Here is a 72,089-nt window from a genome sequence, read left to right as displayed (position 1 = left end):
CAATTAGCGATCAATAATAACATCTAGTAAACATCATTTATTTATTGACCAGAAATCTGTAGAACAATGCTATACCTGACTGGGCTCCTCCACTTCTTCCTGACTGGAAGGCCCAGGTTGGACATCGGAAGCCTCAGCTGGGGTGGAAGGAAGAGTGGAAGGAAGAGTGGAGAGGTATTCCCTGACTTCAGTGTGGTCTGACAGAAATCGCAGTCTCTCATAGTACCACAGCCTGGGGACATAAATGTCATCTGCTGCAGCTCCGGACCTCTGGGAATCCGTGACCTTCTTGCGCTCCCTAAGATAAGTGCTCCTCAGGCCACCAATTTTGGCTTTTAAATAAGGGATGGTTGCTGTGGGGACCACTGGCTTCCCCAACTCCAGCAGTTTCTCCAGCGCTGCCTGCCTCTTTTGTTTATTATTGTAATGGGGATGTCTCACCTGCCACAGAGAGGGCAGCTCCCTGTATTTGTCTATGAACAGGGGGAGGAAATTGTGGTCATTGAAGCCATCCATTTTCTCTGCAAGACACAACACAAGACAAACCCTAAGGTCAGGCCAAACTTTCCTAATCTTGTTACAATATAGGCTTCAATTTTGAAGCAGTATAGGCCCAAGTTTAGATCTTACCTTCGTTATCACAATCGGCGCTTTCAATGCTCCTTCCTCCGCTCACAGAGCGTACGTAATACGCCCACGTGTTACGCTTTATACACACTGCGCATGCGTGTAACTCCGCCCGCCCCTGATGTTCTTTCAAGTCTATTCCCCGCCCCTTTTTGTTCGGCGCAGTGGGGGAAGAGCACATGGCGGATACACAGCAGGTGCGTGCTAATTATAAATACCAAAAAATTACCGCGCTACTCTATACAATGAAAAACTCTGTTATATAACTTAAAAAGCTGCAGTCCTAATGTGAGGCGTGCACATACTAGACAAAAATAATTTAAAAAAGACTGCGCTAGAAACAATGACATGTGATGTAACTAAACAAACATGATTGAGTATATGAATAAATACAATTCATCGAGTGTGAAAAATAATAAAACACCAAAAATCTAATGAAAGTAAGTAAAAATAAAAGTGACTGAAAAATGAAAGTCCCAAATAAAGTTGAAAAAAGTGACTAAACAGTCAAAAAAACAGACAGTCCTTGGAGCCAAGGCAGATACAATCGGTGATCGTAGATAACACCCAGTGAGGAATCCTCCACCTATTAAGATGTGCGCTTACCAGAGGTAAGCTGTAAATCAGCTTATTAGTGAACATCCACTTAGGGGAAATCAGCTCCTCAGGTCTCCTCACAGGATTATAGCAACGAGGAGGAGGAAAGCCCAGAGCCTGAAACGTCACGATCCAGAAGGAGATTTAAGGCCTCAAATATGTCCTTTGGGGAGATGTTGGAGATGGTGGACATCCTGAAGAGGGCCGACTATGAGGGGAAGTATGGGCCTTACCCCAACCCCAATGTCGGAAAGGCCAAGATCATGGCGAAAGTGGTCAAAAGTCTGCACCGGCATTTCGGGGTACGACGATCGAAAGATCAGCTCAGGAAGCGGTGGTCAGACCTGAAATTAAGAGAACATGAGAAGTACAGAAAGATCCCAAGAGTGCTGTAAAAAAGTAAGTAGTTGTCCTGTGTTCCTATTCTTTATGTTTCTTACGTTCGTGCTGCTCCATGTGCTTTTCTTACAAGTCTACATTTTTACATGGCAAATTTCATGTTCATGGGTACTTTATTCGTTCATATCAAACATTTTTCTTTCGGCCTATAAAACACCATTGTTTAGGCCATATGCATTTGGCCACAATTTTTACGCCCTACTTGTCATAAACTATTTTGGTTGTGTAGATGGCTTTGTTACTAGAATGAAAAATGCAAAATAGATTCTGTGTAAGGAGAGGACACTCAGCAGCTGCTTTTACATCTGGACACTGGAGCACTAGTGTGGGACACAAGAACACAATTTTTATTAGGGGGGGCACACAGGTGCTCCAGTGTATACTATAGGGGGGGCTTCATCTGTGAAGCTTGTACCAAACAGGTAAAGTATTGAAGCTTGACAAAGGACACTGAAAATGCCACATTTTGGAACTCTGCCAAAATAGACAATTGTACCCCACTTCCAAGCAATGTTTTCTAATTATAGTTCTGCCATCAAATCACTGTGTGCTAAGTATAGCATTTTTTTTTTGACATAGGGGAGAAAAGACTCGGAGGACACCCCTCATCCGAGGAGAACACAGACCCCCCACCTCTGGAAGAAGGTGAAATCCCACCATCCCAAGAAGAGCAGGAGGAGGAAGAAGATGTGGTGGAAATAGTCACCACAACAGGTGAGTGTCTGCGACCACAGGCTCGGGTAAGAGATGGATGACGGCATTTTTTTTTATAGCTTTTTTTTGGGTTTCTCTCTTTTTAGGCAATCGTGATGTTGTGGATCCAGATCCTTTCACATCAGAAAGTGCCCAGATCCTGATAAGGGAGATCATGGGGTGTAATTTAGAATTGGAAAACCTCAATAAAAACATCAATGATGTTATTCAAAAAAATAAAAACATCATTGATGTTTTGGGGCGAGTTTAAAACCCCTCCCAATCCCTTTGTTTTGTTATTTGCTCCAATGTTCAAAATGTTTGAAAGATTTGTCGAAAAGCCTAATTTGGAGGATGCACACAGTGTGCCAACATGTGCTATCTGCCATCACGGGAGATCAATGGACACGTTTTGGGGGTGTAACCCCTTCCTCAATAATAAAGTAGCTGAGAGGAAGGGGTTGCTCCCCCAAAACACGTCCCTTGATCCCCCGTGATGGCAGCTAGCACATGTTGACATTGGGAAATTTATGTACATCTTCCAAATTTGGCTTTTCCTGGGGTGACTTCACCCCATCTGAACGCAATATCAAACACAGTTCCTAAATACTCATGTCTGATATTGCCTTCAAGTTCTAACAAATGTGAACTTTGTAAGTTCAAGATTTGTGGCTTTCTTGTTGGTTTTACACATGCCTGTTTTATCTTAAATGGACATTTATCTGTTTGATAATGCTACCCCAAACATTGTTATACCACAAACATGTTGTTTTGTTAGAAAAAACATTTCTAAATGCACATGTGATTGTGCAGGTATTAAAGAGATTGTTAAGCAAGAATGTGTGGATTATTGTGTCAACGCTAAAACACTTTGTTAGTGATGTCATTGCTGTTTTCTGTGAAAATGGGGGTTATTTCCTAAGGGCAAATCCTCTTTGCACTACAAGTGCAGTTTCAGTGCACTTGTAGTGCAAAGTGTCTTTGCCTTTAGTAAATAACACCCAACAGTGCTTTGTATAAGGTTACACAATCACGCCATTTTCTGGACTCAACACATTTCTGTCACGGTCAGCTAAAACAAACACAAGCAGTAAATGTCCACAAAGATTTTCTTTTTTTGCTTTTTTATTTGATAAAGGCTTCACAAATTTGCTGGCATATTGATGGCCCCCTACCCGCAAAGAACTCCAGGTATCGTAACCGGACATCACGGGCACTCAGGGAGGGCAAGCCAGGACGGCCACTTTCAAGCGCCGTCAGTGTTGTTTCATGGATCATTCCGGCCTCATGCCCAACTGAGCCAGCATAGTTGGCGGAATGTTTGCGTAAAAAGTTATGGAGAATACAGCACGCCAGGATTATATGATTAAGTTTATACTCCGCCATATGGATGGGTGTCAGAAATAGGCAGAACCGGCTGTGCCAGGATTCCAAATATGTTCTCCACCACTCTTCTGGCTCTGGCCAGCCGATAATTGAAAACCCTCTGTTCCGGGGTGAGGGTCCTCATAGGGAATGGCCGCATAAGATGGTCCCCCAGCGAAAACGCTTCATCAGCAACAAACACGAATGGGAGTCCTTCCACATTGTCCTCTGGAGCTGGCAAGTCCAAGCTGCCATTCTGGAGACGCCTGTAGAACTCCGTCTGGGTGATGACTCCACCATCGGACATCCGGCCATTCTTCCTCACGTCCACATACAAGAAGTCATAATTAGCTGACACCACCGCCAACATCACAATACTATTGAAACCCTTTATAGTTGAAATAGTAGGACCCCGAGTTGGGTGGTGGGACGATGTGGACGTGTTTCCCATCAATTGCCCCTCCGCAGTTAGGAAAGTCCCACCGCTCTGCAAAGTGGGAGGCCACAGTCTGCCATTCCTGTGGCGTGGAAGGAAACTGTTGAGGAAAACAAAAATAAATTAATATTTTTGCACATAAACATGGCAAGCAGATTAGACACAAACATTCTTGGCCAACCTCCAGATAGCATTTATTAAGGGGAATTTAACAACACCAAAGTATAAGGTACACCTATCATATCCCCCCCTCTCATGGGCCATTTCTAACATTATGGGGGGTGGGGAAATCTTGGACAGGTAACCCTCTCCACTTCATTGAGAGATGAATGCCTAAATACAGGGCATTACTTGGAACAGCCCCTCCTTAGTTACACTATTGGCAGCCCACTGGACAGGTAAGAAGTGTCATAATACAAAGATATAAATACACACTGTACACATTTGAGCACATTTAGACATTCTGCTATTACCTATCAAGATAATATTGGATATAAAAAGTTTAAACAGTACCATTTGAAAGTATACAGGCAGGCCCTTGCACTGCATACTTTAGGGAATTCATCCATAAATCTGAGCAGAAAAGAGATGGGTATAGTGTGTATGGGTTTGGCAAAGTCAGCAGATAGATGATTGAGGATAGATAAAGAATTGGGATCAGCTGACTTAGCAGTTGGGGGGAGGGAGGGTTAAAAAAAATGATTTAGGGACACCACAAAAAAAAGCCTCTGGCACTCTGCCTGAATTTAAAGCAAAAATCACATTTAAAAACATTTTAGGGGGTGTTTGGGGTACAGCACTACTATGGAGCTGACAAAATACATTGTTAAGTGACTACATGAGGTGAATATAGGGGCAGGAGAACATGCTGGGGAGGTTATTGAAGGCCAATCTGTATGAAGGACCTAAAAAATTAATTACATAAAAATCCAGCATGCATGAGGACAAAGGGGACATTCACAGCATATTACAATCATGGTAATTAGGGAATGAGGAAAGAAATACAATATATTATCAATCATTCAATACAATAAAATGTGATATTAAAGGATAAAAATCTTACCTTCATATACTCCTTCTGCAGGACCTGGATGATGGCACAACAGGTCTCTGGGATAATGATACCCAGAGCCTTGGGGGAGATGCCTGTCGAGAACTTCAAGTCCTGCCGACTTCTCCCTGTCGCCAATTACCGCAGGGTAGCGACTAACCTCTGCTCCGGAGTGATGGCTTGCCTCATGCAGGTATCCTGCCTGCTAATATAGGGGGTCAGTGAAGCCAGCAGACGGTGAAATACGTGGTCTGTCATCCTGAGAAAGTTCCTGAAATCATCAGGATTATTCTCACGCATCTCACGGAGCAAAGGCATATGAGAGAACTGGTCACGCTGGAGCAACCAATTCTTGGTCCATGAACTCCTCCCCACCCTGTTCATGGACTGGATTTGTGTCAAGGTCAGGACCCCAACACCAAGCCCCCGCACAGCACGAACTCTACGAGGAGTAAGTATAAGAAACATGGCTAGAAAACGGTCGGCTGCACAGAACGAAGTAACAGAACGCACTGAAGAACAGCAAGGCCTGTGAAGAGCGACCTGAAAAACAGTAACACACGAACAAGAACACAATGACTACTTAAAGTCACGCGGAACTTGCTTGCACGCACTGAAGAGCAGATACAAACCCACAATCACAAACTGAACGGCAGAAAACGATCTGAAAGCCACGTGTCTGAAAAAGCGCAAATTGTCTCTCACCAAACTTTTACTAACACGAGATTAGCAAAAGGAGCCCAAAGGGTGCCGCGCTTGGTTCTGAACTGGCCTTTTCTAGTCTCGTCGTACGTGGTGTACGTGACCGCGTGGTTGGCGATCGGAAATTCCGACAACTTTGTGCGACTGTGTGTATGCAAAACAAGTTTGAGCCAACATCCGTCGGAAAAAATCCTAGGATTTTTGGTCCGAACAAAGTCCGACCATGTGTACGGGGCATTACGAGGAATGACTACAATCATTAAACTTATTCTGCCTGGAAAAGAGACAAGATATGATAGCGATATACAATTAACTTAATGATGATTCTAGCATTCGGGAAAAAAAAATATTCCATTTCAGGGAGCTTAAGAAGACATGTGGCCACTCATTATAAATTGGTGGAGAACCAGTTTATTCTTTACTGTCAGAGCAGTAAGGCTGTAGAACTCCCCATGTTGTCAGAGGGGGGAGGGGTCACCCGTTTACGTAAATTTTGCTGTCATTTTGCTGTCAGACTGTTCTAAACACGGGAAACATGCGCCACTTTACAGGCATACTATAAACACTCCCCAGGTACGAAATTTAAAGGAATATTACACTTTTATTGTTTCACATTATTAAAATCACTGCTCCAGAAAAAACAGCCATTTTTAAAACTTTTTTTTTGCATTGATACATGTCCCCTGGGACAGGACCCAGGTCCCCAAACACTTTTTAAGACAATACCATGCATATAAGCCTTTAAAATTAGCACTTTTGATTTTTAATGTTCGTGTCCCATAGACTTTAACAGTGTTTGCGTGTTTGAACAAATTTTTTGCCTGTTCACATATTCTGGTGCGAACTGAATGGGGAGTGTTCGGCCCATCCCTACTCGGGACATCTGAGGACACCAGGGACCCCCCACCTCCTAAAGAAAAGGAAATCCACACACCACAACCAGAAGATGTTGAAGAAGGAGAGGTTTATGAAGTTGGCAAAATAATGACCACAACAGGTGAGTGTCTGAGACCACAGCTTCAGGTAATAGATGGATGCCTTTATAATACATGTTGTGTTTTTGAATTTTAGGTGATGTGGATGTTGTGGAAGAAGAAACTCATTTCACAAGTGCAAGTGCAGAGATCCTCATCGGGGAGATCATGGTGTGCAATCGGGACTTACAGAAGATCAAGGAAGACATCAATGATATTGAAAAAAGACTCAAAAACATCACTGATGTTTTAGGCAGAATTTAAAACACACCTAAATTCTTCAATTTGTTGTTATTTTGAATGTTTTTTAAACTTTTTGGAAGTATATTGACAGCCAAATTTTGAAGATGCACACAGAGTGTCAACATGTGCTATCTGCCATCACGGGATATCAATGTACGTGTTTTGTGGGCGCAACCCCTTCCTCGCAACTCAAGTAGCTGAGACGAAGGGGTTTCACCCCCGAAACACTCCATTGATCCCCCATGATGGGAGCTAGCACATGTTGACATTAGGCATGGGATCAGGGGGTTATTTACTAAAGGCAAATCCACTTTTCACTACAAGTACACTTTCAGTGCAGTTTCAAGTGCACTTTTGCAGTGCACTTGTAGTGCAAAGTGGATTTGCCTTTAGTAAACAACTCCCACAGTGCTTTAAAATTTGCCACAATCAGGCCATTTAGTGACTCACAAAAATTAATTCATGGTGGTGAAAATGATAAATATTTTTATCATTAATGCATTACATATATTAACAAGAAAAACAAGGTGTGTGTGTAGCAGACCTACAACATAATAGTTCACTGAAGAAGAGATTGTCACCTCATGTAGCAAATAAATTACGTTTGCACTGTTGAAGAAAATGGCCAAAAAGAGAAGCCCATTTGATAACCTAGGAGACAGCTAAAAGAAACACAAGCAGTAAATCAAAGGAAATCTTATTTCAGTTTAACTAAAAAAATTAGTTTTAAAATGTTTATGAAAGATTTTCTGGCATATCAATGGCCCCCTGTCATGTACCTTACACAGTTCCAGTCCAAGAACCCCTGGTGGTGGGTGCAGGGAGTGCGAGGGCAACGAAAGGGTGCAGGTGCCTGCAGGCAGGAGGCTGGAACTTGGAGATACAGGAACCTCTGCTGAGGAGATGTGGAAACTGATCACCAAACTTGTTCAGTGGGAGCCAGATCAGGATCAACTGCAGAATCAGGAACAGGCAGGAATCGACAACAGGCTGGGTACCAAGTCAGAAGGCAAAACCGTAGTCAGAAACAGGCAGAGGTTGGCAACAGACAGGCAGCGGGGTACAGAATCAGGAGGCAGAGCCGTAATCATAAGTTCAAGCCAAGGTAAGTATTGCAGGTAGAGGCAGGTTCAGCAGGCAGGGGAGATCCAAGAGAATGGTCAGAAGATAGCCGGGTTTTCAGGAACAAGGTCAATCAGGCAGAGTAACAACAGGAATACAGGAACAAGCTGAAGACAATCCAGCACTGATGCTAGGCAGACTCTCTGTTTATATAGGGTGCTGTGTGCCAGGATTCGCGCCAGCGTACGTGCGTGCGCGCATGCGCATTAACACCTTAGCACATTGGCGCATGCGCGTTAGCACATTAGCGCCTTAGCACTTGTGGGTGCGCATTAGCGCGCGCTCGCGTTCACATAGGGGCGCCATTGTGCATGCCCACCCTGGATCTCATTTGTCTCTGACTACGGTTCCGTGCATGCACATTGGCATTAGCAGAACGAGGATTGGCAGCTGCTGCATGAAGACGGGTGCTTGCTGTGTGAGTTCTCTGATATTGCCCCGTCCTTAGGGGCAGCCTCCGGATGCCCATTTGAGCCATCTTCTCTGGGTGGGAACGATGAAAGGCCCGTATCAGTCTCTGAGCATGGAGATTGGTCTCAGGTTCCCAGGAATTTTCCACTGGGCCAAAACCTTTCCACTTGATCAGATATTGGTTCTGCCCCTGTCGTTTCCTACAATCCAAGATGGCTTCAATCTCAAACTCTTCTTCTCCATCCACCATTATAGCTTCTGGGGGTCCCACTTCACGATCCGGAAAGGGATTTGCTACGTCAGGCTTCAGTAGCGAAGCATGAAACACAGGGTGGATCCTAAATGAGTCAGGAAGTTCGAGTTCAAATGCTACCGGATTAATCTTCCTCTTAACTGGGAAGGGTCCCAAGTATCTGGTTCCCAGTTTCCTGGAAGGGCATGCCAGTTTCAGGTTTGCTGTTGAAAGCCACACACGGTCACCAGTTTTCAGGTCCAGTTCCCCCCTTTTATCAAAGAATCTTTTACTGTTTTCCTGTGCCTTGGAGATGGTTTCTCTCAACACCTGATTGTTGGTAATAAGGAATTTTAGTCTATCCTGGACAGCTGGCAAAGAAGAGTCCAGCACTGGTGTTGCCAAAAAAGAGGGGTGGAACCCATAATTGGAGAATAAGGGTGACTGGTCTGTGGTAGAGTGGGTGGAATTATTGAATGTAAATTCTGCCAGGGGCAGTAGTGAGGCCCAATCTTCCTGGGTGAAGGAGGAAAAACAAAGTAGATATTGCTCCAACGTTTGGTTGGTACATTCAGTCTACCCGTTGATCTGGGGGTGGTAGGCTGAGGAGAAACTGAGTTTGATACCCAGGGCTTCACACAATGCTTTCCAAAACTTTGATGTGAACTGTATCCCACGATCAGAAACAATGTCAACAGGAATTCCGTGAAGCCTAACAATTTCTTTAATGAACACCCTGGCCTTTTCTGTGGCTGATGGAGTCCCCTTCATGGGGATAAAATGTGCCATCTTAGAAAGACGATCAACCACCACAAAGATGGATGAAAATCTTTCAGAAGGAGGAAGCTCAACAAAAAAAAATGTTGCGATCTTATCCCATGGTCTTTCAGGAATGGGCAGCGGTCTTAGTAACCCCCAAGCCTTGTTTTTACTGTTTTTATTCTTGAGGCAGGTTAAACAAAAACTAACGTAATCCCTGCAATCCTTTGCTAGATTGGGCCACCAGAAATGTCTTTGAACTAAGTCCATAGTCTTGTGTCCCCCGAAATGACCCGCCAAAGGATAGTCATGGCAGGCCTGTAGGATGGTAGTGCGCAGGTCCTGTGGTACAAATATTTTATTTCCCTGCCAGTAAAGCCCATCTCTATGTAAGTGATATGGAAGTTAAAGCGTGAAAAAAAAAGAGCCCATCTCGCTTGTCTGGGTCTGAGGCGTTTGGCAGTTCTGAGATATTCTAAATTTTTATGATCTGTGAAGATCAATATTGGGTGTGCTGCCCCCTCCAAGAGGTACCGCCACTCCTCCAACGCTGATTTTATCGCCAACAGTTCTCGGTCCCCCACATCGTAATACGTCTCTGATAACCCTAGTTTTTTGGAGAAGAAAGCCACGGGATGCATTAAAGACTTAGGTCCTTGACGCTGGGACAGGATGGCCCCTACAGCACTCTTATGGGGCGTACACACGGTCGGACTTTGTTCGGACATTCCGACAACAAAATCCTAGGATTTTTTCCGACGGATGTTGGCTCAAACTTGTCTTGCATACACATGGTCACACAAAGTTGTCGGAAAATCCGATCATTCTGAACGCGGTGACGTAAAACACGTACGTCGGGACTATAAATGGGGCAGTGGCCAATAGCTTTCATCTCTTTATTTATTCTGAGCATGCGTGGCACTTTGTCCATCGGATTTGTGTACACACGATCGGAATTTCCGACAACGGATTTTGTTGTCGGAAAATTTTATCTCCTGCTCTCCAACTTTGTGTGTCGGAAAATCCGACGGTCGGAATTTCTGACAACACGCTCCGATCGGACATTTTCCATCGGAAAATCCGACCGTGTGTACGGGGCATTAGAAGCATCCACCTCCAGGATGTATGGCAAAGCAGGATCAGGATGCTTTAAATACCAGAGCCGAGGTAAATAGTCCTTTTAGCTTGTCGAAAGCAGCTTGAGCTGCCTCAGTCCATTGGAAATGGTTTTGTTTCTTTGTGAGTTGTGTAATAGGTGCTATGATACCAGAAAAATTTTTGATAAATTTTCTGTAGAAATTGGAAAACCCGGTAAAACATTGTACCCCTTTCTTGTCGGTTGGAGGTGGCCAGGACATTATAGCCGAGACTTTCTGAGGGTCCATTGCCACACCCCCAGTTGATTACCAAGCCGAGAAAGTGAATGGTCTGACGTTCAGATTCACATTTCTCGGCTTTAGCGTACAATCCCTTCTGTCTCAGTCTGTGGAGAACTTGCTTCACATGGCTACGGTGTAATTCTAGAGAAATTGAAAATATCAGAATGTCATCCAGATAAACAATCATGAATAAGTCTAGGAAGTCCCTGAAGATGTTATTAACAAAATGCTGAAAAGTGGCTGGTGTGTTACAAAGTCTGAATGGCATAACAAGATATTCGAAGTGACCAAAACGTGTCCGAAAAGCCGTCTTCCATTCATCCCCCTCACGGATTCTGATTAAGTTGTAGGCACCTCGTAAGTCTAGTTTTGTAAATATTTTTGCAGAACGGAGTCTCTGAAAAAGCTCTGGGATCAGAGGAAGAGGATAGCAATTTTTGACTGTTATTCTATTCAATTCCCTGTAGTCTACGCATGGGCGGAAGTAATGATCTTTTTTCTCGACGAAAAATATTCCTGCGCCAACTGGAGAAGAGGAGTGTTGGATGAACCCTTTCCTAAGATTCTTGTTGATGTATTCTTTAAGGACCAAGAGCTCAGGCTCTGAAAGAGGAAAGACCCTCCCAAAAGGGATTTCTGCCCCAGGCAACAGTTTAATTGGGCAATCATAAACCCGGTAAGGGGGAAGGGTATCTGCCTTCTGTTTGTCGAACACGTCCAGGAAGTCATGGTATACAGATGGGACGAGTTTCTGGGTTTCAGATACAGATTTCAAGCAACCGATGACTGGAACTACATGGTGGGAGGACTTGAGACAGTTCTGAAGGCAGTAGGAGGACTGGAAAATCACCTGGCTGGTAACGCAATTAATTTGGGGGTTATGGGCTTGCAGCCAGGGCATTCCCAGAATGATTGGGAATAATGGGGAGGAGATGACATCAAGGCATAACAGTTCTTGCTGATCTGGCAAAATGTCAGCGGACAAAGGTTGAGTTTCATGGGTAATAGGTCCTGATTTGATGCCTGACCCATCAGCTAGCTGTATGGAGAGTCGCTGTTGTTTGGGTTGCAGAGGAATGTTGTGCTGCTGGACGAAGGCATGGTCGATGAAGCAGCTCCAGGTGCCTGAGTCAATTATAGCCTGGACACGGAGTGCCCCTTCTGGAAGCTGTAGTGAGACAGGAACAGCAATGTGAGCAGATCTGGTCAAAGTCAATACACAAGAATCGTAAGGAGAGGAGTCACACTTACGGGTCTTGTTGGGGCACATGCTTGTATAGTGGCCAGCTCCCCCACAATACAGACAGAGGTTATTCTGACGACGACGCTGCTTCTTCTCTGGTGACAGCGGTGAGCGAAGCAGGCCTATCTGCATTGGCTCTGGGGCTTCAGTAGTGGCGGTAGGTAGTGAGGAAGCAGGAACAGATGGACTGCTAGGTACTTTGGGCTGCATCCACATGGGACGAAATTGGCTAGTCCTCTCAGATCTTCGTTCCCTTACATAGTTACATAGTTACATAGTAGGTGAGGTTGAAAAAAGACACACGTCCATCAAGTCCAACCTATGTGTGTGATTATGTGTCAGTATTACCTTACATATCCCTGTATGTTGCGGTCATTCAGGTGATTATCTAATAGTTTCTTGAAGCTATCGATGCTCCCCGCTGAGACCACCGCCTGTGGAAGGGAATTCCACATCCTTACCGCTCTTACAGTAAAGAACCCTCTACATAGTTTAAGGTTAAACCTCTTTTCTTCTAATTGTAATGAGTGGCCCCGAGTCTTATTAAACTCTCTTCTGCGAAAAAGTTTTATCCCTATTGTGGGGTCACCAGTACAGTATTTGTAAATTGAAATCATATCCCCTCTCAAGCGTCTCTTCTCCAGAGAGAATAAGTACAGTGCTCGCAACCTTTCCTCATAACTAAGATCCTCCAGACCCTTTATTAGCTTTGTTGCCCTTCTTTGTACTCGCTCCATTTCCAGTACATCCTAACTGAGGACTGGTGCCCAGAACTGGACAGCATACTCCAGGTGCGGCCGGACCAGAGTCTTGTAGAGCGGAAGAATTATCGTTTTATCTCTGGAGTTGATCCCCCTTTTAATACATGCCAATATTCTGTTTGCCTTATTAGCAGCAGCTTGGCATTGCATGCCATTGCTGAGCCTATCATCTACTAGGACCCCCAGGTCCTTTTCCATCCTAGATTCCCCGAGAGGTTCTCCCCCCAGTGTATAGATTGCATTCATATTTTTGCCACCCAAATGCATTATTTTACATTTTTCTACATTGAACCTCATTTGCCATGTAGTCGCCCACCCCATTAATTTGTTCAGGTCTTTTTGCAAGGTTTCCACATCCTCCGGAGAAGTTATTGCCCTGCTTAGCTTAGTATCGTCTGCAAATACAGAGATTGAACTGTTTATCCCATCCTCCAGATCGTTTATAAACAAATTAAATAGGATTGGTCCCAGCACAGAACCCTGGGGAACCCCACTACCCACCCCTGACCATTCTGAGTACTCCCCATTTATCACCACCCTCTGAACATGCCCTTGTAGCCAGTTTTCAATCCAGGTACTCACCCTATGGTCCATGCCCTTAAGCGACAATCGATCTGGATGGATAATTGGATCAAATCTTCCAAAGCACTGGGGACCCCAACTCGAGCCAGCTCATCCTTAAGTGCTTCAGAGAGTCCTAGATGGAACTGGTAGCGGAGAGTGCCATCATTCCATTGTGTATCAGAACTCCACCGCTTAAAGTCAGTTACATAGTCCTCTACCAGCCTGCGACCCTGCTGGAGGGCGTGAAGGCTGGCTTCCGCCGTTGTGGTACGCTGGGGGTCATCATACAACTTAGCCATTTCATCCAGGAAAGAGTCCATGGAATTCAAAAGAGGGCTGGCTTGTTCCATCAAGCGGTGAGCCCATGTTTGGGGTTCACCCTGGAGTAGTGAGACGATGAACCCCACTTTAGTGCTTTCCAAAGAGAAAGTGCGTGGTTGTAGCAGGAAGTATAACTGGCACGCATTCTTGAAGGCACGGAACTTGCTGCGATCTCCCGAGAATCTCTCAGGAGTAGGGACCCGAGGTTCTGGAGGTGGCACCACTACTGTGGGGACCGATGCTGATGTTGCAGGAACAGAGGGTGGAGGTGCCATGGCTGTCAGATGTGCTGAGGTGCCTGGAGATAGCGACTCTACTCTTTGTTCAAGTTGACGATAGCCATCTTGTAGGCCCTGGACTGCCTGGGTAAGGGCTGCGATCTGTTGGCACAGTGCTTCCATGGGTGAGGCCCCCCTTTCAGGCTCCATGTGGCTGGATTGTACTGTCACATACCTTACAGCGGAGCCCGAAATGATGAGGGTGGCCTCTTGCACAGTTCCGGTCCAAGCACTCCTGGTGGTGGGTACAGGGAGTGCGAGGGCAACGAAAGGGTGCAGGTGCCTGCAGGCAGGAGGCTGGAACTTGGAGATACAGGAACCTCTACTGAGGAGATGTGGAAACTGATCACCAAACTTGTTCAGTGGGAGCCAGATCAGGATCAACTGCAGAATCAGGAACAGGCAGGAGTCGACAACAGGCTGGCAGCGGGGTACCAAGTCAGAAGGCAAAACCGTAGTCAGAAACAGGCAGAGGTTGGCAACAGATGGGCAGCGGGATACAAAATCAGGAGGCAGAGCCGTAATCATAAGTACAAGCCAAGGTCAGTATTGCAGGTAGAGGCAGATTCAGCAGGCAGGGGAGATCCAAGAGAATGGTCAGAAGATAGCCGGGTTTTCAGGAACAAGGTCAATCAGGCAGAGTAACAACAGGAGCACAGGAACAAGCTGAAGACAATCCAGCACTGATGCTAGGCAGACCCTCTGTTTATATAGGGTGCTGTGTGCCAGGATTCACGCCAGCGTACGTGCGTGCGCACTTGCGCATTAACACCTTAGCACATTGGCGCATGTGCATAATCACATTAGCGCTTTAGCACTCGCAGGTGTGCGTTAACATGCGCTCGCGTTCGCATAGAGGCGCCATTGTGCATGCCCACCCTGGATCTCATTTGTCTCTGGCTACAGTTCCGTGCATGCACATTGGCATTAGCAGAACAAGGATTGGCAGCTGCTGCACGGAGACGGGTGCTTGCTGTGTGAGTTCTCTGACACCCCCCTACCCGCAAAGTACTCCATATATTTGATACGGACCTCGCAGGCCCTTTAGGGGGCAAGTCTGGATGTCCAGCTTCAAGCGCCCTCAGGGTTTGTTAGCTAAGTCTGGCCTCAGGGCCAACTGAGGCAACATGGTTCATTGAATTTCTCCTTAAATAGTTGTGGAGAATGCAGCATGCAAGGATTATATGGTTAAGTTTATATTCCGCCATGTTGATTGCAGTAAGGAATAGGAGGAACCAGCTGGCCATTATCCCGAAAGCATTCTCCACCACTCTTCTGGTTCTGGCCAGCCGGTAGTTAAAAACCCCTGTGGTCCATGGTGAGGGTCCTCATCGGGAACGGCCGCATCAGGTGATCACCCAGCCTAAACGCTTCATCAGCGACAAAGACAAACGGGAGTCCTTCCAGGTTCTCTTTAGCAGGTGGCAATCCCAAGCCACCATTCTGGAGCTGTGTGTAGAACTCTGTCTGGGCGATGACTCCACCATCCGACATCTGGCCATTCTTCCCCACGTCTACATAGAGAACCTCATATGCCGCCGACACCACCGCCAACATCACAATACTATTAAACCCCTTATAGTTGTAATAGTATGACCGCGAGTTGGGGTGGGACTATGTGGATGTGTTTCCCATCAATTGCCCCTCCGCAGTTGGGAAAGTCCCACTGCTGGGCAAATTGGAAGTCACAGTCTGCCATTCCTGTGGTGTTGAAGGAAACTGTGGAGTCAAACAAGAAAAAAGAAATTAGTAATTTTGCACATAAACATTGCAAGCAGATTAGACACAAACATTCTTGGCCAACATCAGTATAACATTTATTTTAAGGAGTATTTAAAGACAAAAATATAAAGTCCACTTATCAGATTCCTCACCCTTCCTGATGGCCCATTGTAAAAAATTGAGGGGGGTATGTATTGGACAGGTAACCCTCTCTACTTCATTGAGAGCTGAATGCATAAATAATGTGTTTTACTTTGGCCAGCCCCTCCTTACTTACGCTATTGGAAGCCCACTGGACAGGTAAGAAGTGTCATAATACAAAAATATAAATACACACTGTCCAAATTGAAGCACTTTTTTACATTCTGCAATTACCTATCAAGATAATAGGAGAACAAAACTTTAAACAGTACCATTTGAAAGTATTCTGGCAGGCCCTTTCACCACATGCTTTGGGGAATTCATACATAAATCTGACCACAAAAGAGGTAGGTATAGTGTGTATGGGTTTGGCAAAGTCAGCAGATAGAGGATTGGTATCGGTTGACTTAGCGGTTGGCGGGGAGGGAGGGTTTCAAATGATTTTGGGACCCCAAAAAAAAGCCTCTGGCACTCTGCATGAACTTAAGGACATAAATAACATTTGGACACATTTTAGAGGGTGTTTAGAGTAAAGCAATACTATGGAGCTGACAAAATACATTGTTAAGTGGCTAGGCTAGGTGTGTATGGGCCCAGAATAGCATGCTGGGGAGGTTTGTGAAGGCAAATATGCATGAAGGACAAAAAAGGAAGTTTAAAAACTTTTACAAGCAAACAAGCATGCATGAGAACAAAGAGGACATTCACAGCATATTACAATCGTGGTAATTAGGGAATGATGAAAGAAATACAATACGTTAGCAAACATTAAATACATAGAATGTGATGTTAAAGGAGAAAACGTACCCTAATATAGTCCTTCTGCAGGACCTGAATGATGGCAGAACAGGTCTCTGGAATAATGATCCCCAGAGCCTGGGGGAGATGCCTGTCGAGGACTTGATGTCCTGCAGATTTCTCCCTGTCGCCAAGGAAAAGCACGAGGCTGAAAAGCACAAATCGTCTCTCACCAAACTTCTACTAAACATGAGATTAGCAGAAGGAGCCCAAAGGGTGACGCACTGGCTATTGAACTTCCTTTTTATAGCGCTGTCGTACGTATTGTACGTCACTGCATTCTTGACATTCGGAATTTCTGACAAGATTTGTGTGACCGTGTGTATGCAAGACAAGTTTGAGCCAACATCCAACGGAAAAAAAAACATGGATTTTGTTGTCGGAATGTGCGATCGTGTGCACGCGGCATTGGAATTCAGTGAGCTTTATTGAACAGGTTAAATAGCACACACTGTAGACCTTCCACCTGAGGATACTCATCTAATGTGTTTCACCCACAAAAGGGCTTAATTATTAGGAGAAAGGGCTGCTGCACCTCAGTGAGTTTAAATTTTGACATTAGCCCAATAAAGGAACGAAAGCTAAGACACTAGCAGTGACATGAGCTGGGCTAGGTTTACACCAATGTGTTCTCATTGCAGTCCATTGTAACCTGCAGTGACACTTTGCTTTTTGCATCCATTAACTACTTGCCGACCAGCCACCTTCATTGTACTGTGGCAGGTCGGTTCGTTCCTGCAAATCTCTGTCATTGTACGTCGGCTCCGGAACGCTACTTTGTGGTTGTTCACGCGCCGCTGGAGTCGTGCGCGTGCCCACTGGCCGGTGGGGGAGCCTATCAGTGGGTGGGGCAGACGCGATGTCCGCTGGCCACCCGCAATCATTCCCCGCAGTGACAGAACGAGGCTCTGCCTGTGTAAACAAGGCAAATCTCCGTTCTGACAGGGGATATCACACAGATCCTGTCTTTCTGCTATGCAGGAAGACGGATCTGTGTGTTTCCCCAGGCAGCCCATCCCCCATACAGTTAGAACACACCTGCAGGGAACACATTCAACCCCTTGATTGCCCCTGATGTTAACCCCTTCCCTGCCAGTGTCATTAGTACAATAGTGCATATTTTTAGCACTGATTACTGTAATAATATCACTGGTTTCCAAAAATGTCAGTTAGGTGTCCAATCTGTCCGCCCCAATGTCGCAGCCCTGCTAAAAATCGCAGATCACTGCCATTACTAGTAAAAAAAAAAGAATTATTAAAATGCTATACATTTATTCCCTATTTTGTAAACGCTATAACTTTTGCGCAAACCAATCAATATATGCTTATTGTGATTTTTTTTTTACTAAAAATATGTAGAAGAATATATATTGGCCTAAACTGAGGAAGAAATTTGTTTTTTTATATAAGTAATTTGTCGCTCTTTTCTTGTTTATAGTGCAAAAAATTAAAACCGCAGAGGTGATCAAATACCACCAAAAGAAAGCTCTATTTGTGGTAAAAAAAGGATGTCAATTTTGTTTGGGTACAGTGTTGCACGACCACACAATTGTCAGTTAAAGCGATGCAGTGTCAAAAAATGGCCTGGTCATTAAGGGGGAAAATGTTCCGGTTCTTAAGTGGTTAACCACTTAAAGACCGGCTCACGCCGATATACATCGGCAGAATGGCACGGCCGGGCAAAGTATTGTACCTGTACGTCACTTTGAATTTCCCACCGTGCGCGTGCCTGCCATGAGCTCCGTGACCGTGCCTGCGGGACCCGTGGGCTCGATGTCCGCCGGGTGCCTGCGATTGTGTCACGGAGCTGAAGAATGGGGAGATGCCAGTGTAAACACAGCATCTCCCCATTCTGCCTAGTGACAGGACACTGATTGTCTGCTCCCTCTCATCGGGAGCAGCGATCAGTGTTGTGTCACTGCTAGCCCATTCCCCAGACAGTTAGAATCACTCCCTAAGACACCCTTAACCCCTTCCCCCTACCCCTTCCACCCTAGTGGTTAACCCCTTCACTGCCAGTGACATTTTTACACTAATCATGGCAATTTTTAGCATTGATCGCTGTATTATTGCCAATGGTTCCAAAAATGTGTCAAAATTGTGTCCGCCATTACTAGTAGAAAAAAAAAATATTAATAAAAATGCCATAAACTATCCCCTATTTTGTAGACGCTATAATTTTTGCGCAAACCAATCAATATAACACTTATTGCGTTCTTTTTTTACCAAACATATGTAGAAGAATACGTATCGGCCTAAACTGAGAAAAAAATTTGTTTTTTTATATATTTTTGGGGATATTTATTATAGAAAAAAGTAAAAAATATTGCTTTTTTTTCAAAATTATTCAAAAATCTATTTTTGTTTATAGCACAAAAAATAAAAACCGCAGAGGTGATCAAATACCACCAAAAGAAAGCTCTATTTGTGGGAAAAATAGGACGTCAATTTTGTTTGGGAGCCACGACCGCGCAATTGTCAAGTAAATCGACGCAGTGCCGAATCGCAAAAAGTGGCCTGGTCATTTGGCAGCCAAATGGTCCGGGGCTGAAGTGGTTAAGTTAAAGGAGCCCTCAAGTTGCACCCAGGTGCATCAATATTCATTGATGTACATCAACACTTAAGAGGTGTGAACCCAGTCTCACTCGGTCTGTTACTCAATCCGATATAAACACTAATACTATAGCTCTAGTACATCCAGTAAAAAAGACAATTTGATTTCATGTCCACTCCCATACGTTTCCTATGGTTTACAGGAGTGCAGAAGGAACTGCACTCCTGTGACCTGTTTTCAGCTGACAGCGGGCTAAAGTTCACTGACAGCTGATGTCACTCAACCGGTCCAGGCTGGGGAAAGATTACAACTTTACAGAGGACACCCACCCACGTGCCTGGATCAGCAGCTGGCTCAGCTTTTTAGCTTTACCTCTGGAAGACTAAGCCAGCCACTCCCTCCCAGCCCAGCACTCCAGTGAGTACTGAAGGGGCAGAACAGAGAGCCATAGACTGACTGTGCTCAGAGCAGAGGGGAGAACTCAGTGATCAGCGGTGTTTGATCGCTCAGTTCTCACAGCAGAGGCGGCATGGACAGATGCAGCATCAAATCAATGCTGCAACCACCTAGGTGAGGTTTGTTTTTTTTTAAAAAACCCTATACTTCTCTTTTATTCCCTATTCCTTTTCACTTTATCATTTTGAGTGAGTTTTTATGGTGTTTCTTTTAGGTTTTCAGGAATCAGATTAGTGAAAGATGAATTTTGATCGTTTGTTATAGTTTACTGTGTTTTGCCTATTGCTATTTCCTTTCTCAGGTTAATTTATAATTTGATTAAAAGGCACAGGAACAGAAATATTGTATGCTTATGTAAAGACAGATGAATTTTCCAGGTGTTCTAAAATCCACATCTCTGTCTCATCATTGGATGTATTAATATACGTAGATTAGGAGATAAGTTACCTCTGTTTGAGGCTCCATCTTCTTTTCCAGTTCAAGTGGAAACTGAATGGAACAAAGAATAGTGTACATTATGTTTGTAAGTTACAAAGTATGAAATTTAGTTTGGCTCAAATCCCAAAGATTGCTTTACTAAACAAGTCTGTGACATGTATTTTGGTAAAACATATTTTATTCATCATTGTTTTTTGCCAAAGCTTGATTACTTTTTTTGTTATTAACAGCACTGTCACATACCTGGTAGAGGCTGAACTGAGGAGAAGGAACTTTTCTCACACCTCCTGTCCTGTTTGTCCCCCTAGATTGATGACAGGGTAGGACAGGGCATGGAGTGGCACAAGCGCCTGTAGTAAGTCCTGGCCAACAGAAGAACAGGGTCTTGTGATGATGTAGAAGCTGAAGAACTTGGATTCTGTGCCTCTCCACTCTTCCTCCAGACTCCGGGACTTTGATTTCAAAGTGAAATGCAAATTTTTCCACCATCTGTGATGATTTGGGGAGCCATGTCATCTGCTGGTGTTGGTGCATTGTGTTTTATCAAGTCTAAAGTCAGCGCAGCCAGCAAACTCGCCTGACCTAAACCCCATAAAGAATCTGTGGGGTATTGTCAAGAGGAAGATGAGACAATAGACCCAACAATGCAGGCAAGCTGAAGGCCACTATCAAAGCAACCTGGACTTCCATAACACCTCCACAGTGCCACAGGTTGATTGCCTCCATGCCACGCCACATTGATGCAGTAATTCATGCAAGAGGAGCCCCAACCAAGTATGGAGTGCATACTATACTGTACATGGACATACTTTTTAGTAAGCCAACATTTCTGTATTAAAAATCCTTTTTTTTTAATTGGTCTTATGTAATATTCAAATTTTTTTGAGATACTGAATTCTGGGTTTTTACTAGCTGTAATCATAATCATCACAATTAACAGAAAGAAATGCATGAAATATATCACTCTGTGTATAACGCATCTATGTGAAATATATGAGTTTCACTTTTTGAATTGAATTACTGAAATAAATTAACTTTTTGATGATATTCTAATTTTATGAGATGCACCTGTATAAGCATGCCAGTGCTCATGCTCTTGTTCAGATGTATGTGCAGATGCAAGTTCGACCTTGATTCTGTGCACAGTTCTGTGGACCATTCTGTGCACATGCACAGTTCTTTTAGCATGAGCATGAGGTTGATTTTCCTGATAATAATGTTCTGTGCTCCTTTAATGTAAATAAGAAATTTACAGTATAGTTACAACGCCTCACTCTCTACAGAAGTTATCTACAGGGGACCTGTAAATAATATTATACAATATATAGATATAAATAATAATAAAAAAAGCAATTTGAAATTTGATGACAATAATTTACTAAATGAGTAGAACATCTTCTAAAGTGAACAGGTAAAACAAAGTGAACATTACTTTGCAAAGAATACCTAATCATGTGCAAGGAGAATTAAAAAGAAAAAAAAGGATTTTTGCTCACACATGATTGAACAAATTGAAGCCAGCACAACTTCACCTCATTCACTAAGCTAAATGAGAATTTAGTTTGAAAGTGAACATGCCTTTAGTAAATCATCCCAGCCATGTGACAGTTACCCTCATATCCCGACCCTGAGCAGAATTTTTTCAGCTTGTGGGACAACAATCTGTAGTGATCGAGTATATGAATATATACTGGGTGATATGATGTAGAGTGGGTATGATAATTAATATTTAGGTATTATGATGATGATGTAAGTACTCTTCCGCAGCAACCCAATTCTTCCAGAGAGATGCACTTTATTGACTTCCAACACAGAACAAAGTCCAAAGTCCACAGATGACAAAGAAATCCGACAGAGGAAATATAATTCAGAGACCCATATTATTCAGTCTTCCCATATAATTCAGTCTTCCCAGCCATGCACAGACAAGCCTCCCTCATACACAGACAAGCCTCACTTCCCCACACCTATAGACTGAATGCCGTGTTATATTCACTAAATATTGAATGGCTGAGCAATTTGATTGGCCGTTCCAATTTAGGACTTGAACAGCCGTGAACCACCCCAATTTGCACTCCCGCTTATCAACATCAACAAGTCCCCTTTAGATATATTAATTAGATAAACAGAACACCCTTTTGAGCCCTTGGAATACCTACATTCCCGCATATCAACATCAACAAGTCCCCTTTAGATATATGTAATTAGATTAGATTAACATACCACCTGAATACCCTTTGAAATGTTCAAATAGACTTGCATAAGATTAACACATCAAAGAGTCTTCAGCTGTTAAAATTCAGTTGGACAAATCAACCATTCGGTCAACATTGACTGCATGTGTACATACACACAACAATGTCCCACATAAATCGGTGAACATATTACAACATATACCCCCACTTGGGTCGGTTCTAACTACTAGAACTGACCCATAAATCAAACAACAAAAAAATATCGGTATGATTTAAGGTACTGGATGCTTTACAATGGCTCATATAAAATATGAAGTTGAAACTGGTTACATCTCTCTTCGCCAGCCTCTAAAATATCCCCATGAAACAGTTATTAGATAATATAACTTTTAGACCATGACTGGAAAAGGATTTGGTAAACATCAGTGGCCCATATAGCTGTTAGGCCTTATATCACATCAAGATCTTGAATATTGCGCAAAGACGAGCTGATGTCACAGTCCATTCTTCGGTCGGACTTCATCACATCTCTCACCATCTCACTGAAAGTAAACTTGGTATGCTCTGGGAACTCCAATCCACAAGTCCAGGATTCTCTCATCTCCAGGCTCAAGCTTTTCATTTTTAAAGATGCTTTTACGCAAACACTCTACTTTCATTTTTATAGTAAGAAGAACTATCAATGTACCAGCACTCACTTTCAAGGTCAAAAGGTTTGGATATGGCAGTAAAAACTGTGCTTTAAACTATTTTCTTGCACTTGACATTCATGAGTCCATCTTTGTTGATTGCCAGTCACAATTTGCTTTTGTAATTTGCTGTAGGCCGACCCCTCATTGCCTTCAATAAAGCAGTTACTTGGATCATTCAGTCCACAATTACACTTGAACGGTATACCAACATATACATATAGATATACCCCCAGTGGTGGGGCAGGAGAGCAGGGGGAGCAGGGGGAACAGAGGTGAGGCAGAAGAGCAGGGGGGTACAGAGATGAGACAGATGTGCAGGAGGTACATTGGTGGGGCAGATGAGAAAGCAGGTTAAAGTGGTGCGGCAGATGGATTCAATGTTAGGACAAATGAAAAGGTGATTCAGTAGTGAGACAGAAGAGCATGGGGACACGGTGGTGGAGCAGATGTGCAAGGGGGTACAGTGGTGGGGCAGATGTGCAGGAGGTACAGTGATGGGACAGATGAGCGGGGGGTTACAGTGGTGGGACAGATGAGCGGGGGGGGGTTTAGTGTTGGGGCAGAGGAGAAAGAAGGTACATTGGTGGCATAGATGAGCAGGGGGTTACAGCGGTGGGACAGAAGAGCAGGGGGTGCAGAGGTGGGACAGATGTGCAGAAGGGTGCAGAGGAGAAAGGAGGTACATCAGTGGAACACATGAGCAGGGGGTTACAGTGGTGGGGCAGAAGAGCAGGGGGGACAAAGGTGGGACAGATGTGCAGGAGGTACAGTTGTGGGGCAAATGGGAAAGGGGGTTACAGTGGTGGGGCAGATGAGCAGATAAGTTCAGTGTTAGGACAGATGAGAAGATGGTTCAGTGGTGGAGCAGATGTGCATGGAGATACAGTGGTGGGGCAGATGAGAACGGGGTAACATTGGTGGGGCAGATGAGCAGGGTGTTACAGTGGTGGGACAGAAGAGCAGGGTGGCAGAGTGGTGGGGCAGGTGTACTGGGGGTTACAGTGGTGGGAAAGATGAGCAGGAAAGTACAGAGGTGGGGCAGATGTGCAGGGTAGTACAGTGGTTGGGCAGGTGTACAGGGGTTTACAGTGGTGGGGCAGATGTGCAGGGGGTTACAGTGGTGGGGCAGATGTGCAGGGGGTTAAAGTGGTGGGGCAGATGAGAAAGGGGGTTACAGTGGTGGAGCAGATGTGCAAGAGGGTACAGTGGTGGGGCAGATGAGCAGGGGGGTACAGTGGTGGGGCAGATGTGCAGGGTGATACAGTGGCGGGGCAGATGTACCGTGGTGGAGCAGATAAGCAGGGGGGTACAGTGGAGATTTGCAGGAGGGACAGTGATCTGAGGTGTGAAGTTGCAGGAATTGGGGCTGATCTGAGGTGTGAGAGTGCAGGATGTTAATTTCTCACTACTAAAGTAGTTTACAGCATTTACTTTATAAAAAATCCTTTTCGTGATTGAGAGTGGGAAGTTGACATTTTTTTGTTATAAAATCGGCACGCTCAATTTCTTTGAAAACATTTTTCGACACGCTGTGCTCAAAAGGTTGCCTACCCCTGCTCTAGAGAAATAGTGCAAACGTGCAGTTCTCTGCTAATTTTGCAGATGCATGATGGAGTACATACAGTTTATCCATAAAAGCCCTAAATCCCTGGAGTTTGAGAGTATTCCCAACTGACATTTCTAATGTGTGATTAGCACAGTGCCACATAATAGCTAAAGGAAATATTTCCTTCAATAAAGTCCACTTTTATTTCCTAGCATCATGGTTGCACCATTACATAACGCTGATCAAATATTTAACAGTTTTCAAAAATTGCATAGGAATACAGGCAGTTAAAGTGTTATTAAACCAAGGACCCTGCCTTCACTATAGCTGGTCTTCCACAGTACACAGAACGTGGAACTATAATAGTTTTAGTAAATATAAACTGCTAAATATCTTTTCTCATCAGCAGTATATAGCAGTCTTGTGACTTCTATCAGTGTCTGGTTAAAGCTTGTAGGAGAAGTTTTCATCCCACTATGACTGACCTATCAGGCTGCAGGACCCCTGACCCTCTGTCTGTACAGTGCTGATTGGCCCTGTGCTAATCACATGCACCCTCCCAAGAAAAAAACAAAAACAAACTGAGCATGTGCGGCTTGTCCCCTAGCCTCTGTTCTATCAGAAGATTGATATGGGACAGTGGAAAACGGGGTGGAACAGAGAAGACAGGAACAAACAGTCTTTTTATACAATGCAGAGGATTAACCTCTTCCGCAGTAAGTATAACAAGAATGCTTTACTGCATATACAGACTGATTTTACTGTTGTGGGTTTAGTAACAATTTAAGAAGAGAAACTCCTTTTGCATTAATTCTGTCAAGCTCAACCAAATCAAGAAATAAACATAATATTTAAAAGGGAATTAATTACACTGTGTGTGGGAACCAATCAAACATGCACATTCAGCATAGATTTTTGGCTATAGGTTGTTGACTTATTAATTATCAGGGCAAATTTATTTTCTAATCTCATGATTTGATTTACCAGATTTTTTTCCATGTTACACGATGTGAGGAATATGGCTCGCATTAATGCCATTCATCTCCTGTAAATCTGTTTTAGGGAAAAACTATTGAATATTTTCAGAGTTATCTCCTTTTCTTGAGACTGCTCTTTTAAACAATTGTTATCAGGTTCAATTCTTCTTTTTCCAACAGAATTTTTAAGGCAAGTTTTTCCTCCTAAAGCAGTGAGCTGCTGTGATCAACCAGTTTGCCCATTCCTTAGATATTTCCATTGAAGTGTTTCTTTTTTTTCTACTCCAAGAAAACTAACATTTCAGACACTCTACGCCCAAGTTTCTTAATATTTCTTATTATGCAGTCTGTTTCAGGACTTTCAAGACAATATGGATCAGTATAAAAATGACCAGCAGGTGTTTCTGACAAAAAAGTAATACTTACACATTTGAAGGCATAAAATTTACATCAAGTGGTAAAGAAACACTTGAATTAGATGCAGATTGTAAAACACTTAGCCAGAATTTTTTTTATTGGACATGGATAAAAAAACTAGTTATCTTTTGCATGATAAAAATCATAAAGGATTTGATTGGAGGCTGATAAAAACTAAAGGATCAGAGTTCTTAGGAAATGGAAAGGTATTGCACAAGTGATGCCTTACTCTGTGCTACTTGTGTAAGTGCAATTTTTTACTCTTCAATAAACCTTTTAGTCGATTTACACTATGGTGAGCTTTTTCCTTTTTAGGTAAATTGCCTGGTCTGTTGTCCACGATTATTGGATCACTGAGTCTTCCTATTTATGAGTGGTTTGCGTCCTGCCCCTTTGATGCAAGGATTTTACCTGTGAACTGGTACCTCAGTGCCTCCTGGATAAAGGCCCTGGCTGGGTTAATGGCCGCAAGCTACACCAAGCTGCCTTCCGGTAAGCATGCACTCTATGTGGTGGAGGTTCACGAGATGGCAGCGGTGTTTGTGATTTAATTCAAGTAATTTGAACAATTCAAGATATGCACATTCACTTGTGGTTGATGGACTACTTATGAACTTTTTTTCATTATTATAATTGTTAGATATTGAATTCACCTTCAACATTGATAATCAATATTTATTTGTATATGTATATATTAAGTTGTAGCATTGTTTAGCACGGCTTCATATTTTAATTTCCATTTACTTTATGTGTATCTCACTTTAGAGCCACTGCTCTCTATTTATCTATATTTATCTTATCACTATTAGGCCTCATGTACACAAGGCAGTTGAAAAACCTCTTCTGAACACTGGAAACTGACAGCTGATAAACCTCAGTTTAACAGCTTTTACATACTGAGTTTCAAGCAGCAGTAATCAGCAGTTGAGGTTAGAAGCTTTTTTAAAGATAACCTCAGGAGACCCTCCCAAATGTCCACAATGCAGGGAAAACATGAAAATGATTAACTATTTCAGCCATTCTGTGAGAGAAGAGAGAGCAGTGTGATTTAACTATGGATTCTCTCTCTGTCTCTCTCTCTCGCTCGGCTAATCTCTCTCTCTCTCTCTCTCTCTATCTGTGCCTGTCTCTCTCTCTCTCTCTCTCTGCCTCTCTCTCTACCTGTCTCTCTCTCTGCCTGTTTCTCTCTTTCTGTCTGTCTCTCCCTCTCCGTGCCTCTCTCTCTGTGCCTCTCTCTCTCTCTCTCTCTCTGCCTCTCTCTCTCTCTCTGCCTGTCTTTCTCTGTACCCCTCTCTCTCTCTGTGCCTGTCTCTTTCTCTCTGCCTGTCTCTCTCTCTCTGCCTCTGTCTCTGTACCTCTCTCTCTGCCTGTCTCTTTCTCTTTGCCAGTCTCTCTCTCTCTCTCTGCCTGTCTCTCTCTCTCTATGCTCTCTCTCTCTGCCTGTTTCTCTCTTTCTCTGCCTGTCTCTCTCTCACTCTTTCTCTCTGCCTGTCTCTCTCTATGGATGTCTCTCTGCCTGTCTCTCTCTGGCTGTCTCTCTCTCTGCCTGTCTCTCTGGGTGTCTCTCTCTCTGCCTGTCTCTCTCTGTCTCTCTCTCTCTCTCTACCTCTCTCTGCCTGCCTCGCTCTCTTCCTCACTCTCTCTCTCTGCCTGTCTGTCTCTCTCTGTACCTCTCTCTCTGTGCCTGTCTCTTTCTCTCTGCCAGTCTCTCTCTGCCTGTCTCTCTCTCTATCTGCCTGTCTCTCTCTTTCTCTGCCTGTCTCTCTCTCATTCTCTCTCTGCCTGTCCCTCTCTCTGCCTGTCCCTCTCTCTCTCTCTCTCTCTCTCTCTCTCTGGATGTCTCTCTCTCTGCCTTTCTCTCTCTCTCTGCCTGTATCTCTGAGTGTCTCTCTCTCTGCCTGTCTCTCTCTGCCCCTCTCTCCCTCTCTCTCTCTATCTGCCTGTTTCTTTCACTCTGACTATCTCTCTCTTGCTCTCTGCCCCCCCTCTTTCTCTCTCTCTACATGTCTCTCTCTCTCTCTGTGCCTGTCTTTCTCTCTCTGCCTGTCTCTATCTCTCTGTCTGTCTCTCTGAGTGCCTCTCTCTTTCTGCCTGTCTCTCTCTCTGGCTGTCTCTCGCTCTCTCTCTGCTTGTCTCGCTGAGTGCCTCTCTCTCTCTGCTCTCTCTCCCTCCATCTCTCTCTCTCTATCTGCCTTTTTCTCTCTCTCTGCCTATCTTTCTCTCTCTCTTGCTCTCTGTCCCCCCTCTCTTTCTCTACCTGTCTCTCTCTCTTTGCCTGTCCCTCTCTCTCTGCCTGTCTCTCTCTCTCTGCATGTCTCTCTGAGTGCCTCTCTCTCTACCTCTCTCTCTCTCTCGCTCTGTGTCTCTCTCTCTCTGCCTGTCTTTCTCTCTCTGCCTGTCTCTCTCTCTCTCTGTCTCTCTGAGTGTCTCTGTCTCTGTCTGTCTCACTCTCTCTGTCTCTCTCTCTGCCTGTCTCTCTCTCTCTCTGGCTGTCTCTCGCTCTCTCTCTGCCTGTCTCTCTGAGTTCCCCTCTCTCCCTCTCTCTCTGCCTGTTTCTCTCTCTCTCTGCCTATCTCTCTCTCTCTTGCTCTCTGTTCCTGTCTTTCTCTCTCTGCCCCCCTCTCTCTCTACCTGTCTCTCTCTCTGTGCCTGTATTTCTCTCTCTGTCTCTCTCTCTCTCTGCCTGTCTCTCTCTCTCTGCTCTCTCTCTCTCTGCTCTCTCTCCCTCTCTCTATCTGCCTGTTTCTCTCTCTCTGCCTATCTCCCACTCTCTCTCTTGCTCTCTGCCCCCTCTCTCTCTGCCTGTCTCTCTCTCTGCCTATCTCTCGCTCTCTCTGCCTGTCTCTCTCTCTCTCCCTGTCTGTCTCTCTGAGTGCCTCTCTCTCTGCCTGTCTCTCTCTCTCTCTGGCTGTCTATCGCTCTCTTTCTGCCCATCTCTCTGAGTGCCTCTCTCTCTCGGCCTGTTTCTATCTCTGCCTCTCTCTCTCTGCCTGTCTCCTTGCCTGTCTCTCTGTCTGTGTCTATCTCTCTCTGCCTGTGTGTCTCTCTCTCTCTCTCTGCCTGTCTCTTTCTCTGCCTGTCTCTCTTTCTCTCTGCCTGTCTCTCTCTCTCTCTCTGCACTCTCTCTTTCTCTGCCTGAGTCTCTCTCTCTCTCTGCCTGTCTTTTTGAGTAAAAGGAGAGAAATCAGCAGTATTGGGACTTTAAATGAGGATAGTGGGGCCGTTCATACCCCTCCTCAATCCCGGTTCAGTATTAAAAACTAAAAAAGAAAAAGGATGTGGGACTTTGAGTGAGGCCAACGGGAGCAAAAATCAAACTAGAATAAAGTTTCAATTTTTAAATATAAAATAATACATAGATTCATAAGTTTACATTTGTAGGCACATAGCTCAATAAATATAATTTGTATTCAATCATAAAATACATTCCAACAAGGACTTCTATGTAAACATATGAGGATATGAATAAAAAATGCATAACAATAAATATGTGGCACGCAGTGTCACTAGAAAAAAGTGGCAAAGACAAAATGCAATAACAATGGAACGTCCATACATAACTAATAATGGTGTATGAATAAAGGTAGTTGTAAGCTCTATGCCGTTTCGGGACCTTATAGCCACTTATCAGGAGCATAACCGTATTAATAACCTATAAATAGGGGAAATTAGCAATATTTAGGGTAGTTTAAAGGACGAGTGGGCAAATGTAAAACATAAAATTCCACATTCTTCCACAAAGACCATGAACTTACAATTGCGTCCGTGCAAAGGCGGCGCAGCCCTGAATGCAGAGCCCACCCACAATGCCAGGGTCCGAAGCTGAGGGAGCCTGGCATTGTTATAATTCAATGTTTGCAGTTGTGTCTGTGCACTGTTGGATTTGGCTACTGTCTGTCTTGGCCTGCCCTTTCTGCCACACTCCGGAGCTGCGACGTGTACTGGGGATCCCCCCTCCGCCTTGTTGTGACGTGACGTGGGGCGGGCGGGGCCTCCTCCACTGCGCGTCGATGTCATGCCTTCCGCGCCGGCTGTTCATCGTCTTTATGACGCCCCATAGCGGCAGTGTGTTATCCATCTCCAGCGCTTGGTGGGGTTGGTTTGGCGCTCGCGGTCGGCCAGCTCGGTTGCCTGGCTGGCGGGTCTGTGGCGCCTCCCGGTCCCCTTTGGTTTGCTGGTTGCATAACGTTGGGGGTGTGCTCTGCGGCGGCACTCCCCGCTTTGGCTTCTCCCAGTGAGGTGTCTTCCAATTCAGGCTTTATCCGTACACCATCAAGCAGCCACACACTTTTGGCAACCATGCCCCTACTCCTACCCTTCACAGGTATGGTCTTTCTAACCCCCTTTTCTTTCACTCACTTTCCTTTTTTTTGTTCTACCATCCCCCTTCCCTGGTCTCTTTCTGGACTATCTTGGTCGTTTCTCTCATATTCTATTCTCTCCTTTTCAAAACTTCTTTTTACTTTTTCATTTTTCTCTTTCTCTTTCTTTCACTCTTTTCACTCCAACCCATTCTCACTGCTTCGTACTTTTTTTTTTCATTTTTTTTTTCACACTATTCTTACCTATTCACTTTGTGTTTTTGTTTTTCAGGTTCTTTTCTTCACAGCTATGGTCTTTCTTCACCCCCTTTTCTTTCACTCAGTTTTCCTCTTTTGTTTTACCATCCCCCTTCCCTGGTCTTTTTCTGTACTATCTTGGTTATTTCTCTCATATTCTATTCTCTCTTTCTTGAAACTTTTTTTTTTTTTCTTTTTTTTTTTCACTTTTTTTTTCCTTCCTTTTCCCACTTTTTTCACACTATTCTTACCTATTCACTTCGTGTTTTTTGCTTTTCAGGTCCTTTTTTTTTTCCTCCTTCCACTGAGGTCACCCCGTCACACTCTGACCCAATCTGGGGGTTTCTCGTTGCCGGGTCTGCGGCCTGGACACACTCCCTCAGCTTCGGACCCTGGCATTGTGGGTGGGCTCTGCATTCAGGGCTGCGCCGCCTTTGCACGGACGCAATTGTAAGTTCATGGTCTTTGAGGAAGAATGTGGAATTTTATGTTTTACATTTGCCCACTCGTCCTTTAAACTACCCTAAATATTGCTAATTTCCCCTATTTATAGGTTATTAATACGGTTATGCTCCTGATGAGTGGCTATAAGGTCCCGAAACGGCGTAGAGCTTACAACTACTGTTATTCATACACCATTATTAGTTATGTATGGACGTTCCATTGTTATTGCATTTTGTCTTTGCCACTTTTTTCTAGTGACACTGCGTGCCACATATTTATTGTTATGCATTTTTTATTCATATCCTCATATGTTTACATAGAAGTCCTTGTTGGAATGTATTTTATGATTGAATACAAATTATATTTATTGAGCTATGTGCCTACAAATGTAAACTTATGAATCTATGTATTATTTTATATTAAAAAATTGAAACTTTATTCTAGTTTGATTTTTGCTCCCGTGTGCCTCACTCAAAGTCCCACATCCTTTTTTCTTTTTTAGTTTTTAATACTGTCTTTTTGAGTGCCTCTCTCTGCCTCTCTCCCTCTCTGCCTGTCTCTCTCCCTGTGCCTCTTTCTCTCTCTCTGCCTGTCTCTCTCTCTCTCTGCCTGTCTCTCTCTGCCTGTCTCTCTCTTTCTCTGACTGTCTCTCTCTCTCTCGCTCGCTCTCATTCTCTGGCTGTCTCTCTGCTATCGTCCTCTCTCTCTCTGCCTTTTTATCTGAGTGTCTCTCTCTGCCTGTCTTTCTCTCTGCTCTCTCTCTCTCTCTGCCTGTTTTTCTCTCTCTGTCTCTCTCTCTGTGCCTGTCTCTCTCTCAGCCTGTCTGTCTCTCTGAGTGCCTCTCTCTCTCTTCCTGTCTCTCTCTCTCTCTCCCTCTGTCTGTCTCTCTGAGTGCCTCTCTCTCTGCCTGTCTCTCTGTCTCTCGCTCTCTTTCTGCCCATCTCTCTGAGTGCCTCTCTGACTGTTTCTATCTCTGCCTCTCTCTCTCTGCCTGTCTCTTTGCCTGTCTCTCTCTGTCTGTGTCTATCTCTCTCTGCCTGTGTGTGTGTCTCTTTCTCTGCCTGTCTGTCTGTCTGTCTCTCTCTCTCTCTCTCTGCACTCTCTCTCTCTGCCTGTCTTTTTGAGTGCCTCTCTCTGCCTGTCTTTCTCTCTCTGTGCCTGTCTCTCTCTCTGCCTGTTTCTCTCTCTCTCTCTCTCTGCCTGTCTCTCTCTTTCTCTGACTGTCTCTCTCTCTGACTGTCTCTCTCTCTCGCTCTCATTCTCTGGCTGTCTCTCTGCTATCGCCCTCTCTCTCTCTGCCTTTTTATCTGAGTGTCTCTCTCTGCCTGTCTCGCTCTCTCTGCTCTCTCTCTCTCTATCTGCCTGTTTCTCTCTCTCTCTCTCTGCCTCCTTCTCTGTGCGTGTCTTTCTCCGCCTGTCTCTCTCAGCCTGTCTCTCTCTCTTGCTCTCTGCCCCCTCTCTCTACCTGGCTCTCTCTCTGTGCCTGTCTTTCTCTCTCTGCCTCTCTCTCTCTCACTCTGTGCCCGTCTATCTCTGCCTGTTTCTCTCTGCCTGTCTTTCTCTCTCTTCCTGTCTCTCTCTCTCTCTCTGAGTGCCTCTCTCTCTGGCTGTCTCTCTCTCTGCCTGCCTCTCTCTTTCTCTCTCTCTCTCTCTCTCTCTCTCTCTCTCTCTCTCTCTGTGTTCCTGTCTTTCTGTCTCTGCCCCCTCTCTGTCTCTACCTGTCTCTCTCTCTGTGCCTGTCTTTCTCTCTCTGCCTCTCTCTCTCTCTGCGTGTGTCTCTCTCTCTCTTCCTCTCTATCTGCCTGTTTCTCTCTCTGCCTATCTCTATCTTGCTCTCTCTCTCTCTCTCTGCCCCTCTCTCTCTCTGCCCCTCTCTCTCTCTGCCTCTCTCTCTCTCTCTCTCTCTCTCTCTCTCCCCCTCTCTATTTCTCTGCCTGTCTCTCTCTCTGCCTCTATCTCTCTCTCAGTGCCTCCCTCCATCTGCCTGTCTCTCTGGCTGTCTCTCTCTCTGGCTGTCTCTCTCTCTGGCTGTCTCTCTCTCTGCCCCTTTCTCTCTGCTCTCTCTCTTTCTGTCTGTCTCTCTGAGTGCCTCTCTCTCTTTCTTTCTGGCTGTCTCTCTGCCCCTCTCTCTCTCTCTGCTCTCTACCTGTCTCTCTCTGTGCCTGTCTTTCTCTCTCTGCCCATCTCTCTCTCTCTGTCTCTCCGAGTGCCACTCTCTGCCTCTCTCTGCCTGTCTATCTCTCTCTGTATCTCTCTCTGCCTGTCTTTCTCTCTCTCTGCCTGTCTCTCTGAGTGCCTCTCTCTCTCCCTTTCTCTGCCTGTTTCTCTCTCTCTGCCTATCTCTCTTCCTCTCTCTCTCTACCTGTCTCTCTCTCTCTCTCTCTGTTCCCGTCTTTCTGTCTCTGCCCTCTCCCTCTGTGCCCGTCTCTCTCTCTCTCTGCATCTCTCTCTCTCTGTCTCTCTGAGTGCCTCTCTCTGCTCTCTCTCTTCCTCTATCTGCCTGTTTCTCTCTCTGCCTATCTCCCTCTCTCTTGCTCTCTGCCCCCTCTCTCTCTCTCTACCTGTTTCTGTCTCTGCCCCCTCTCTCTCTCTGCCTGTCTCTCTCTACCCCTCTCTCTCTGCTCTCTCTCCCTATCTGCCTGTTTCTCTCTATCTCTGCCTATCTCCCTCTCTCTCTCTTGCTCTCTGACCTCTCTCTCTGTGCCTGTCTCTCTCTCTCTCTCTGCCTAGCTCTCTCTCTCTCTCTCTGCCTGTCTCTCTCTCTGCCTGTCTCTATCTCTGCCTGTCTCTCTCTCCCTCTGTCTCTCTGCCTTTCTCTCTCTGCCTCTCTCTGGCTGTCTCTCTCTCTTTCTGCCCCTCTCTCTCTGCCTGTTTCTCTCTCTATCTGTCTCTGTCTCTACCTCTCTCTTTGCCTGTCTCTTTGCCTGTCTCTCTCTATCTCTCTCTGCCTGTGTGTGTCTCTCTCTCTGCCTAAGTCTTTCTCTCTGCCTGTATTTTGAGTGCCTCTGCCTGTCTCTCTCTTTACCTGTCTGTCTCTCTCTCTCTCTGCCTGTCTTTCTCTCTCTGCCTGTCTCTCTCTCTCTGCCTGTCTCTCTCTCTCTGCCTGTCTCTCTCTCTGCTATCTCCCCCTCTCTCTCTGCCTGTTTATCTGAGTGTCTCTCTCTGCCTGTCTCTCTATCTGCTCTCTCTCTGCCTGTTTTTCTCTCTCTGCCTATCTCTATCTCTCTCTCTCTATCAGTGCCTCCCTCTCTGTGCCTGTCTTTCTCTGCCTGTCTCTCTCTCTGCCTGTCTCTGTCTCTCTCTCTGCCTGTTCTCTCTCTCTCTCTCTCTGCCCCCTATCTCTCTACCTGTCTCCCCCTCTCTCTCTCTCTCTCTCTGTTCCTGTCTTTCTCTCTCTGCCCCCCCTCTCTCTCTACCTGTCTCTCTCTTTGTGCCTGCCTTTCTGTCTGTCTCTCTCTCTCTGCTCTCTCTCCCTTTTTCTATCTGCCTGTTTCTCTCTATCTCTGCCTATCTCCCTCTCTCTTGCTCTGCCCCCTCTCTCTCTACCTGTCTCTCTCTCTCTGCCTATCTTTCTCTCTCTCTCTCTCTCTCTCTCTCTCTGCCTGTCTCTCTCTCTCTCTGTCTCTGAGTGGCTCTCTGTCTCTCTTTGCCTGTCCCTCTCTCTCTGGCTGTCTCTCTGAGTGCCTCTCTCTCTGCCCCTCTCTCTCTGCCTGTTTCTCTCTCTACCTGTCTCTATCTCTGCCTCTCTCTCTGCCTGTCTCTTTGCCTGTCTCTCTCTGTCTGTGTCTATCTCTCTCTGCCTGTCTCTTTCTCTGCCTGTCTATTTCCCTGCCTGTCTATCTCTCTCTTTCTCTGCCTGTCTCTTTTTCTGCCTGTCTCTTTCTCTGCCTGTCTCTCTCTCTGCCTGTCTCTCTCTCTGACTGTCTCTCTCTCTGACTGTCTCTCTCTCTCGTGCTCTCTCTCTGGCTGTCTCTCACTCTCTCTCTGCCTGACTCTCTCTCTGCCTGTCTCACTCTCTCTCTGCCTGTTTATCTGAGTGTCTCTCTCTGTCTCTCTCTCTCTGCTCTCTATCTGCCTGTTTTTCTCTCTCTGCCTCTCTCTCTCTCTCTCTGCCTCCCTCTCTGTGCCTGTCTTTCTCTGCCTGTCTCGCTCTCTGCCTGTTTCTCTCTCTCTCTGCCCCTCTCTCGCTCTCCCTCTACCTGTCTCTCTGAGTGCCTCTCTCTCTCTGCCCCTCTCTCTATCTGCCTGTTTCTCTCTCTCTGTCTCTCTCTCTCTTGCTCTGCCCCCTCTCCCTCTACCTGTCTCTCTCTGTGCCTGTCTTTCTCTCTCTGCCTATCTTTCTCTCTCTCTCTGCCTGTCTCTCTCTCTCCCTCTGTCTGTCTCTCTGAGTGGCTCTCTCTGCCTGTCCCTCTCTCTCTGGCTGTCTCTCGTTCTCTCTCTGCCCGTCTCTCTGAGTGACTCTCTCTGCCTGTTTCTCTCTCTACCTGTCTCTATCTCTGCCTGTCTCTTTGCCTGTCTCTCTCTGTCTGTGTCTATCTCTCTCTGCCTGTGTGTGTCTCTTTCTCTGCCTGTCTCTCTTTCTCTCTGCCTGTCTCTCTCTCTCTCTCTCTGCTCTCTCTCTGCCTGAGTCTCTCTCTCTGCCTGTCTTTTTGAGTGCCTCTCTCTCTGCCTGTCTCTCTCTCTGCCTGTCTCTCTCTCTGACTGTCTCTCTCTCGTGCTCTCTCTCTGGCTGTCTCTCACTCTCTCTCTGCCTGTCTCCCTCTCTCTCTGCGTGTTTATCTGAGTGTCTCTCTCTCTGCTCTCTCTCTCTCTCTCTCTCTCTATCTGCCCGTTTTTCTCTTTCTGCCTCTCTCTCTCTCTCTGTGCCTCCCTCTCTGTGCCTGTCTCTCTCTCTGCCTGTCTCTCTCTCTCTCTGTCTCTCTGACTGCCTCTCTCTCTGCCTCTTTCTCTCTCTCTCTCTGCCCCTCTCTCGCTCTCCCTCTACCTGTCTCTCTCTCTGCCCCCTCTCTCTCTCTGCCTGTTTCTCTCTCTACCTCTCTCTCTCTCTCTCTGCCTGTCTCTCTCTGTCTGTGTGTCTCTCTTTCTCTGTCTGTCTATTTCTCTGCCTGTCTCTCTCTCTCTCTCTGTCTCTCTCTGTCTGTCTCTCTCTCTCTGTCTGTCTCTCTCTCTCTCTCTCTGTCTGTCTGTGTCTCTCTCTGCCTGTCTCTCTTTCTCTCTGCCTGTCTCTCTCTCTCTCTGCCTGTCTCAACCTCTCCCCCCCCCTTGCAGACAACAGCAACGCTTATAAACTGAATGCTTATAAATGAAAACATGCCTATACTCTGGTTACAACTTTTACATGAGTTTACAAGCATTTGGCATTTCAAATGCCACTGAACATCTGTCCTGAACACATATTTTTGATACCCTTTCGCTGGCACAGTATACAGTACCAGTATTTTTAAAAAATCTGTATATTTTATCAAAATTAGTCTTTGAGCTCCAAGCAAGAAGCTAGGCTAAATAAAGAGGAATCTGGCAAAATAAACAAAGATACTGTTCAATTTGTAAGGAGAAAAGCAAATGCAAGCATACTGTTGGTTTTACTGACAATTACTTCGTGATGCAACATATTACCAAAATTAAGTTTTTTTTGGTGGTATTAATAACCACGTTTCCATCAATGTTTTTGCCACAATTATTTGGAAATGAAGAAATATGGTGGCATTGAGGGGCTGAAAACATGGAGCTTGGAAATGGTGTACAAGATACAGAGCAATCAAGTCATACACACATGGAGGAGGTGGTAAAGAGTTTAATGTCCAGGTCTTACACAGTGGCAAGATGGAGATGACAGGGTTAATATGCAGATGTGCAGGATAAGGAAGGAGAAAGGTTAATATCAGGTCACATAGAGGGATGCTATGGAAGTTGGTGGAACATGGTTCGAATAACGGCTGGTTCCTGCTGAACTTGCTGAGATTCCAACCATCTACGGCTGGCTTATTATTGCACTGATGCTAACCATCTTACTTGCTAAACAGTAGAACTAACAAATGGCTTCTGACATCTCTAAGGGACTCTGGCGGTGAGATTTCTATGCTTGAGTCTCTAGATCTGTCAGAAACATTCAAAACTACAAGGTGTGTGGAAGCAGAAGCAGGATCTATGTGGGGGATTCTGTTGCAGGAGTACTCAAGAGATGTAAGAGGCCAGCAAATAATTACCAGAACTAAAACATTATCTGTGATTAAATAAAAATGTTATGTTTTGTCTTTCCAGCAATCCATTTTTATATCCTAGATTAAACAATGATCACAGTTTCCCAGATTTTTTTTATTATGACAATTTTATAACATGCTCTGCCTTACTTGAGATTAGGGTCCAAAAATCACTTCTACTTTTCTACTTTGCAAAAAGCTTATACGTTTTGGCCTTATGTTGTAGAAGCAATGACATTACAACAGTTTTGAGGTTTGCTAATGCTTAATAATTATTAGTAACATTTTGATAGTCTGTGCTGCTCCACCATTAGTGGTAGTTAAGTCTTAAAATAGGAAAAAATGTGGGGCCCCCCTGCAAGTCATTTGGATATTGTGCTAGTATGCATGCATACTGGCACATTATGACAGACTTACCTGTAAAACAAATCCCTCGAGAAGTGCTCTGTCACCACTAACAGGGATTCCGTGTTCGCCCAGTCTTCCTTCCGGGTTCACATGCTCTGGCTGTTTGAATGACTGAGCGCGATGACGTCACTCCCACACATCAGCATGGAAGTCCCAATCACTGCACAGCACTTTGGATAGACATTCAGTGTGCCCTCAATTCAGAGCGCATGCACTGGTGATGTCACTCGCTGAAAAACATGTGAATATCTCCTAAATGGTGCACAAAAAGAGATTCATTGTACCTACAAGTAAGCTTTAATATAAGTTCACCTGTAGGTAAAAGTGACTAAGCTGAGTTTTTTTTATCACTAAGAAGCTGAGTATCCACCTCAGGTTTATTATTTGAGGTTTATTACCTACTCCAATAATTAATCTGTTTTTTTTTGTTCATCTATGCTATACCCATAAGGTCAACTTTCAAGTTGTGACTAGGGATGAGCCAAACACCCCCAACCCCGGTTCGGTTTGCGGCAGAACAGACCAAAAATTTGTGCGAATACGTGAACCCCGTTAAAGTCTATGGGACTCGAACATGAAAAATCAAAAGTGCTAATTTTAAAGGCTAATATGCAAGTTATTGTCATAAAAAGTGTTTGGGGACCCGGGTCCTGCCCCAGGGGATATGAATCAATGCATAAATTTTTTTAAAAACGGCCATTTTTTTGGGAGCAGTGATTTTAATAATGCTTAAAGTGAAACAATAAAAGTGAAATATTCCTTTAAATATAGTGCCTGGGGGTGTCTATAGTATGCCTGTAAAGTGGCGCATTTTTCCCGTGTTTAGAACAGTCCCTTCACAAAATGTTATTTCTAAAGGAATAAAAGTCATTTAAAACTGCTTGCGGCTGTAATGTAATGTTGCCCCCCCCCCAGCCCATTACCAGGCCCTTTGGGTCTGGTATGGATATTAAGGTGAACCTGGCACCCAAATTAAAACAAAAAAAGTGTGGGGCCCCCCAGGCCCTATATACTTTGAACAACAGCAGTATACAGGTGGTCCCCGGGTTACAAACAAGATAGGGACTGTAGGTTTGTAATTTGGAACAGGTACATTTTGTAAGTGTAGCTCCAGCCAAAAAATCAATTTTTAAACTTTTTGGATAACATAGGGAAGGGTTATCATCACCCCTCTAACATTTGTTTTGCTGTCTGTGCCCCTGTTCAGAAGATTTCACCTCACTTTATGTCCCAATGACAATTGGATTTTGAAAATTTTGGGTTATTAGGGAAACAAGGATTGGTGATAAAGTATCAGTGGGGAGACACCTTTTTTCCCATATTAACTCTTACAGGAGAGAATTTCCCTTCCTAGGGGTAGATTTCCTCTCACTTCCTGTTGTCTCCCTCCGTTTGTAAGTAGGAGTCGTTTGTAAGTCAGATGTTTGAAAATAGGGGACCGCCTGTATATACTATACGGCCTGCCCTGTACACTCTGCGGAAAATTGGGCCTTAGGTGTTGGTGGTATCAGAACACTGTAAGCCCTCACAGTTACTGTGAAATATTATATCAAGAATTGAAATTACATGCCCCTGTTTAACACTGGCAGAAAAATTGGGCCTTAGGCGGTGGTGGCGGTGGTGACACTGTAAAGCCTCACAAATACTTTTGTTAAGCACAGGAAAAGGCCCTGCTGTGAAATATTAGGTCAAAAATTGTAATTATGCGCCCCTGTTAAACAGGGGCAGAAAAATTGGGCCTCAGGCAGTGGTGGTGGTGGTGGCACAACACTGTAAAGCTTCACAGATAATTTTGTTGAGCGCAGGAACAGGCCTTGCTGTGAAATATTAGATCAAAAATTGGAACTGCGCGCCCCTGTTAAACGGGGGCAGAAAAATTGGGCCTTAGGCGGTGGTGGTGGTGGCACAACACTGTAAAGCCTCACAGATACTTTTGTTGAGCACAGGAACAAGCCCTGCTGTGAAATATTAGATCAAAAATTGTAATTACGTGCCCCTGTTGAACAGGGGCAGAAAAATTGGGCCTTAGGCGGTGGTGGTGGTGGCGGTGGTGGCACAACACTGTAAAGCCTCACAGATAATTTTGTTGAGCGCAGGAACAGGCCCTGCTGTGAAATATTAGATCAAAAATTGTAATTATGCACCCCTGTTAGGCAGGGGCAGAAAAATTGGGCCTTAGGCGGTGGTGGTGGTGGTGGCACAACACTGTAAAGCTTCACAGATACTTTTGTTGAGCACTGAAACAGGCCCTGCTGTGAAATATTAGATCAAAAATTGCAATTATGCGCCCCTGTTAAACAGGGGCAGAAAAATTGGGCCTTAGGCTGTGTTGGTGGTGGTGATGGCACAACACTGTAAAGCCTCACAGATACTTTTGTTGAGCACAGGAACAGGCCCTGCTGTGAAATATTAGATCAAAAATTGTAATTACGTGCCACTGTTAAACAGGGGCAGAAAAATTGGGCCTTAGGCGGTGGTGGTGGTGGTGGTGTCACAACACTGTAAAGCCTCACAGATACTTTTGTTGAGCACTGAAACAGGCCCTGCTGTGAAATAATAGATCAAAAATTGTAATTATGCACCCCTGTTAAACAGGAGCAGAAAAATTGGGCCTTAAGCGATGGTGGTGGTGGCACAACACTGTAAAGCCTCACAGATACTTTTGTTGAGCGCAGGAATAGGCCCTGCTGTGAAATATTAGATCAAAAATTGTAATTACGCACCCCTGTTAAACAGGGGCAGAAAAATTGGGCCTTAGGCGATGGTGGTGGTGGTGGTGGCACAACACTGTAAAGCCTCACAGATACTTTTGTTGAGTGCAGGAACAGGCCCTGCTGTGAAATATTAGATCAAAAATTGTAAATACGTGCCCCTGTTAAACAGGGGGATAAAAATTGGGCCTTAGGCGGTGGTGGTGGCACAACACTGTAAAGCCTCACAGATACTTTTGTTGAGCACAGGAACAGGCCCTGCTGTGAAATATTAGATCAAGAATTGTAATTACACACCCCTGTTAAACAGGGGCAGAAAAATTGGGCCTTAGGTGGTGGTGGTGGCACAACAATGTAAAGCCTCACAGATACTTTTGTTGAGTGCAGGAACAGGCCCTGCTGTGAAATATTAGATCAAAAATTGTAATTACGCACCCCTGTTAAACAGGGGCAGAAAAATTGGGCCTTAGGCAGTGGTGGTGGTGTCACAACACTGCAACCCCTCACATATACTCTTGTTGAGCGCAGGAACAGGCCCTGCTGTTAAATATTTGATCAAAATTGTAATTACACGCCCCTGTTAAATAGGGGCAGAAGAATTGGGCCTTAGGCAGTGGTGGTGGTGCCACAACACTGCAACCCCTCACAGACACTCTTGTTGAGCGCAGGAACGAGCCCTGCTGTTAAATATTTGATCAAAAATTGTAATTACGCACCCCTGTTAAACAGAGTCGTGACCTGAACCAAAAAAATTCTTAGAAGCTATTATCATGAAAATTGAGGAGGAATAGGATAGTCACTCAGCATAATAGGATAGTCACGCAGCATATGCAGTCTTCAAGGGATCCCACGTCCATAGAAAAATCAGTCGGTTACATCAGCATCAAGTGCTTGGTCGCTGGTGATCCAAGATTGATTCATTTTTATGAATGTGAGCCAATCAACAGAGTCTGTGGACAGGCGCACTCTGTGAACGGTTACAAAGCCTCCAGCAGCATTGAATGTGCGTTCATTAAGAACGCTGGATGCAGGACAGGCCAGTAGCTCAATTGCATATTGAGCAAGCTCTGGCCAGTGGTCCATCCTCAAGACTCAGTAACCCAGTGGATGTTCTGGTGGAAAGGTCTCCAAGTCTGATCTTGCACCTAGATGTTCCTGTACCATGGAATTCAGACGTTGGTGATGATTGTTGGAACCGATCAGACCTGGGTGCTGAGAATTGCCTGAAGGCATCGGTCAGCCGGCCACTTACTCCACCGTTCTTTCTGTGACTGAATGAAGCCTCAGCAACACATTGTCCAGCACCAGGAAATTGTAACCACCCAGGCTCTGGAAACGCATTGCACAAACCTTTCTGCAAGGCCTCCCGAAGATGTTTTATCCTCTGCTCCCTCTGCGAAGGCTGGATAGGTTCTGCAACCTTACCCTTGTAAAGTGGATCAAGAAGGCTTGCCAGCCAGTAATGATCCCTCTCCTTGATACCATGGATCCTAGGGTCCTTTCACAGGCTTTGCAGGATCAGGGAGGCCATGCAGTGTAGGTTTGCAGAGGCATTCGATCCTGAGTCCTCTGGGTCAGTAAGAATCACATGATCCTCAACCACCTCCTCCCAGCCAGGTACAACTCCATGGGTTTCTGGGGACTGCAAACGATACCTTGAAGACTGCTGCTGATGCTGAGTGTTATCCTCCACCTCCATGCTGACACAATCCCCCTCCTCCTCCTCTTCTTCTTCTTTCTGTCTCTCAGGCCTTGAGAGGTAAGGAAGTCCTCCTCTTCCTCCCGCTGTTCTGCCTCAAGTGCCCTGTCCATTATTAAACGTAGCGTGTGCTGCAACAGGAGATCAACAGGGACAGTATCACTGATGCATGCACTGTCACTGCTCACCATCCTCATGGCCTCCTCAAATGGTGACAGGACAGTGCATGCATCCTTGATCAGTAGCTACTGGCGTGGCGAAAAAAAGCAAAGCTCCCCTGACCCTGTCCTGGTGCCATACTCACACAGGTACTCAATGATGGCGCTCTGCTGTGTGTGCAGCCACTGCAGCATTGTCAATGTTGAGTTCCACCCGGTGGGCATGTCACAAATGAGGCATTTCTTGGGCAGGTTGCATTCTCTTTGAATGTCAGCCAGCCGAGCACTGGCATTATATGACCAGTGGAAATGACCACAGACTTTCCTGGCCTGCCTCAGAAGATCCTGTAAGCCCGAGTACCTGCTCAAGAACTGCTGCACCACCAAATTCAGGACGTGAGCCAAACAGGAGATTGGTGCCATTGTCGCATACAACCATTCCTGCCTGAGTGGCGTCAACCACCTCTAAGCCTGCCCCTGCAGAGCTGACAGAATCTCTGCCCCAGTGTGGCTCCTGTCTCCTAAGCAGACCAACTCAAGCACCACATGGCATCTTTTTGCCTGAGTGCTTGCGTAGCCCCTGGAATGCCGATGAAGCACCGCTGGTTCAGAGGAGAAATCTGCAGAGGAAAATGCCATAGAGGAAGAAGAAGAGGAGGGGGTGGAGGAGAGAGCTGTGGCGGAATCACCACTAGCATTTTGGAGGCGTGGTGGCGGAACAAGCTCCAACAATACTGTCCTGCATCCTTCCCAGCTGCCAGCAGTTACCCAGTGTGCCGTGAAAGAAAGGTTAACATCCCTGTCCATGCCTGCTGGACCATGAGTCAGCAGTAATATGCACCTTACTGCTGATTGCCCTGTCCAATGAGGCCAAGACATTGCCTTCCACATGCTGGTAGAGAGCCGGAATGGCCTTCCGTGTAAAGAAATGGCATTTGGGAACCTGCCACTGAGGTACCGCACATTCCACAAATTCACGAAAGGGGGCAGAGTCTACCAGCTGAAAAGGCATCAGTTGCAGTGCTAGCAATTTGGCCAAGCTAGCATTCAGATGCTGGGCATGTGGATGGCTCGGACCAAATTTCTTGTGACGGTTTAGCAACTGGGGTAGGGAAATTTGCCTGCTAAAATCAGATGGAGGTGTACTTATAGCAGATTGGCTGCAAGTACTTGGGACACCTATTGCTATACCTTCATTCCTCTCAGTGCAGGTTTCTGAGAGGACTGGAGGTATAGTGGGGTTGGAGAACACAGCTGATGAGGAGCAAGGAGAGGTCCACCTTGTTCTTTGATGTGGGTCTTTTAAGTGCTGTTGCCAACGGACTGCATGGGAGGTCGTCATATGTCTGGTCAAGCATGTGGTGCCCAAGCGGCTGCTGTTTTGGCCACACTTGATACGCTTCAGACATAACTTTTCAAAATATGTGGGGAGTCAGCAGTGGCCTGCACCTGCTTAGCTCTCTGGTGTGATGCAATAGGGTGGTTCCCTTAAGCTGCCCCCTGGAGGGCATCCTACCTCGTTGAGTCAAGTTGAGTCAGTGACCTCATTATCTCCCCCCTCCTCATCACTGGAGCAAACTTGGCAGTATGCTGCAGCTGGGGGAACATTACTGCCAGTTTCTTGACCTTCTTGAGCACCCCCGCTCTCTAGGCTGGCGTTACTCCTTTCCTCAACCTAGGTACCATCATCGGAGCCTTCAAATCGCTGTGCATCCTCCTGCAGCATGTACCTGACACTATTGTCGAATAGTTCGGGGGACTCTTCCGTTCATGATGGTGGGGCTAAGGAAGGAGTGACTGTTGAGATGGAGCCGATAGAATAGGCCGCTTTGGCAGCTGCATTGGCAGGCAAACTACTCTGAGCCTGCGTGACAGAGGATGAGGAGGATGAGAACGGCTTTATTATCCATTCCACCAACTCTTCTGCATGTTGTGGCTCAATAACACGGCCAGCTGCAGGTAAAGAGGACAAGCAAGCCTCACGGCCACGTGCTGAGGATGCACCGTCGCCACGACCAGCACTGTCGACTGTAGACACAGAGCCTGCTTGCCCTCTTTTAGTGGCCTGTGAGCATCTGCCTCTCCTTGGTGGCCTTCCAGACACGCTGTAAATTTTGTTTAGCAAAAAAACACTACACTGTATTGTGTACTGTGTACACCACCAGGAAAGTAGTAGCAACTGCACTAGGGGTACACGGTACTGTGTACACCAACAGAAGTGTAATACCAACTATGGTTGCACTGTATGTATTGTGTGCACCACCAGGAAAGTAATAGCAACTGCACTAGGGGTGCACGGTACTGTGTACACCAACAGAAGTGTAAGAACAAACTATGGGTGCACTGTATGTATTGTGTAAACCACCAGGAAAATAGTAGCAACTGCACTAGGGGTGTACTGTATGTATTGTGTACTGTGTACACCACCAGAAAAGTAGTAGCACTAGCAACTGCACTATGGGTGCACAGTACTGTGTACACCAACAGAAGTTTAATAACAACTATGGTTGCACTGTATGTATTGTGTGCACCACCAGGAAAGTAGTAGCAACTGCACTAGGGGTGCATGGTACTGTGTACACCAACAGAAGTATTAATAACAACTATGGGTGCACTGCATGTATTGTGTACACCACCAGGAAAGTAGTAGCATTTGCAGTAGGGGTGCATGGTACTGTGTAGACCAACAGAAGTGTAATAACAACTATGGGTGTACTGTATTGACCACCAGAAAAGTATGAGCAACTGCACTATGGGTGCACAGCACTGTATACTGTGTACACCGCCTGAAGTATATTAGAAAACAGTACACCAGGAACGGCCTGCAGTCATATATAGCTAAACTGGATACAGTGGATATGTATATATATATATATATATATATATATATATATATATATATATATATATACTGTATGAGAGTTGTATATATATATTAAATACGCTGCAACTAACTGAATAACCTGCCTGCCAGAAGTGTATTAGAAACAGTACGCCAGGAATGGCCTGCAGTGAGATATAGCTAAACTGTATGCAGTGAATATATATATATATATATATATATATATATATATATATACACAAGACTATCTGTATATATATATATATATATATATTAAATACACTGCAGCTAACTGAATAATCTGCCTGCCTGCTCAATCTAAATGAGACTCTCTCTCCATCCACGCCAACAACAAACTACACGAGGCCGATGTGCAGGCGGCCTTATATAGTGTGGGGCGTGGACTTTGTCCCCCTGAGCCATGATTGGTGAATGGCACCCTGCCTTTGGCCAATTATGGCTCTTTTAGCTGAGGGCGCTGTGATTGGCCAAAGCACCAAAGCATGCAGGTCATGGTGCATGCTCTGGCCAATCATCATACAGCAATGCACTGCACTCCCGCAGTGAATTATGAGCCATTACACGCCGCTCGAATTTGGCACAAACGGTCAATAATGTTCGGTTTTCGACAAACGGGTGAACAGCCAATGTTCAAGTCGAACTCATGTTCGACTCAAACAGAAAGCTCATCCCTAGTTGTGACCATTTAAACACCCTATCTATTTTCTCCCTGTTGGGAAACCATTTATAGAAAACATGAAGGGCTTGTGTGAGCATAATTTTGACTGGTAACAGTGATTTCTGCAGAAGCCTTCCAATACTATGCGTTCAAAACATGGCTGTGAATATTAACAGCTCAATCACATAAGGAAGCAATTATGTGTAACTCCAGTTAGTTTTACTTACACTTCAAGACCTCTAGCTCTTCCGTTTTGCTTACCAGACTTATGTTGTTTGCAAACATGCACTTCAGTTTTAAAAACTTTAAAGAATTTGTTTTTGTTTTATAACTTATGATGCCTGCTACTTTGTAACATTGAGATCTCCTTATCCACTGCCATACTCCTCTTCCCATCTTCCCCAATTTGATCCATTTTTTATTTCCTCCCACCTTGTTGAAATACCTCTTTAAAGTGGTTATAAAGCTTTGATTATTTAAAAAAAAAAAAAAACTGTTTTGCACTAACCTGCTCTGTACAATGGTTTTGCACAGAGCAGCCCCGAACCTCCTCTTTTTGGATCCTCTGCTGATGCTCCTTGCTCCTCCCCTCCGGTGAGTGCCCCCATTGAAAGCTGCTTTCTAAGGGGTCGCTTGCATGGGCTTGCTTCTGAGCCTTGCTGTCAGCATTAGATTTCAGAGCTTCTTTTGGACACCTGGGTCATGCTTAATCTTTTTCCAGATATTACCAAACTGGTTCATCCCATGCCAAACCCTGGTAACAGGGAGAAGTCACACCATTTATTTGAGGTAATCCTGTTTACAAATTATTATATTGATATTCCTAATTATAGAATCTCCAAAAATCTACCACCTGTCTATGGGGTGAAGGTCCTCAGTAGCAGCTGTGGCAGGGAAGAACTCCATGATGTCCACCGGAAAAAAGAACATAAGAGGAGAGATGGGAGAGTCCTTATGGTGTAGCAAGTATGCAGTGTTGTTGGATGTGTAATGGTTTGACAAAGATAAGAAAAAACACTTAAGTTTGTTGAGGTTGTGAGTAGCCAAAGTTTATGATAAACACAATGCAGACAAGTAATGCAGTGCAACAACCTGCCAAAATCAACCTTATAGTTAGACATGTGGAGAACACCCGTCTCTACACAGGAAGTGGCTGGTCGCACTGGGTGCCTAGGGGGAATCCAGCCCTGGGTCCTCAGAGGGGACTTAAGGATGGTGGGTAGAACCCAGTCAATGGCTTGTGTGAGCGCCCTTGGTAGTGTGAAATAATGATCATGGAAGGGTTGAAGAATCATAAATAAACAGCAAACATTTACTGTTTTTGTGGTGTTACACAGAGGTTCATTGCATTATGAATGCTGGGCAACCAGGAGGCAATGACCCTCTGTATAAAAAAAGTGACAAAGTGCCATATTAGCCACAAATGCACCTTTTGGTGTAACCACTAAATGTTTGCTAACTATTTTTGTCACACTAGCAAGGGTGTCTCTGGCACACAAGTGTTCCTTCCATTACCGTGCACCATCTATCTAAGCCTTGCTGCTTCATAATGATCCATTTACTACAAAATGAAGTCCTTTGATGACAGTTAAAATGGTTGTAACCCTAAAATAAAGAGATCCTGTTCCCTTATAGCAGATTAAACAGCACAGTGCTTGTGCTGTCTAATTTTTCGCTCTTAACCACTTGCCGACCGCCTAACGCAGATATGCTGTGGCAGAATGGCACAGACAGGCAAAATCACGTACCTGGTACCTGGTGTCATCTCTCCTTGAGCCGGTCTTTTCGTTCCGGCGCCGTGGAGAGAAGACATCAATGTGAGTTGCACCAACACTACACTAACAGTAGAACACACTAGGCACACTTTTCACCCCCCCCATCACCCCCCCGATCACCCCCCTGTACCCTCTGTCACAGTGACACCAATAGCAGTTTTTTTTTTGCATTGGTGTCAGTTTGTGACAGTTATAAGTGGTAGGGCAGTTAGGGTTAGCCCCCTTTAGGTCTAGGGTACCCTCCTAACCCCCCCCATATAAAGTTTTAACCCCTTGATCACCCCCCATCGCCAGTGTCACTAAGCGATCGTTTTTCTGATCGCTGTATTAGTGTCACAGGTGACGCTAGTTAGGGAGGTAAGTATATAGGTTTGCCGTCAGTGTTTTATAGCGACAGGGACCCCCATATACTACCTAATAAAGGTTTTAACCCCCTGATTACCCCCTAGTTAACCCTTTCACCAGTGATCACCGTATAACTGTTACGGGTGACGCTGGTTAGTTAGTTTGTTAATATAGTTTCAGGGCACCTGCCGTTTATTACCTTATAAAGGTTTAACCCCCTAATCACCCGGTGGTGATATAAGTTAAGTTTTAGGGTCAGATAAGGTCTGCGTCGCCCCAGGCAGCGTCAGGTTAGCGCCAGTACTGCTAACACCCACGCACGCAGCATACACCTCCCTTAGTGGTATAGTATCTGAACGGATCAATATCTGATCCGATCAGATCTATACTAGTGTCCCCAGCAGTTTAGGTTTCCCAAAAACGCAGTGTTAGTGGGATCAGCCCAGATACCTGCTTGCCCCTCGGCCCAGCCCTTCCCAGCCCACCAAAATGCAGTATCGATCGATCACTGTCACTTACAAAACACTAAACACACTAACACACTAACAGATCGCTAACAGTTTTTGTTGGTAGCGTTTTGATACAGTCGCTAACAGTCAGGAGCTTTTTTGCCTGTGAGTCTCACTAGTGTACCACTAAATTTAGAGCTCAAAATGGCAAATCGAAGGTACACTAGTGAAGAGGCCTACACGTTTCTGAGCATGACAGATAGTGAAGAGGAAGTCACTCATCTGTCAGATTCAGGCTCAGAATACAATCCTGTAGACGACAGCGGCTCCATGACAGATAACTCTGACGACGGAATTGTGGTCCCTGCCAAGGTCAGGCGTACCAGACCCCGAACTTCTTCTTCTGTCGTTGATGTGCAGGAACCGCAGGTCCCTCGTATGCAGCAGAGCAGTACTAGCGCCGCTATTCCTTCTGGTGAACTGGCAAGCACCAGCGGCCTAGTCCACCCTGGACGTACATCCAGCACTGCAGTATAACGTGGTGACATGGCGAGTCCCATAAGTGCAGTTCAAGATGGCGAGGTGGCAAGCACAAGTAGTGTCCCGCTGCCACCAAGAAGAAGATGAACACAGGCCCGTCGTGCCCATAGTGCCCTTCCTGCTGCAATCGCCAATCCTAATTGGGAACCCACCTCTTCTGCAGCACCCGTACTTCCCCCATTCACTGGCCAACCCAGCATTCAGGTGGAAACAGTTGATTTTACGTCACTTGATTTTTATTCGCTGTTTTTCACCGAAGATCTCTATAGATCTATTGTGGACCAAAGCAATTTGTATTCTGGTCAACACATCGCCACTATTCCCCAGTCCTCCCTTGCCAGAGATTGGAGACCAATTACGGTCTCCGAATTTATGATCTTTCTGGGCCTTTCCCTCAACATGGGCATAACCAAAAAGAGTGAGTTGCGGTCATATTGGTCCACTGACCCAATTCACCATATGCCCTTATTCTCTGCCTCCATGACCAGGGCACGATGCAAGCAGATCTTGCGGTTCATGCACTTCAATGACAATTAACTCTGTCGTCCTCGTGGAGACCCTGAATACGATCGGCTCTACAAAATTCGGCCCCTCGTAAACCACTTCACCCAACATTTTGCAGACTTGTTTACTCTCCATCAAGTTGTCTGCGTTGATGAGTCCCTGATTAAGTTTTCTGGCCCCTTGTCATTTAAACAGTACCTTCCCAGCAAGCGTGCCAGATACGGGGTCAAGATGTATAAGCTCTGTGACAGGGCCACAGGCTATACATGTAGTTTTATGGTTTACGAGGGAAAAGATAGTCACGTAGAGCCGACAAACTGCCCTGACTACATAGGAAGCGCTGGCAAGATTGTGTGGGACTTTGTGTCATCCTTGTTTGGAAAGGGGTACCACTTGTACGTGGACAATTATTACACGAGCGTGCCACTTTTTAGTCACCTTTTTGATCATCAGATTAGAGCATGTGGCACCGTGCGACCTAATCGCTGGGGCTTTCCCCAGCGTCTTGTAGATTCCCATCTTAGGCTGGGGGAGAGAGCCTGCTTGCATAGTAATAATTTGCTCGCTATGAAGTGGAGGGATAATAAGAATGTTTTCGTTCTTACCTCCCTTCATGCAGACACAACGGCGACTGGTGTTGTGGAGAAACCCCTCTGTGTCCACGAATATAACCTTAACATGGGAGGGGTGGACCTCAACGACCAGTTGTTGGCGCCGTACCTAGTTGCCCGTAAGGCCAGACGCTGGTACAAAAAAGTATAAAAACAAAAAAAACGCGCTAAAAAATATTGAAAACAATAATGAGATTGTAAAGTCCAATACAAAAAAAAGTCCAATGGTGATAAGTGACGTGAAAACTCATCAATGTGATAATGTTGAAACGATGATAATTCAATTATGACATATCTATATGGTGAAATGCTTACCAGAACGTAAGCCAAAAACAGACCAGTGGCTTAAACCCAGCCTGGGCCTTTAGAGAGCGATTCCAATGAGACAGGATCAGTCGCACTCGTGTAGCATATTCAGGTCCGCATGGGGTTATCCAAAAAATATATGGCAAAAAACATAGCGTAATACTGATACAATAACAAACACAAAAAAAACAAAAAAGGGGTGCAACACTCAACAAACCCAAATCATATGTAATCATAAAAGTATCCTGTGTCCACAGCACATACAGGAGTGTAAAGTGAGTGTCATACAAATAAGCAATAAAGTAGTGCTCTTTGGATATATAAGTGAACCTCCAAAAGAATCTGCTTACCAGATATCAAGGACAAGTGAGCATACAACTGTCACCCAAAAGGAGGGGCATGGAAAAAATCCCACCAAGTGTAACAGGCCACATAAAGCTGCTTACCAGATGGCAAACTAGTGTGCGCAAACTCCACACAGTTAGGGACTTGACATCATAAGACGTGACAGAGGATCTATCTATATAGTGAACCTCTTAAAATTCCTGCTTACCAGATGGCCAATAAGGTAAAGCACAAGCTGAAATCCTGACAAAAATAGCGTAAACACGTCCTGGCAATCTCATCACGGGCTCAGTGCTTTGTTGGCCAGAAATTCTTGTGTAGGGATGATCCAAACGTATCAGGGTTTGGTTGAAAGCAGGTTCAGCAAACATTACTTACATTATGAGCAATGTTTGCTGAACCTGCTTTCAACCAAACCCTGATATGATTGTTAACCATTTTTTTGTTTTCAGGTACGCCATTCAGCTGCAGAGCGGATTTATTTATCTTGACAGCAACAGCGTTTGCTCCCACATAAAGCTGTGACTCCAGCGCTGTCGGAGGTGATTTCACCACCACAGTTACATACTTCAGCATATATGCCGAAGCGTGGGGGCAGCAGTGGGTGGAGGAGCGATTTGCTCCTGCCTTTTGCGGGAGAATGCTTCCATGCTTCGACATATATATATTTTAGGCACAGGTTGCGTTAAATGTTTTATTTTTTACTATGTTTTTTTTTTGTATTTACTTTGCAGGTATGGTAAGTCTTACTGTTATACTGTAATCTTACTTTGTTTTATTGTTAACCATCATTTGCTTAGCAGGTACGCCATTCAGTTGCAGCTCGGATTTATTTATCTTGACAGCAACAGCGTTTGCTCCCGCGATACATAAAGCCGTGACTCCAGCGCTGTAGGAGGTGATTTCACCACCACAGTTAAAAAAAGAGCATATATGCCAAAGCATGGGGGCAGCAGGGGCGGAGGAGCGATTTGCTCCTACCTTTTGGGGCGGATGCCCCCTTGCTTCGGCATATATAAACGGTGCATGTATGCCCATCATTAAAAGTGGGTGTATGAAGGGAGGTATTCTAATGGTGGGCATACCCACCAATCAATATCTTTTTTCCGTTCAGCCAACAGGCTGCATGAAAAAAAAGTTTACAATATATGCCCATCAAGGACCAGCAACGTACTGGTATGTTGCTGGACTTTGAGTGGTTATACCAGAATGATGCCTGCAGGTTTAGGTATCATCTTGGTATCATTCTTTTCAGCCAGCGGTTGGCTTTCATGTAAAAGCAATCCTAGCAGCTAATTAGCCTCTTGACTGCTTTTACAAGCAGTGGGAGGGAATGCCCCCCCCCACCATCTTCCATGTTTTTCTCTGGCTCTCCTGTCCCAACAGGGAACCTGAGAATGCAGCCAGTGATTCAGCCAGCTGACCATAGAGCTGATCAGAGACCAGAATGGCTCCAAACATCTCTATGGCCTAAGAAACTGGAAGCTACAAGCATTTAATGACTTAGATTTTGCCGGATGTAAACAGCGCCATTGGGAAATTGGGAAAGCATTTTATCACACCGATCTTGGTGTGGTCAGATGCTTTGAGGGCAGAGGAGAGATCTAGGGTCTAATAGACCCCAATTGTTTCAAAAAAGAGTACCTGTCACTACCTATTGCTATCATAGGGGATATTTACATTCCCTGAGATAACAATAAAAATGATTTAAAAAAATGAAAGGAACAGTTTAAAAATAAGATAAAAAAAGCAAAAAAATAATAAAGAAAAAAAAAAAAAAGCACCCCTGTCCCCCCCTGCTCTCGCGCAAAGGTGACCGCAAGCGTCGGTCTGGCGTCAAATGTAAACAGCAATTGCACCATGCATGTGAGGTATCACCATGAAGGTCAGATCGAGGACAGTAATTTTAGCAGTAGACTTCCTCTGTAAATCTAAAGTGGTAACTTGTAAAGGCTTTTAAAGGCTTTTAAAAATGTATTTAGTTTGTCGCCACTGCACGTTTGTGCGCAATTTTAAAGCATGTCATGTTTGGTATCCATGTACTCGGCCTAAGATCATCTTTTTTATTTTATCAAACATTTGGGCAATATAGTGTATTTTAGTGCATTAAAATTTTAAAAAGTGTGTTTTTTCCCAAAAAAATGCGTTTGAAAAATCGCTGCGCAAATACTGTGTGAAAAAAAAAATGAAACACCCACCATTTAATCTGTAGGGCATTTGCTTTAAAAAATATATGTAGGAAGGCCAGTATGGTGGCCTGAATTTATGGGAGGAGCCCAGGGGGTATTTAAGCAGCCCGCTCACCTGTGGTGCTTGTCGGTTTCCTGTGCGCGATATACGTCACTAGGCCGACTATTCCGATTTCAGCGTTCGCAAATACTTGGCTCACAAGTTCCCGCATTCGTGATCTCCGTGCCCGAGAGTTTTTGAAGTCCGCGTTTACCGATTCGTTCGCACCACGCGTCTGGCTGGGCTGTCGCAGGTAGGGTCCCCTCGGATTTTTGTTTTTACGTACGTTATGTCATGTCACTAAACCGTGATATCAGAATTACGAATCACTCGCAAATTTCACGAACGTAACCGCATGTGTATTACTCGCACTGTCGTCATGTTACCATTTTGCGTTATCTGAGGAAACCACAGCAACGCAAGCGTCGCTTCATTTCAGACAGGTCTTAATTGTTAAACATGTGTCAGTAGACAGCCATAGCGATTCGTAAATGCATAAATCTTTTCGAACCACGTCAGTTCGATACCAATCATTTCTCATTTCTGAAACATTTCTAAATACATTTCTAACATTTCAAACCATTTCAAATCATTTCTCATTTCAGTCACGTACCGCGCTCCGATCCAAATCCAGTCGCACCTAAAAGATGCACCGATTCGCTCCGGTGTGCCCCAGTAGTTACGGCCTCATTTCAGTACATGCTCCAGAGTCACGTCATTATCAGTCGTTATGACTCATCGATTCGTACCTCTGTCATGGTTATCATTTCATTTCCACGTATCACGCTCCGATGCGAATTCAGTCGCATGGAAATGCACCGATTCGTCTCGGCGTGCCCCAGGTATTAGCCACATTTCAGTACATGCTCCAGAGTCCGATTCGTAGTCAGTTGCTACAGCAGCACGACCGATTCGCGCCTCTGTCATGGCAAACAATATGTTACACCTGCACTTACCGCGCTCCGCTTCGAATCCAGTCGCATCCTCCATGCACCGATTCGTTACGGCGTGCCCCAGGGCTCGGCCTCATTTCTGAAACATGCTCCAGAGTCTGGATCATAGCTAGTCGCAGATATCGGGCGACCGATCCGCATCTCTGTCATGGAATTGCTACCATTTCACTCCCACAGCGCATCACCGTTTCGAAACCAGTCGCATCCGAGATGCACCGATTCGTCACGGAATGCCTCAGTTGTTTCGGCCGTATCCATACCTATACCAGAGCTCGGTGCGTTGCCAGTCGCAAAATGCGGCACAACCAATTCGAGCCTCGGTCAAGGTAAACATTTCTCTCATTTTGTTTCTTACTGCGCTCCGATTCGAATCCAGATGCATCAAACATGCACCGATTCGTCCCGGTGTGCACCAATGTTTTTCAGTTGCCTCATTTCAGTACATGCTCCAGAGCCCGGTTCACGGTTGGATCAGTCACGACACGACCGAGCCGGACCTCTGTCATGGAGTTCACTCATTTCATAATCAAGGCAAACATTTCAAATCATTTCATTGTCACAAGATTGTAAGCACCATACAAGTCATTGCTTCAAGTTAGTCAGCAAACCCTTCACGAACTATCACCTTTCATTTTCCTCCAGGTCAGTCAAAGTTCAGTAGGTCCACCCTGCACCAGGTTGGACGATATCCCCCCAGGTAAAAAAAAAAAAAAAAAGTGGGAGAAAATAAGTCAGGTAAGTATGACTCAGGGAATCAAAGAAAAAACTTGAAATTTATGTCACCCCCAATAGGTTACAGTCAACCAAAAATAAGAGCTCAAAGACAGGATATTCTCACCAGATCAACCATGTCGCAGGCCGGCAGCGAAGACTTCACGGCCCCTCTGTCACCTTCCCCGGTCTCAGAGAGCGGCAGCGTGCAGTCCCTCAGGGGATGGACTATCCCCAAACTGACGGCAGAGCTAAGACGCAGAGGTGTGCCCTTCCCCGCCACAGCGAGGAAAGGCGAGCTGTTCAAACTCCTCTTTCCCCCACCAGCAGCAGGACCCAGTACCCAGCAGGCATCCCTCCAGTCAATATCTTCAGCCATCTCACAACTTCACACGATGGTGTCGTCCCTGTCTACCTCGGTCACAGACGTACAAGCCAGGGTGGCACTCCTGGAGGCACGACCGGCCGCGGCTATCCCCGACCCAACCGCAACTCAAACCTTAACACCCCTTCCTGCAGGTACCTCAGGCTGGAGCCCCATTGTCTACCCCTCCCATTTGGTTCCAACCAGCATCAGGAAGGACATTTTGGACGGCAGGGACGTCAACCTGGCCTCTCTCCTTATTTCTGTGCACGATCTGGCAGAAAATAAGGCCTACTCCTGGGGTGACATATCGGTGGTCCTTAAAACCAAAGACCCCAGACTGAACCGCAAGTTATCCGTCCCAGAATTCACCCTGGCCTTTGGCATGCTGAGAGACGTCCTATGCTCAGCCGCCCCCAGCAGAAGGGAAGAGCTGGACTTATACCTCCATACGGTAGTAGACTTGGGCTACAAGTATGGAGGATTTTCCTTTTACGACTACCACCGTTCCTTTTCCGCAAAGGCTGCTGCCAGACTCACACAGTTCCAAACAACAACAAATTGGAGTCTCATGGACACAGAGCTGTTCTGCCGCCATTTTGCCGGCTTACGCTCACCCCTGTGTGCGATTTGCCAGTCCTCAACCCACACTGCCACCTGGTGCGCCAATGCGACAACCAGACGTCCCTTCGAATTTCCCTCTACCTCCGGTGCACTTCAGGGTCAGTCGGCCCCTGAACAAATGCCTCAGGTGGACAAATTCGGACGCCCAGTCCGAACCGTGGGAGGGGCAGCCATCTGCAATAATTACAATTACGGGTCCTGCGACTTCAGTCAGTGCTGCCTACTCCACATCTGCACCTTATGCCAAAGAGCGCACCCAAGAAACCTGTGCGAAGTCAAACAACAGAAGAGGGCATGACTAAGCCGGATCAACGTCTTATGGCTAGGACTCTACCTCACCTCACATCCCACCCCTCCCTGGCCACCTACCTTATCCAGGGCTTCACAGTAGGCTTTCACACCGGCCTCATTTCACTACCCCACAGTACTTACGAATGTGGGAATCTTCGTTCAGCAGCCATTGACGAACAAGCCATAGATCGGCTCTTACAAGCAGAAGTAGACCGAGAGTACGTTATAGGCCCTTTCACTCAGCCCCCTTTCAGCACTTGGAGAGTCAGCCCTATTGGGCTTGTCAAGGGCAAATTCACAAATAAATTACGTTTGGTGTACGACCTGTCTGCGCCTCATTCTTTCCACATCCCCAGTCTCAATTCCCTGATCCCCTCCGAAGAATTCTCCCTAAAATATTCCTCCGTGGACTTGGCAATACAAGCAATCATAAAAGCAGGTACAGGTGCCTGGCTTTCCAAAGCCGACATCTCGGATGCCTTCAAGCTCCTGCCTATCCACCCATCCCTTTGGTGCTGGCATGGCATCAAGTGGAAGGAGGCATATTATTTTGCCACAAAACTGACGTTCGGTTCGAAGAGTAGTCCTTGGCTCTTCGACACATTCGCTCAGGCCCTTGCTTGGATACTGTTACACAAGGCTCAGTGCCAAGAAGTCATCCATTACCTGGACGACTTCCTACTAATAGAACCTCCCAGCAAGCCCCCAGAAGACCTCGACAAACTCAGAGTGATATTCGGAAATCTCAATGTTCCCATCGCCGAGCACAAAGTCGACGGCCCAGCACACAACATCACCTTTCTCGGGGTCAACTTAGACACCTGCGCTATGCAAGCCAGTCTCCCCCTCGACAAACTAACCCGCATCAGGGCGGTCCTTCACAAATTCACCCACACCAAGGGGTGCACCAAAAAGCAGTTGCAATCTCTCCTGGGAATGCTTAATTTCGCCATGCGAATTATTCCACAAGGCCGCACCTTCGTGTCACGCCTGCTGAGATTCCTGTCAGAAACACAAGACCCCGACCAGATCCTAAACCTAGACTCCGCAGCAATAGCGGACCTATCTATGTGGGAGGAATTCCTGTCCGCCTGGAATGGCATATCCCTATTTATACCCATGGTTTCGGCCCAGTCACCCCAGGTGGTGACAGACGCTGCAGCCTCCACAGGTTTCGCGGCAATTTTTGGCCACCAATGGTTTTCAGGACCCTGGCCTCAACAGATACTGTTGATACCCGGCTTTATTCTAACATCTTCCCTCTTCGAACTCTATCCCATAGTGGCAGCTGCACAACTCTGGGGTCACCATTGGACAGGGCAAACCGTAGTCTTCACCACCGATAATCAGGCCACGGCAGACATCATTAACAAAGGCAGGTCCAAATCCCTAGCAGTCATGTCCTTCCTGCGCAGATTGGTACAACTGTCTTTACAACATCAGTTTAACATACACTGTGCATTTATTCCAGGCAGATACAATTTAGCTGCTGACGCACTGTCACGTTTTAACTACACTTCCTTTTTCAAACAGGTTCCCGGAGCCGAACCAGTGTCGGCCCCTATCCCTGCCTGGTCACAACTGACCCTGGACTAGTTCGAAATTTAAAAGGAGCAACGCAGCTCATCAATCACTCACTCTCTCATAACACACTCAAAGCCTACCAGACAGCTTGGAAGGCGTTCAATAAATTTCTCACATCCTGCCGTAAAGGACCAACAGATGTCAAACAGGTACTGGCCTTCACTTCATACTGCCACACTCAGCTGGCCTTATCTTACAATACCATTCGGCTATACCTAGCCGGCATACAACATTTCTTGACGCTTCAAGACCCCACAAAACCTTCACTATTCTCATCACACGCCATACGAGCCATCCTAAGGGGCATTCAGAAACAACAACCAGCGACCAGCACCAAGCGCTTACCCATTACGGGGCCCATCTTCAGGGATATGTCGATTATGCTGGCTACTTCGCCATTCGGTCTGCTCCCCAGCACGGTCCTACAAGCAGCCATATATTTGGCTTACTACGGGTTCTTGCGACCTGGCGAATTCACCTATAACAACCCCACAGACCAAGTACTATGCAGATGGCACTTGCTTCGCTACCAAGACCATTTCATCCTTCACCTCGAGGTCTCTAAAACCCAGCAAACAGGCTCTGGAGTGGACATTCACCTGTACAAAACCAATAACAGCTGGTGTCCAGTCACCGTACTCAACCGTCTCCTGTCACTCCTGCCTGAACAACCGGACACCAGTCCTCTTCTACCATTCCCAGTTAAACCCTTAAGCGCCTGTCAGTTTGTAAAACACATAAGGATACTTCTCCGCAATCTTCACCTTAACCCCAGTCAGTACTCCGGACACTCCTTTCGCATCGGAGCAGCCTCCGCAGCATCCCGCCATGGGGTTCCAGACCACGTCATCAAAAGATTAGGCAGGTGGAAATCAGCCTGCTTCGCCCGGTATATCCCCAATCCTCAAGTAGAGATGGCACAGGCATTTTCAAAATTGGCTCAATGAATAACTGAAAACCAATAAAATATTATACCCCTACCTGAATGTTTTTGCCCCCTTATTTTGGCATACCGGCCATTAGACCAAGGCACACTTTCAGGTCCATTTCATATGGTAAGTCCACACTTCCAGGTCTATTTTCGATGGTAAGTCTTATCTTAATTATAAATGTTATCTATGTCCATATCGGACATAGGGCTCCAACCATAAGTAGGAAGGCCAGTATGGTGGCCTGAATTTATGGGAGGAGCCCGGGGGGTATTTAAGCAGCCCGCTCACCTGTGGTGCTTGTCGGTTTCCTGTGCGCGATACCCACCCTCCCATCCCCATTTCACAGCATTTCTCAACTATTCATTTCTCTTTACAGAACAATCATTTCTTAAACCAGGGTATGCCCCCTTATTATGGCATACCGGCCATTAGACCAAGGCACACTTTCAGGTCCATTTCATATGGTAAGTCCACACTTCCAGGTCTATTTTCGATGGTAAGTCTTATCTTAATTATAAATGTTATCCATGTCCATATCGGACATAGGGCTCCAACCATAAATAATGTTTGGGGATTCAAAGTAATTTTCTTGCAAAAAAAAAAATTTTTTTCATGTAAATAAAAAGTGTTAGAAAGGGCTTTGTTTTCAAGTGGTTAGAAGGGTGATAGGTAGTGAGGCGTGAATCAAAAATTTACACCCTAGAAATCCTGAAGGCGGTGATTGGTTTTCGGGGCCCCGTATGCAGCTAGGCTCCCAAAAAGTCCCCGTACTTAGGAGAAGCAGCAGAATGTATTTTGGGGTGTAATTCCACATATGCCTATGGCCTGTGTGAGCAATATATCATTTAGTGACAACTTTGTGCAAAAAAAAAAAAAAAAGTGTCACTTTCCCGCAACTTGTGGCAAAATATAAAATATTCCATGGACTCAACATGCCTCTCAGCAAATATCTTGGGGCGTCTACTTTCCAAAATGGGGTCATTTGGGGGGTTTTGTGCCATCTTGCCATTTTATGGCCTTCAAAACTGTGATAGGTAGTGAGGAGTGAAATCAAAAATGTACGCCCTTAGAAATCCTGAAGGCGGTGCTTGGTTTCGGGGCCCCGTACGCGGCTAGGCTCCCAAAAAGTCCCACACATGTGGCATCCCCGTACTCAGGAGAAGTAGCAAAATGTATTTTGGGGTGTAATTCCACATATGCCCATGGCATGTTTGAGCAATATATCATTTAGTGACAACTTTGTGCAAAAAAAAAAATTTGTAATTTTCCCGCAACTTGTGTCAAAATATAAAATATTCCATGGACTCAACATGCCTCTCAGCAAATAGCTTGGGGTGTCTACTTTCCATTATGGGATAATTTGGGGGGGGTTTGTGCCATCTTGGCATTTTATGACCTTCAAAACTGTGATAGGTAGTGAGGAGTGAAATCAAAACTTTACGCCCTTAGGAATCCCGAAGGCGGTGCTGGGTTTTCGGGGCCCCGTACACGGCTAGGCTCCCAAAAAGTCCCACACATGTGGTATCCCCATACTCAGGAGAAGCTGCTAAATGTATTTTGGGATGCAATTCCATATATACACATGGCCTGTGTGAGCAATATATCATTTAGTGACAACTTTTTGTAAATTTTTTTTTTTGGTCATTATTCAATCACTTGGGACAAAAAAAAATAATATTCAATGGGCTCAACATGCCTCTCAGCAATTTCCTTGTGGTGTCTACTTTCCAAAATGGGGTAATTTTGGGGGGAGGGGGTTGGACTGCCCTGCCATTTTAGCACCTCAAGAAATGCCACAGGCAGTCATAAACTAAAAGCTGTGTAAATTCCAGAAAATGTACCCTAGTTTGTAGACGCTATAACTTTTGCGCAAACCAATAAATATACGCTTATTGACATTTTTTTTACCAAAGACATGTGGCCGAATACATTTTGGCCTAAATGTATGACTAAAATTGAGTTTATTGGATTTTTTTTATAACAAAAAGTAGAAAACATAATTTTTTTTCAAAATTTTCGGTCTTTTTCCGTTTATAGCGCAAAAAATAAAAACCACAGAGGTGATCAAATACCATCAAAAGAAAGCTCTATTTGTGGGAAGAAAAGGATGCAAATTTTGTTTGGGTACAGCATTGCGTGACCGCGCAATTAGCAGTTAAAGCAACGCAGTGCCAAATTGTAAAAAGTGCTCTGGTCAGGAAGGGAGTAAATCCTTCCGAGGCTGAAGTGGTTAAAGCTATAAAAAAAACCTGGTTGATTCTGCCTGTTCTTGTGTCCCCCTGTGTGTGCTGACCAAAGTAATCATGGCTGCTGATCCATGATTACCATGGTCAGGTTACATGCCTCCATCATCCGGCTGCTCTCCCCTCTCCCCCTCTCTCCCTGTCTGTCAGGTCCTGTGTGTGTGAGCCGTCTCCACCCCTCTCTCCTGCCGCTATTGGTAGCTGGCAGTAAAGGTAAAGAAATATTACTGCCAGCTCCTCTGTTCTATCAATCTATCCTACACTGTGTAAATGTTCTTATAAAACAATGCCTGTAAATACCTTATCTCATATCTTTTTTGGTCGGTCACGTGACCTTCAGCCGCTTTCCTCCCCCATCTAAGGGCTACAGAGGGAGGGGCTTTGTGGCCAGCACAGCAGTCACGTGACCTCCCGGCTGAGGTCAGAGGGGGATCTCAACCCCTCCCACTGTCGCCCTTAGAGGAGAGGAGGAGAGTGGCCGGAGGTCACGTGACCGGCCATAAAAATTATGTGATAAGGTATTTACAAGAATCGTTTTAGAAAAACATTTACAAAGTATAGGATAGATTGATAGAACGGAGGGTCTGGCAGATATTTTTCTTTACCGTTACAACCACTTTAAATACAGCAAAACATTATTATTATTATTATTGTTATTATTATTATTATTATTATTATTATTATTATTATACAGGATTTATATAATGCCAACAATTTATGCAGCGCTTTACAATATAACGGGGGGATAGTACAATTACAATACAGTTCAATACAGAAGGAATAGGAGCTTACAATCTAAAGGGAGGCGGAGGTGGTACAAAAGGTAATGGCTGCAGGGGATGATCTGATGGAGGTGACTCAAATACAGTTCTTAGGTGGAAGTGGGGTAGGCTTTGGAGAAGTCCTGGAGGCGAGCATGAGAGGAGGTAACAAGGGAGCTAGAGAGCAGGAGGTCTTAAGGGGAGCAGAGAGGATGATTTGGGCGATATCTGCAGATGAGATTGGTGATGTAGCTGGGGGTGATGTTGTGGATGGCCTTGTTTGTTGTGATTAGTATTTTGAATTTTATATTGTGGGGTAGAGGAAGCCAGTGGAGAGATTGGCAGAGAGGGGCAGCAGTCACGGATCCTATAGTAAGGTGTATTAGTCTGGCAGCAGCATTCATGATAGACTGAAGGGGGGCTAGCTTGTGTAATAGTAGGTCAGTGAGGAGGGAGTTGCAGTAGCCAAGGAGGGAAATAACCAAGGAGTGAATACGTTTTTTGTGGTGTCGTTAGTTAGGAAGAGGCAAATTCTGAAGATGTTGCGGAGGTTAAGGTGGCAAGATTTAGCCAGTGATTGAATGTGGGGGCTGAAGAAGAGCTCAGAGTCTAGGATAACACCCAGCACCCTAGCATGTGTGGAGTCACTAATTGTTGTGCCATTGATCTCAATGGTAAAGTCATGGGGAGGGGATCGGGGAGAGGAAATATTACAGGCTCAGTTTTAGAAAGATTGAGTTTGAGGAAGTGGTGTGACATCTACACTGATATGTCACTCAGTGAGTTTGTGATGCCTGAGGAGATTGAGGTACTGAATTGAGGAGTCGAGAGATAGATCTGGGTGTCATCAGCAAAGAGGTGGAATTTGAAGCCATGGGAAGTTATCAGCTGGCATTGACAATTATTAATTAGCTTGGCATTTTTTTGGCAATCAATGCCAGGTCTATTTTTTCTACTAACTCCTTCCACTTAGCTTTAGTTACCCAGCTCTCTACCTATTTGCCTTTAGTAAATACACCCCAATGTGCACTGAACAAAATCTTCAATTTTCTTGATGCTCATTATCCTATTTACAAATTTAAATAACAGATTTTACAATTTAGTTGCTTTAAAAAAAAGCAGCTCCAGACAACAAGTAAAAACAGTCAGGGAGCAAATAATGCGATCCAACTAGTTTAACTCCAACTGTAATAACTTAAGGAGATTCCTTCAATTTACTTGAATTTGCTTTCTTTGTAGCCCACTAAATCATATTCCAGAGAGCACCTAATATTTTTACTGGAACAGTAATATCTTAAACCTGCTCCATCTATCTCCTTACTTCTCTACTTCCTGTAGAATTAGCCACATTTAAACTTCTCAGGTATGTTTGTAAGTGGTTGGTGAATCTGAGAAAAGTCTTCATATTACCAAATTATTTTATTTCAAGCGGAGGCTCTCAGATGACCACAATAAAAGGGACAGAGGTGGACCGGTATGCTAGACTAGACCATTGCTTGGATGAGTTTCTGTAGTACTGATTGGGTAGGCTATGCATTTTAAAGTTTCATTTACAGTTTTAACACACATATATATCATTTAATATCAGCCTTTACAATATTATATAAGATATTAAAGAAAACTGTGAATGAAAGTGTAATGTCTATTCTCTAGGCATAAAAGTTTCCTACTGTAGGCTTCAACATGATAACTCTCCAAGGGCATAACAAGAAAATGAGAATGTGCAGCATGGTATTTTTATGCTTGCTCTTGTTAGCACAGATCCTACCTTCCTTCCTTTAATATTAAGCATAAGATGAACCATGAAAACACAGGATATTCATAGTAAATGACTGTATTCAGTTGAGCAATTAGTTGAGCAGCATGTGTCAATCATTTGTTCTATCATTACCCTGCTGGAAGTGTGTGTGTACCAGATGTCTGAGGTATGAGCACAGACTCCTACTGAAACTCTCTGTATAGCCAGGTAAAGTATCTGAAATACACACACGCAATTACAGTTTATTGTCTTTTAATGACTATAGGGTAATAAAATATAGGGAGCAATTTATCTGTATCTAGAAAGCATAAGCCATTAACAAAACCTGCATGAAAAGAAGCATGATAGTTAATGCTTGGATTAAAAATTATAATTTCACTAAAAATTAGTGAAAAAAAATATCCACATGATACAGGTTAGAGCTGTTATGTTTTTTTTTCTTGTACCTTCTAGGAGCCTATTTATAAAGAAGTAAATGTGACTTTCATCAAACATTCACTGGTGATGAATCAATCAATATATTTTAAAATACATTCAACAAGAAGATTCGCCTGCATTGAATGTTGGTAAATGTCAGAATTACAGTATACAGTATGTCCCCCTAGTGTTTATATTTCTGCAGCATTGTGGTGGGCAGGTAGCTCAAGTAGAGCGGCTTCTCCTCTGCTTTCAATTTATGGACCTTGTTAGTAAAAGGTAATGCTATCTCTCACAAACAGGCAGCATTTCAAGGTATATGTGACTTTTACAGCTTTTAGTCACAATTTAGTGTACAATTTAGTGCACTCGGAACAAGATTAGAGATTTTTTGGATCAATTCTGGTGTCTCTTTGGCAGACTTTGGATGGAAATAACACATTTTTGCACCACAGTGAGCAAGCCTTATTTGAAAAAGTCAAATTATAGTACTGTACACTAAGGCCAAGACTAACAATTTTTTTTTAGATAAATTCTGGTGTCTCTTTCGCAGACTTTAATTAGAAGTAACAGTTGCAGAAAAATTGGTCTTTGGGTGTTGATGGTGCCTTCACCCTATAACATTCTAGAGGTACTTGATAAAAGCAAGAATTGGCCTTACTGTAAAAAATTTTAATTTGACACCTCTGACACACAGTTGTGGAAAAATTGGTCTTTGGGTGTTGGTGGTGCCTTTAGCCCATAACCTCCGAGGTAGTCTTGATGAAAGCAAGAATTGGCCCTACTGTAAAAAATTGAAATTTGATGCCCCTGTCAGGCAGTTGCGGAACGATTAGTCTTTGGGTGTTGGTGGTGCCTTCACCCCGTAACCTTCTAGAGGTACTCTTGAAGAAAGAAAGAATTGGCCTTGCTGCAAAAAATTCTCCTCCTCCTCCTTCTTCTCTTGTGTGCTCTGTGGCATCGCAAGAAAGGTGTCTGCATAAAGCAGGCCTTGAAAGTAAAGGAAGTCCTCCAGAATTCTCCTCCTCCTCCAGTGTTGAACACTGCATTACACTAACCTGACACTACACTATACTGACACATCACACGCTATACTAACACTACACTAACACTCTATACTCAGAGTCACAACAAGGGAATACACTAACTTGCTAGTAGCAAATTTAGCCCTGCTCTTTCTATCTCCACTCCAATACACTGCAAAAGTTTTCTATGGGAAGGAACCTTTTATAGTTTGGGGTGGTGCTATGAGCACTGAGCTGTGATTGGAGAAAGTCATCAACACTTTGTCCAATCAAGGCTCTGACAGTGCTCTGTGGCCTATTTGGCTTCATCGAATTAGGGCCGTAGAATGCACTATGAAGCACCCAGTGCATTGTGGAGCGCTCAACGGGCAAAAATCCCACTGAGAGCCCTGCAAATTTGGGTGTTCACCGAACGGGCGAACAGGCGATGTTCGGGCCTAACTTTTGCTCGGCTCGAACCGTTCACTCAACACTACTTAACACAGTGATGGAGGCACAAGGGGTTGAGCGGTGGGATGGGCAGAGCCTGATATTGTGGCACTAGTTTCCCATAACAGCCATACCCCTTATGCCGCGTACACACGATCGGACTTTCTGGCATACTTGGTCCGGCACACTTTCCGACGGACTTTGTCCGCCAGGTGCGCCGGAATTTAAAATGGACGGACTTGCCCACACACAACCGGACTTTCCGGCGGGCTAAATCCGCCCGTCTTTCCGACGGACTTTCGCCGGAGCTACGGCGGACTTTCAGAATGAACGGACTTGCCCACACATGGACAAGTCCGTTCATTTTGAACGGGACTCAGGTACGACGGGACTAGAAAAGGAAGTCAATCTTGCCGCTTTTATCGGCGAGATTGACACCTTGCGAACCCCGTTGCGGGGCATACCAGGCCCTTAAGTCTGGTATGGATTATAAAGGGAACCCCCTACGCCGAAAAAATGGCATGGGGTCCCCCCCTAAAATCCATACCAGACCCTGATCCGAGCACGCAGCCCGGCCGGTCAGGAAAGGGGGTGGGGACGAGCGAGCGCCCCCCCCTCCTGAACCGTACCAAGCCGCATGCCCTCAACATGGGGGGGTGCCTTGGGGGAGGGGGGGCCCTGCGGGGCCTCCCCACCCCAAAGCACCTTCTCCCCATGTTGATGAGGACAAGGGCCTCTTCCCAACAACCCTGGCCGTTGGTTGTCGGGGTCTGCGGGCGGGGGGCTTATCGGAATCCGGGAGCCCCCTATAATAAGAGGGCCCCAAGATCCCGGCCCCCCACCCTATGTGAATGAGTATGGGGTACATGGTACCTCTACCCATTCACCTAAGGAAAAAGCGTCAATAATAAAACACGCTACACAAGTTGTTAAAATAATTTATTAAACAGCTCCGGGGGGGTCTTCCTCTGGCTTCGGGGGTCTTCCTCCGGCTTCGGGGGTCTTCTTCCGGCTTCGGGGGTCCCTCCAGTTCCTGTTCTCCCGGCGTCCGGTTGGTTCTTCTCCGCTCCCTCCGGCCTCTTCTCCCGGTGTTCCAGTTCTTTGGCCGGCTCCTCCGCTGTCTTCAGGCCGCTCTTTTGCCAGCGGAGGTCCGGACTTCTGGGCTTCTGGTCTTCTTGTCTTCTTCCCTCTTCTCTTCTCCAGATGTTGACACGACGGTCTCTCTGGCTGGACTGCTCTCTGAGCGCTCCGTTGTGACTTATATAGGCGGAGACCCCGCCCCCTTATGATGTCACAGTCCCTGGGCATACTGGGACTGCGATGTTTTAGAGGGCGTGGTTAACATCACCCGGTGACCATGCCCCCTAAAACGTCACAGTCCCAGCATGCCCAGGGACTGTGACATCATAAGGGGGCGGGGTCTCCGCCTATATAAGTCACAACGGAGCGCTCAGAGAGCAGTCCAGCCGGAGAGACCGTCATGTCAACATCTGGAGAAGAGAAGAGGGAAGAAGACAAGAAGACCAGAAGCCCAGAAGTCCGGACCTCCGGCAAAAGAGCGGTCTGAAGACAGCAGAGGAGCCGGCCGAAGAACTGGAACACCGGGAGAAGAGGCCGGAGGAAGCGGAGAAGAACCAACCGGACGCCGGGAGAACAGGAACCGGAGGGACCCCCGAAGCCGGAAGAAGACCCCTGAAGTCGGAAGACCCCCGAAGCAGGAGGAAGACCCCCGAAGCCGGAAGAAGACCCCCGAAGCCGGAGGAAGACCCCCCCGGAGCTGTTTAATAAATTATTTTAACAACTTGTGTAGTGTGTTTTATTATTGACGCTTTTTCCCTAGGAGAATGGGTAGGGGTACCATGTACCCTATACTCATTCACATAGGGTGGGGGGCTGGGATCTTGGGGCCCTCTTATTATAGGGGCTCCCGGATTCCGATAAGCCCCCCGCCCACAGACCGTGACAACCAACGGCCAGGGTTGTCGGGAAGAAGCCCTTGTCCTCATCAACATGGGGACAAGGTGCTTTGGGGTGGGGGGGCCCCGCAGGGCCCCCCTCCCCCAAGGCACCCCCCCATGTTGAGGGCATGCGGCCTGGTACGGTTCAGGAGGGGGGGCGCTCGCTCGTCCCCACCCCCTTTCCTGACCGGCCGGGCTGCGTGCTCGGATCGGGGTCTGGTATGGATTTTAGGGGGGACCCCACGCCGTATTTTCGGTGTAGGGGGTTCCCTTTATAATCCATACCAGACCTAAGGGCCTGGTATGCCCCGCGCTCACCGCAATAGGAAAATTTGTTTTTCCTATTGCCGCGAGCTTGAAATGCAATACCCTGTTCTTGCATCGTATCTGGTCCGTTGGACCAGCATACAGACGAGCGGGCTTTCCGTCGGACCAGCACACAGACGAGCGGACTTTCCGACAGAAACTGAGTCCGACGGAAAGATTTAAAACATGTTTCAAATCTAGGTCCGGCGGGCTTTTGGGAAAAAGTCCGCCGGAAAAGTCCGCCGGAGCCTACACACAGTCGGATTGTCCGGCGGACTCTGGTCCGCCGGACCAAGTATGCCGGAAAGTCCGCTCGTGTGTACGCGGCATTAGATTTACAGTGGGCAGAGCCTGATGGGAAAGTTGAAAGACTAGTTTCCAATCAGTTCTGTCTCCCTTATGATTACTAGCCAAAGGCAGCAGGCAGATTCTAAAGATATCAGACAAATTTTCTCCTTTTCTTATTTTCTCCTAAAAAAATTGTCAAAAAAAAAATACAAAATAAAATAATAAAAACTACTGACACTGTCCACTGCCCTATTGACATCAATCTCTGCCCTTATGACACCATCCACTGCTCTACTGCCACGGGCCGTATGTATATACAGTATCTCACAAAAGTGAGTACACCCCTCACATTTTTGTAACTTTTTTGTTATATCTTTTCATGTGACAACACTGAAGAAATTACACTTTGCTACAATGTAAAGTAATGAGTGTACAGCTTGTATAACAGTGTCAATTTGCTGTCCCCTCAAAATAACTCAACACACAGCGTCTAAACCGCTGGCAACAAAAGTGAGTACACCCCTAATTGAAAATGTCCAAATTGGGCCAAAAGTGTCAATATTTTGTGTGGCCACCATTATTTTCCAGCACTGCCTTAACCCTCTTGGGCATGAAGTTCACCAGAGCTTCACAGGTTGCCACTGGAGTCCTCTTCCACTCCTCCATGATAACATCACGGAACTGGTGCATGTTAGAGACCTTGCGCTCTTCCAGGGTTTAGAATAGGGTTTAGGTCTGGAGACATGCTTGGCCAGTCCATCACCTTTACCCTCAGCTTCTTTAGCAAGGCAGTGGTCGTCTTGGAGGTGTGTTTGGGGTCGTTATCATGTTGGAATACTGCCCTGTGGCTCAGTCTCCGAAGGGAGGGGATCATGCTCTGCTTCGGTATGTCACAGTACATGTTGGCATTCATGGTTCCCTCAATGAACTGTAGCTCCACAGTGCCGGCAGCACTCATGCAGCCCCAGACCATGACACTCCCACCACCATGCTTGACTGTAGACAAGACACACTTGTCTTTGTACTCCTCACCTGGTTGCCGCCACACACGCTTGACACCATCTGAACCAAAAATGTTTATCTTGGTCTCATCAGACCCCAGGACATGGTTCCAGTATTTTATGTCCTTAGTCTGCTTGTCTTCAGCAAACTGTTTGTGGACTTTCTTGTGCATCATCATCATTTAGAAGAGGCTTCCTTCTGGGACAACAGCCATGCAGACCAATTTGATGTAGTGTGCGGCATATGGTCTGAGCACTGACAGGCTGACCCCCCTCCCTTCAACCTCTGCAGCAATGCTGGCAGCACTCTTATGTCTATTTCCCAAAGACAACCTCTGGATATTGCGCTGAGCTCGTGCACTCAACTTCTTTGGTCGACCATGGCGATTCCTGTTCTGAGTGGAACCTGTCCTGTTAAACTGTTGTAAGGTCTTGGCCACTGTGCTGCAGCTCAGTTTCAGGGTCTTGGCAATCTTCTTATAGCCTAGGCCATCTTTATGTAGAGCAACAATTATTTTTTTCAAATCCTCAGAGAGTTCTTTGCCATGAGGTACCATGTTGAACTTCCAGTGACCAGTATGAGAGAGTGAGAGTGATAACACCAAATTTAACACACCTGCTCCCCATTCACACCTGAGACCTTGTAACACTAACGAGTCACATGGCACTGGGGAGGCTAATGGCTAACTGGGCCCAATTTGGACATTTTTACTTAGGGGTGTGCTCATTTTTGTTGCCAGCAGTTTAGACATTAATGGCTGTGTGTTGAGTTATTTTGAGGGGACAGCAAATTTAGTTTATTTCTTTGTTTCTGTTATAAAATGTTGCAAATAAAAAATTGTTATAATAATAAATAGCCTGTAGGAAAGTTATAGTGTCCACAAACTATGGTATATACAGTATTTGAAAATGAATCAATCCTGATATGTACTGATTGATCTCATTTCTTGATGCTCAAAAATGTCAGCACAGTACAAATATCACCCAAATGACCCCTTTTTGGAACGTAGACAGTCCAAGGTATTTAGTAAGAGGCATGATGAGTTTTTTGAAGTTGTCATTTTTTGTAATGATATTTATTTTTTACATACTGTCACCAGCGCAGTACAGAGTCTTCATATAACGACCATATAAATGGTGTGGCGGTGATCAGGGACACTGACTGGTGACAGTACGTAAAAAAAAAGTAAACATTTTTTTCAAGTGTGTTTTATTTTTTTATTACATTAATTTTTTTTAATTTTACAAACTGACCAGAGCAAAATAAAACTGATTCATTCAGTTTGTTTTGTTGTGATTAACTGTAATGGTCAAAGCTAATCACACAGTACAGATGGGCTGTGATTGGCCCTGTCTGTACCATGTGATCACATTGACCAATCACAGCATCCATTGTTTACAGCGGTCATGTGACCTGCTGTGATTGGTCACAGTGGTCACATGATACCAGTCACAAGATACTGACAGATCGCACCGCTGAGCAGCATGCGCAAGCTGCATCTTCTGAAAAGACGTCATATGACAACCACTTAGAAGGACAAATGTCCCGTCTGGCCTATAGCAGATTGACGGCCAGGCGGAACATTCGTCCTTCTAAGTGGACATCATATGACAGGTGTTAAAAACATTTTTAAAAATAGATCAGCCTTTGAAAGACCCCTAATGTAGGTGTACAGTGCTTTTGAAAGAGAAGTATAGGATTTCAAAATAACAAACATCCATACTCACCTAGGTAGATGTAGCATTGATCCGAACCTGCATCTGTCACCCGCTGCCTCTTAGGCCAAGAACTAAATGATCAAAGACCAACAATCACTCAGTTTGCGGTCTTCAGTGAACAGAGAGTGTCAGAGAGTAATGCCGCGTACACACGGTCGGACTTTCTATCCTACTTGGTCCGGCATACTTTCCGACGGACTTTGTCCGCCAGGTGCGCCGGACTTTAAAACGGACGGACTTGCCCACACACGACCGGACTTTCCGGCGGGCTAAGTCCACCCGTCTTTCCGACGGACTTTCGCCGGAGTTACGGCGGACTTTCAGAATGAACGGACTTGCCCACACACGGACAAGTCCGTTCATTTTGAACGTGACTCAGGTGTGACGGGACTAGAAAAGGAAGTCAATCTTGCCGCTTTTATCGGCGAGATTGACACCTTGCGAGCCCCGTTGCGGGGCATACCAGGCCCTTAGGTCTGGTATGGATTATAAAGGGAACCCCCTACGCCGAAAAAACGGCGTGGGGTCCCCCCTAAAATCCATACCAGACCCCGATCCGAGCACGCAGCCTGGCCGGTCAGGAAAGGGGGTGGGGACGAGCGAGCGCCCCCCCACCTCCTGAACCATACCAGGCCGCATGCCCTCAACATGGGGGGTGGGTGCTTTGGGGGAGGGGGGCGCCCTGCGGGGCCCCCCACCCCAAAGCACCTTGTCCCCATGTTGATGAGGACAAGGGCCTCTTCCCGACAACCCTGGCCGTTGGTTGTCGGGGTCTGCGGGCGGGAGCTTATCGGAATCTGGGAGCCCCTTTAATAAGGGGGCCCCCAGATCCCGGCCCCCCACCCTATGTGAATGAGTATGGGGTACATGGTACCCCTACCCATTCACCTAGGGAAAAAGTGTAAGTAATAAAACACACTACACAGGTTTTTAAAATAGTTTATTAAACAGCTCCGGGGGGGGGATCTTCCTCCGGCTTCGGGGGTCCCTCCGCTTCATCTTCTCCCGGCGTCCGGTTGGTTCTTCTCCCGGTGTTCCAGTTCTTCGGCCGGCTCCTCTGCTGTCTTCAGGTAGCTCTCTTGCCAGCAGAGGTCCGGACTCCTGGGCTTCTGGGCTTCTGGGCTTCTCTTCTCTTCTCTTCTCTTCTCTTCTCTTCTCTTCTCTTCTCCAGATGTTGACACGACGCTCTCTCCGGCTGGACTGCTCTCCGAGGGCTGCGTTGTGACTTATATAGGCGGAGACCCCGCCCCCTTTTGATGTCACAGTCCCTGGGCATGCTGGGACTGTGACGTTTTAGGGGGCGTGGTCACTGGGTGATGTTGACCACGCCCCCTAAAACGTCACAGTCCCAGCATGCCCAGGGACTGTGACATCAAAAGGGGGCGGGGTCTCCGCCTATATAAGTCACAACGCAGCCCTCGGAGAGCAGTCCAGCCGGAGAGAGCGTCGTGTCAACATCTGGAGAAGAGAAGAGAAGAGAAGCCCAGAAGCCCAGAAGCCCAGGAGTCCGGACCTCTGCTGGCAAGAGAGCTACCTGAAGACAGCAGAGGAGCCGGCCGAAGAACTGGAACACCGGGAGAAGAACCAACCGGACGCCGGGAGAAGATGAAGCGGAGGGACCCCCGAAGCCGGAGGAAGATCCCCCCCCGGAGCTGTTTAATAAACTATTTTAAAAACCTGTGTAGTGTGTTTTATTACTTACACTTTTTCCCTAGGTGAATGGGTAGGGGTACCATGTACCCCATACTCATTCACATAGGGTGGGGGGCCGGGATCTGGGGGCCCCCTTATTAAAGGGGCTCCCAGATTCCGATAAGCCCCCGCCCG

Source organism: Aquarana catesbeiana, linkage group LG01 (assembly GCF_042186555.1).
Source record: "Aquarana catesbeiana isolate 2022-GZ linkage group LG01, ASM4218655v1, whole genome shotgun sequence".
NCBI classification, from domain to species: Eukaryota; Metazoa; Chordata; class Amphibia; order Anura; family Ranidae; genus Aquarana; species Aquarana catesbeiana.
Note: the sequence above shows the minus strand (reverse complement) of the source record.